This window comes from Artibeus jamaicensis, unplaced genomic scaffold (assembly GCF_021234435.1).
Source record: "Artibeus jamaicensis isolate MK-2021 breed Jamaican fruit bat unplaced genomic scaffold, CSHL_Jam_final contig_432, whole genome shotgun sequence".
Lineage (NCBI taxonomy): Eukaryota > Metazoa > Chordata > Mammalia > Chiroptera > Phyllostomidae > Artibeus > Artibeus jamaicensis.
The window spans coordinates 1,804,161-1,876,249 of NW_026521828.1; positions in this window are offsets into that span (position 1 = coordinate 1,804,161).

Below are 72,089 nucleotides of genomic sequence, written 5' to 3' on the forward strand. Positions count from 1 at the left end.
ATCTGCTACAATATGTCATGTACTGAGAAAAAAATTAAACACATACAACATATATCAATCATCTGTTCATAGTCTGGTAGATACTCAACAGTTGACAAGGTAAATGCATTAATACTGATGTGTAGAGCCCATTAAAGGAATTTATCAAAGAGACTAGATATGAGGGGTTCAGTAAGGGCCCCAAAACATGCTGTGATATAAGAATCTCACACTTATCAATGTAGAAATGTTTACAAATGCACTGTTTTCTCATCGAGATGAAACACATTCAAAGGCCTTGAGATTTAATAGATAATCATAAGGACAGCTTTAGAGCATTAAGAAAATAGAGTGCAGAGAGTTCTGTGTGCTCTTGGATAGGTGACTTCATCACTCACAGTCTCAGTTTCTGAAACTTTAAAACAGAGATAAAATAAATGGCTCATTAGTGTTTCTTGGGGATTATATATGAGTGAGCATCCAATGCTCATCTCGGTGCATGACACACAATTGAAGTGACCACAATATGCGGTCACTATTATTACTTTTGAAACTTCCAGAGCTGAGAAAAATCTTTATACAAGTTTCTGGGCTCAATACCAAGAAGAGGAAAAGAAATGGAACACATGGTTTTCCCTCAATTTATAATCCAGTTCAGAGGGTAGCACATGGATCATCCAAACATAATTTTTAAGAAAGCAATGGTGTATTTGTGTTCCAACGTACTAGATAGAGGTGCTCGACCAAGTAGAAGTTGAGCTGATTGCTGCAGAAAGGCTGGGGTTTTAGATGTGCAGAAATAAAGGTGATAAAGCAGAAATCTCCCACTCCCAGAAAAAAAAACCTACCAGATTTAAAATGTATAAAATCTATAAATTAAATATTTATGGTCTACGGCCATACCATCCTGAACATGCCCGATCTCGTCTGATCTTGGAAAATATTTATGAAATGTATGCACACATCAAATAAACATATACACTTTAAATGTCTTACAATTTTGTCAGTTATACAGTTATAACTGAATGCAGCTTATATACATATATTGCATTTGTCATGTATAATGAGCACTCATGTTTTTTGTGTGTGTGTTATATATGGGATTATTATGCCCATGTATTATGTGCATTCTTTTGCCCCACCCAAAAAATTTGGGCAAAAATGTGCACATTGAACATGGAAAAATGCAGTATAGGTCATATTTTGCTGTGTATAATGCATACCCAAGTTTTTGGGCCAAACTTCTGTGGAAAAAAATCTTTCATTTTGACTTTTTAATTCCACTTTATATTTAATTATATTTAGAAATAAAGCCAGTTATCACATTCTAGGTTATTACTTTTGCATACAGATATTATCATTGCATTGTAGAGTTACAATTTTGATGCATAAGAGATGCATCAAAGAGATGCATTAAAGAGAAGCATTAAAGAGATGAACTAAAAACATTTATATAGATATGTAATTTGTATCACCAATGTATAATGCACATTCTTTTTTTCCCTAAAAAATTGGGGCAAACACTTGAGTATTATACATGTAAAATACAGGAGAGAGCTATATATACAGTTTAGCTGTTCTGAGAGATTTGTATTGGGAGTAGATATAAAACATTGTTCTCTTTGATCAGCCCACATTTCTTCTCAACTGTGTTTCAATCCATCCCCATGAGTACCACGGGAGGAGAGAATCAACGCAATGTTACTTTTCCACCCCTCTGGGACTACATTCATTTGTCCAGGGATGTGCAACAGAGCTGGACCAGTGAACTCCTTCGTTCATATTTTATTCTGGACATTAATAAAAGTTAATTGGGTACTTACAATATGCTTGTCAATCTGAACTGAATTATATGATCAGCTTTAATGTTTAGGAAAGGTGGTAACTGGCTTTAAACACAAAGTACATTTTTACTAATCAGGCTGCTATTTTGTGATGATGAAGAGTTGTGAATTTTAGCAGTTATAATCCAATCACATCATTTGGAAATAAAGTATAGCTTATATGATGTATCCAATCAGACATAAAGACAGGGAACATAATTGTCTTCTATAATTTTGTTATAAATCACACAATGTGTAATTTTCACACTGATGTGCCATGAAAGCTTATCTGTGATGTGTGCGCTAGGTTGGGGTTGACTCTTTTTTCTAGCAGACGGTTGATAAGGGACAAAGGCTGTGGCTCAGAGATAGGCAGACTTGAAAGTAGAGGGAAATAACTATAGACACTGAAACCTGGGTTTTGCAGAGGACAGCGTGATCGCCAGATCTAGCACTAATGGGTTCAGTGTTGTGCAAGCAATCTGAGACTAGACTCAGAAGGGATACTCAGCTGGTACCCAGGAGGCCTTTGGGAGAAACCAAACTTCTGGGAATCACACGCTGAGCTAACAGTGGGTGTGCTCCACTCAATTCCTTCTGCAGGGGTCATCCTTTGTTCTACAGGGAGGAAGAAAATATCACTGCTGTTCAGTTAGTTCTGCACATGGGCCAGCATCAGTCATAAATAATTTATGAAGATCATGGTAATAATGGTGGTGGTGATGATGATGATGATGATAATGATAAAAGATGACAAAGTACAAAAAAGTGTGGATACGAATGAAGAAGAGGAGATGAAAAGAAAAGGCGAAGAAACAGAGAGAGTAGCACATGAACTAGCCACCCCACCTTGCACTCTAACATGTCAGCTCTTTGGATCCGCACAACTGTGGGAGGCATCTATTTTTGCCCCTTCTCCACACATGAGAAAATGGTGTTTGGAAGGATGGAGAGACTCTCCCAAATTGTACTGGACAGAGGTTCCGTCTGATGCTCAGAATCCATTTCACTATCACCATCCCACTCCTCCGCTCCCATAACAGCATCCCAGCTTCCCACTGGTGACACACTCATTGTAGACTCTTCTGTGTGCTTAAGGTGAGTCTCCAGGAAAGAGCATGTCGCTCAGGCTCATGCGGTCCCATCACCTACTTGTCCAGTCAGAGGGCTCCATTCCCCTGGCAACAGCCACTGGTTCTGGGAGGCATCGGACCTAAGACTTGAGTTCAAACTGTTGGTTGAGACAGCTCTCTTTCCCACTGAGCTTGTAGCTAGGAAAATTTAGAATCAAAACCACTGGTCTCCATCATTTCACCCAGCAGAGCCACAGAGTGAAGTTAATAGAGAGGCGAAGAGAGTTGAGAAATAGAGTTTGGGGCTTAGTGACATTGTCTAAAATTTGAAGCCAGCTCTGCCTGGAAACTGCGTTACTTTGGGGATTTGGTATATGAGGAACGAATTTTTATTCTCCCAATAGGTGTGGGGCTTAAGCCTGTGTTCTTCTCTCCCTGACAACAGAAAAAAAATCCTGACTGACTCATAAAGTCAAATCACGAATTGGTGGCAACTCATCTCTAACATTGGTGACATTAGTGATGAGTGAGGACATTCAGACTGGGATTCTACCACTCCACAGCTTATGCTCCTAGACAGTATATCACACAAATTAGAGGAGAATTTTTAATGTAAAAATGTGACTCACAAGGTGATTAGTCCTAATTTTGATTTTGCTTATTACAGTAACTAATTTTTTTTTTAAATTTGGCAAAGCCAGGATAATAGTGTTATCTGTCTCACTGAGTGGCTGTAAATAATCAAAGAGACCATTCATGTAAAATGACTGTAATTATTGGCATGTGGTACAGTTTATGTTAGAAATTGCCATTGCTCATAATTCCGATAGAGTTGAGTGTGCCAAGGAACAACTATAACTGCTTTCAAAACTTCTCTCTCTTTTAGAAGAGAAGAGTCATTAGAGTATCAGTTACTTGGGTCTTCACTTTAACCAGCTCTTTTCAAATCAAACAAAAATAGAAAAGAAGATGGGCTAAATGCAAATACTTTAGACCTTACCCCTTTGTGTAAAAGTTCTATCTGGACCATTCTTTGAAGAGACAATCTTTCAAAAAGTCAGTGCATGACTTGGTGTTTGTGGGGGGTGTCAATAAAGCCACCAGAGGGGAATTTTTTAGGTGTCAACCGGGTGGCATGAGACCTGGATAAGTTTTATGATTTTGAGGACTTATTTGGGTTGATATAGAATACAGATGCACCCTCCTGCTCTGGTGGTCATGCTTAACTCACAGTTTTCGTCTGGAATCAAGGTGCATAAAGGAGAAAATTGGAAATTGAGTTGTTTCGAGAATAAAGACAATAACATAAATGCTAAGTCAGACTACTCTGGAAAAAAAATGGCTGAGTTAGTTAACCGGATGCCAAACATACAGGATTTATGGGATTCCAGTTGTTCACAAGCAGAAATGAAGTGAACAGTCTGAACTAGCAGCTGCTGGTAATTGCCACTGGACAGAGACCACGCGGTGTCAAAAGGTCCATGTAAATTCAACCCTTTGAGACCTAGAGGTATATTGGAAAACACATTGGTAATATTTTTCAAGTCTTTCCTTGAATATCAGTGACATTCTGCAAGGGGAAGTGAGTGTAAAAAAGCTCTGCTTAATATCTCCCAAAGCCACAGGTGCAAGCTGATTTCTAAAGCCAGCCCCCAGAGACAAGCAAACATTATATTACAACGGATGTCATTAGACATACAGAAGGTAGCATAAGATACCTAATTTATTCACAAAGTGACATTTTATTTAGTGCAAATAGGCAATTTGGGCATTTACCGGAGGCATTTTCAGTAATAAAGGGGTGTTACTAAAATCGGTTGGCACACCTGACATTGTTATCTTTATAACATAAATTGGTGTTCTTTGGCTGTGGTAGAATTGAACTATAAAATACAAAACGTTTACCCTTCAATAACCTTCTTTATGAACATACATCCCTCCCTAGTCCAACACTATATGATACCTCTCCTAGCCCAAAGCTAGTTACTGTTAGAAGCCAACTTAGCCTTAGTCTTTTATTATTATTCATCAGTGTTTCCAGTGTGATTTTTGCATACGGGTGCTTTTAGAGATCTGCATTAATTTACCGCTCCAGTCAAAGGTTAACTACGATAGTGAATGCTGTACTTAGTCGAACACAGGGTCACTGCGTACTTGTGCTGCCCGGCCGATTTATTATCTGTTTGTGGTATCTGGCGGTGCGGCGTGATAGTAGGGGTCATTCTCCAGCATCCGTTCACATACTCTCATCAGAACTCTAACTATGAAATAACTGCTATATAATTCCGAAAGTGGGAAATTTCTCTCATCTCCTTATTCTTTCTGTGTCTAAGCTTATTGCGGGATGTACACAAAGCAGATCAGGAACCGAGTGACATATTGTGACAAGCGGCTGTCAGGCGCGCAAGCTCTTAACCAGATGTAACTGAATGCACTGAGTGCAGCTCTTGTGGAGACTGCGAGAGAAGTAAAACCCAGTTGCTCTGTAATCTGTTTGCCAAGCACGGGCCTACTTCCCAACCTAGCCCTGTGGTTTGATGAGGACTTCATGTCAGTTTCTTAAAAGAGACACACATGCCCATCTCTAGATTCCTAGGGCCCAGTGGAACTGCTGATTGCTGACATGCTCAGTGCGTGTTTTCTGAACTGAGCTGGGGCACAACTTTGTTTGCCTATTACTAGTACCTTTTTATTTTCCCAAGTGAATCCAGGGGCTGTAAATGTTTTCAAGTACTGAAAGAGAATCTCTAATTGTGAATTTCAGATGCAGATAAGAGATGTTGGGAGGCAGGGGATTTTGGTGAATTCCCTTTATCACACCTTGGACCAAAGCCTCTTAGACCTGAGTGATATCTAACTTAGACACATAATCAAGATGAAATTTTTTTAAAAAGGGTAAGAGAAAAACTAATCCCTTACTTCCCGTGACTGTGTAAACTACCCACTTGGAATGCCTTCGTGCTGAGAGAAGTAATGATTCTTTGAGGAAAGAAAAGCAAAAAAAAAAAAAAACCCACACAAAAAAAACACTTCAAATGGTTGTAAAATATAAGCTTCCTAATTAGCAAGCTGAGAGAGAAATCCAGCGAGAATTTCATTATTATGACTTGTGGTGTGTTCTCTTCCAACTGCAGCGGAGGGCTTTGGGGGCACGCGCGGCTTATCAGGACGCACGCGGCTGCCTCTAACCAAAGCAACAGGCCACTCTCAGGCCCGTTTTCTGAACGCCACCCATGCATCTGGAACGCAAGCATTCAAAGAGAGTTTGAGGTGCTTCTCCACCAGATCTGTGAAAAGCTTAGCATAATAGAACCACCTGCCAGAGGTGAAGGCCTACTTTCCCGTGAAAAGGTAAGCCTGGTGGGCCAGGGACCCTGTTCAGCAGGCAGCCAGAGCACAAACGCTCCGCCCAAGACAGTGCCCCTGTCATCTGCTTTCTCCCCAGCCAGCAGGGACAGAAGCACAGAGGTATCCAGTGGGTGGAAGTCATCAAAGAGCACAGATTTGTCCATGCAGGACATTTGTCCAAGTCTTACTTCCTACAGGCTTGTAAGAAAAGAACCCAGAGCAACAGGGACAGAGAGAGGATATTTTGAGCCTGAAGCCCATTTTCCCAGCGGACTTCAGAACACATCCCAGCAATGCGAACAGATTCTAAGGCACAAGGTACAAACAATAGTCTCTGTTGAGTAAACTAAGGGCAACAATCAGGGGGAAAGTAAATCCTGAATCCCACCTTCATCTAGAGAGAATGTGAATTTCCTGCCAGTTTATGTGAAAAGGCCAGTAAAACAATGACCTGGAAGAGGAGAGTATGTTCAGTCACCACAGAACTCTCAACCAGCTTCTTTAACTTTCTGAATACAGTACAAAAGTTTTGTCATTTCATGCCTTTTTATGTTGCTTGAATGTGCATGGTTTCCATGCCGTCATATTTTTCTACAGGACTAGCCGTTTAATAAAGTCAATTGGTGATGGGATTCTGCAATAATCGCATCGTTATGTAGAAATGCACTGTAGGGGGAAACCGGTATCACTTAAAGAACAGCAATTATAATACAACAGCGCTTAATATTCAAACACATGTGAAATAGAAGGCTCTCCTAGAACACTTTCATTCATCGAATCTTGCCTCTTTGCTGCTCCTCAGAAGAACCTGCTGGTGACACGTTAGGAATCTGTAGCAACAAAACTCATTCCTCTGAAATGCCAGTCAGGGCTGCAGATAGACTATTATGTGGTAATGTTATTGGACGCGAAATCTAATGTGGTTAGACAGACTTTTGAGTTCTCTGTAATGATGATTAGGATTCTGGTTGTGGTCCATCTGAATGTTATCTACTGAAGTGAGTCATACAGTAAGACACCTTAGCACTGCTTAAAGCTATCCGTGTCATTTACCCTTGCGAGAGGCCACACGTGCCAGCCAGGACTTCTTTGCAACACATTTTAACAATTTTAAATTGCATAAAGCCAAGATTCCTTAAGGGCTCCTATTATAATAATTGTTGCTAGAAATAGCAATTATTATAGTGTGTGTGTGTGTGTATGTGTGGGTATATATACATGAATGCCCTCACTGAGTAATAAAACCATAATTTTTTACATTAATACTGAGGTTTTAGAACCTCCGTAATTTATCCATTGCTAAGACGCGACACAATGGGAGTCTTATATGTGAGTAAAAAATGTTGAATAAAGATTAGCCTCGCTTTAAGCGGCATTACAAATATCTGATTCTACATTTATTTTTCAATTGTTCATAGTTACTCTTTTATTCTGTGCTCTGCATGAGACTTCTATTTGACCCCAGATTGCTCATTATTACAAGAAACACAACATAAAAACCTACCTTTCTGAATTCTAATATCTACCAGTAAAAACCCTGCAGTTTTATAGAAATAGATACAGGTATTGATTTCTCTCCATAAAGATCATAGGCAATTCATGACTTCTTGGCCACTTTTAATTAGCATAAAACATTCTTTGTTGAGTGAAATACTGGGTTTCTGAATCTTTGAAGAGGAATTATTGTAGCCATATGAGAAATATAATAATCCAGGCAGTCTAGGAAAGGCTTTCTTCTCTGAAAAATATGCTCCCAAACTCTTTATGCTGAAGTTAGGTGGAAAAATACTTTTCATTTGTTCCTGTGGTATTGCATTTAGTTTCTCTATACATTGAACCATGTCGGCAATTGATTGAATGGTTCAAAGCAATACAATATTATCATAAAGCTTCCTGCAAGGCTATGGTGATGTTTTGTTCTGCCCTCATATATTCCTTGTCACTGTGCAAAATGTACCACTATAAACACTGAGACCTTGGCAGAATAGAGGGGTTGCTCCCAAATGTGTCCCTGGCACAAAGAAAGGTTGTTCACACAGAATTTGAAACTATAAGGTATTATTTTGATAAGAAGGCTCTCTACCTTCTGGTAACAAAACAGACCGGTACAAAGTCACTTGCCATTCATGACTGCTTGTGACTTGGAAAAAACACACACACATCAAGGAAACATCATCTTCCAGGAGTTACCAAAACTTTCCCTCTGACGTAATCAACTTAGTAGACACAGATCCCTCAGATCCATAACCTTAACGGTATCAGCAATTTACTGCAACCTGAAGGACACGTACTCTGAGTTCAATGGCATACTGTTTTCCAAAGACTCGACTACAAGATTAGTTTGAGAAACATAACTGGCAAAGAGTTCCCTTTCCAATTTTCAATGCTTCTCATTCCATGAAAGAAGAAAAACTCTGTTTAGTGCTGTATATCTTCAGCCTCTCCTCGATACTTCTCAAGCTTTCTGTTTAATAAAGAAAAGCTTGGGCTCAGAGTTTTGGGCAGGTAACCATATCTTACTAGAATTAAATAAGGTTAGTTTGTTCATTTTTTGATTGGGGGAATATATTTAAGGTTCCTTTCTATTCATAATAACCTATATATTATAGAACACATTTTATGTTAAATTTTAACTATAGTATGTCAATAGAAGAATACCATTTAAACAGTGTGGACAGTAGGAAGTAGGGTGTGATTGGGGCAGATACCTGGAGATTGGAGTGGACCTCAGCTTTGCCAAAGTCAAGAAAGTGGTCCATGAACACGTGCTGTTTGGAGAAGACATGGTGCAGATACAGGCACATGTGTAAATGCTAAACGAATCCATTGTCTTCCCTATCCGTTCAACATGAATTTGGGCAGAGATTGATCACCTTTTGCGACTTGACAGAGAGGCCACCGATGCTGCTCCCAAAAGCTTTCTGGCATGTAGAAGAAAGAAGGAGGTTCAACTCCACCAAGGATATCAGGTGTATCTAAACAGAAGAGCGCTGTGAAAATTGAATGTGCACCAGGCTCTCCTCCGGATCTTGTTAATATGTAGATTTTGATTTAGCAGGTCTGGGGTGAGGCCTGAGGCTCTGCATTTCTAACCAGCTCTCGGGAGAGGTCCTCACTGTGGATTCATCACAGCAAGGAGCACAGAAGGCTAACACCGAAGTCCTGGCCATTCTTACAGAAGAGCAGTTGCGAACAGCACATCGGATATGGCACATTAGAGAGAAACTACAAGAGTGAGCTGATTTGGAAACTACAACCTTGTTATTCCGGGTTAGATCTCTGTATTTTTAACTCAACAGATGGTTGTTATGACATCGTAAGGGAAGGGTATGCCGCTTCTAAACAGAGTGCTTAGACAGGAAGCAGAACAGGGGGCAAATGTTATGATGATATACATTCATATGGAAATGCCCAGACCTGAGGGCAGATGCATATGGGTCAGGGCGAACAAGAGCCTAGAAGTGCCATCATCGTCAGAGCACACTGGGATACTGGGCAAAAAGGGACAGAGTGTTTACCAGACATGGAGTGTAAAATCAGTGCAGAGAAAAGGCAGAGCGGTGGTGGGGAATTCAACTCTCCAGGCATCTGCTAGAAGTCTCGATTGGTTAACAGCCGAAAGTCTAACAAACAGGTCCCTGACTCACTTCACTAACAGCTTTGTCTCCCAGAGGAGAAAATGTCTACCGGGAACCGTCAACCTGTATTCACTTTTGGCCAACCGGGAAGAACTAGTGGGCATTTCAACAGCGGTAGGTAATTTAGGAGTGAGACATCATACCATTTCAGAGTTTGTGATTGGCTGGGAGGACCAAGATAGCCACATATATTATAATTCATTCAGAAGGAGTCTGAACAATTTGGAGATACTGGACATGTGATCTTGGGAACAGAATTTGTATCAGCTCTTAAAAATTCAGTTTTGGTTGCTTAATATCAAACAGTCTAAAGGTGAACAAAAAGTAAGAGGCACCTAGATAGAAATAACTGTGAACACCCAGAAGGCATAGTAATGGCCAAAGACATGTTTGCGGGGAAGGAGGCCATACAGTCTCCTTAATAGGAGACAATCGTTTGGTGGAGGGAACCGAACACAGAGGCAGGCGTGGGTGGCCTGAACTTCGCCACCTCTATGCTAGCTGCACTTATGTGCTTTTGTCCCTCCAGACTGCCAACCTCTCTCTTACCTTCATGCTCTTACCTTTTCTGAGAATACCCCTAACTCTAGCTCATCATTTGGTATCAGCTTGATCACAAGGCCGGCGACAGACAGGTTAGATTCCCCCACAAAGAGCCACACTTCCACTGTTTTAGAATTATTTTGTTTTGTGTGTCCATGTTCTCCAGCAATTATTGTGTTTGGGGATCTTGTCTGTTCTGTTCTCACTGTAGTCCAGTGTCTAACTAATGCCTGTCACATACCGGGCACTAATAAAACATTTGTTCTAGGAAGGAATGAGATGATGAAGCATATGTTATTCTAACCCGTGGGTAGCGAGGTATCTATCATATTATCATTTTCATCCTCTCATGTTTTAACAATGTGTTTTGTATATAGTATAGCCTAATTATTTGTTAACTTGTTCCATTCCTCCAGCCCCACCTTCCAGCCTGTGCCCATCTCTCATTTCTATTTATTTCCTCCAAGGAAAATGAAGAAGACAGATAAACATATCATTTTATACCTTAACTCCTCCTTGTTTCATCAAACAGATAAGATCATTATATAAAACATAAAAAGTTAAAAAGAAATAACCGTATCCCCAAAGATGAATGTTTCAAAGACTACAAAATGGAACAAAGAGAATCAAAGTGCTGAGAATGACCCTTCGAATGCCTCCTGGACTTCGGTCACAGAACAGAAAAGAGCAGTAAAGAGTACGTATGTGGTGAGGCAATAGCAGTTAAATATGCCCATTCCTCATGGAGACAGGACACACATTCATTTTTAAAATTACAAGCTGGAGCACCCTTTCTCTGTCTGGGAAACAAAACGTGGGTGTGTGATGTGTGCAAATGAAGCTTAGATGAAGGTAGATTAAAAGAGTAAAAACAGGCACAGCCTTGCAACCAAACCTGGACTGAGCTGCCCATCAATTTGGTGACTGGATCTGAACTCCACAGGAGAAGAATTGGTTTTGAACTTGGGTGCTCAAGGGGTCTGTTCAAGGTGAGTGAATTTCGTAGCTGGTGAATGCAGTTATGGAGATAAGCAGACAAATGCCTTAATGCAGTTGGCTCAGATCTAGCCAGATTTTCAGAGGGAAAGGAGATCAGAAGAGTCGATGAGGTTGAACTGAGTGTTAACAGAGAACAGAAGTTAGCAGATAAAGATACAATGTCTTCCACAGACAGAATCAGAAAGGCAAGAAAGAGTGTGGAGAGGAACTGGGAGTAGTGCAGAGTTATTACAGAAAAAGGGGAGTAGAAGGGGGTGACAATAAGGACTGAAAAGAGGCCACATCATGAAGGACCTTGCATGTTACGTTCGGAAGCCCAGGTTTTATCTTGTGGTGCACAGGGCAGTCATTGGAAGGTTTAAGTGTAAGGTCCAATATGGTCTGATTTATTTTTGAGATGAGTGGCTTTTCATGGCTTGCTGGAGGATAAATTGGAAGAGACCAATAGGATCACGGTCAGGGAAATTAGATAGAAGGCTGCTGGAATAGCCCGAGTTAGAAATGAGGATGAGAAGAGCCTTTTTCTTGTTCATCTTTGTACCCCAAATATTCAGGCCAGAACCTGGCAAAAAGTCGGCGTTTAAATCATATTTGAAGAACTGATGTTTGCTTGGCTCAAAACCAAATAACTTTCCAACACAATAAAGTTAGCATTCGCCGTACATCCATAGCCACGGTGAGCACAGGGGGATCAGCAGGAATCTAGATCCATGTGAACTCTTTGCGTGGATTTCAGAAAGATAGCTCAATGATATCTTTTTCTAAATGATTTGTTTTAATCACACAGTACAGAAGATAAACTGGCCATTGGCTGAGGCTTGGAATGATATTTGTCATAATAGGATGTGAGCTGTGCCCAGAATTTCTGCATGCTTGGACAAACCCCATGCCAGGACCCGAGGAGCATTCCATTCTCATTAGAACACTAGTGTGAGGAAACCAGTGAGCGGAAAACACATTTCATTTAGAGGGCGGGGAGAAAACACACAAAAAGATAAATATGTACAATGATCGAAATGCCCTGCACACACAGCACATACTCTTTCCTTTGGAAATTATTAGGGTTCTCTGCCACTCCTAACTGTCAGCATGCAGCAAATGCAAAATATTAGCAATACTAATAACACTCCACATAGGCTCACTGTCTCTCAATAAGGCTATGACTCTGAAATTCCCTTCAGCTTCTTTCCGTTAGAAGCAGTAAATTGAGTATATATATTCAAACAACTTAAATGCTGCCAACAGCTTTTCTAATTGGTAAACACTTGCATAAACATGAGCTTTATCAAATGCTTAATTCGTCTGAAATGCCAACTTAAAAAGTGAAGTAATGAACAATAAGCATACTGCCAACTTAGGACGGTACTCCATCCAGGTGTGTTTCACAAGAAGTTTAGAGCTATGCTTTCTTTCCAAACTAGCCAAAGTTGGGAGAAATCAATCAGCTCTCGGGGATTAAGAAGTTAGGAGTCAACCAAGGTTGGTTAGCTTTCTGAATAAACTACTTAATGAAAAAGAAAATCTCATAGGCTTTTAATAAGCAAGTAGCTTTTAAGTCAATGAAAGTGGGGTCTAGATTTGTTTGCATTTGCGTTTTCATTTATTGCTATAGAGTCAGCCATTTTGATATAATTTAAGTAGCAAACATAATTTGCAGGACTCTCTATATACATTTTTTAAACAGGCTTTTATGTTAGTCCTTGTTTTCAATCTATCAGCAAATATTCTATTTAACATTCTGTTATAATTACTGCTTTGCAGATCGTTTTGGCAGAGATGTTGTGACCAAATTATAGAGCATCAGAGGTAAGAGCTGCTGCTTTTGACAAATTCACCCCCCCCATTTCTTCTCATTGTGCATGTCTGAGACATTCCAAAACACTCAAGAGGAACTACTGTGCAAATGAGTGGCCATATAACTACGAGAGGTACCTGCAAATAGAGAAAAAGGGGCAACTCCTCCTGTGTGACTTTTTTTGTACGTTAAAGGCAAGTGGTCAATAACTGAAATAGCAACAATACCTATGAGAACCTTCACCTGGTTGACTCAGGTGATGAAGAAGTCCCTAAGGTAATGTCAGCCAAAGGATCATACAGGTTTGATGATCCAGCCAGAGGCAACTTCGACATGTGTACTCTAAACCCACCTATTTTGCAGATCATGAAACTGAGCTCCAGAGATGGGACTCACATTACTCAGCTACAATGATTAATATAGAGGTGTGCAAGAAACCTCTTGTGTTGCCATTGCTAAGCCATGGATTACTCCTCTTAACACACTGTGTTCTACAACATCTCGGCATCTCCTGAAACATGCTCTATCTTCAGATAGACAACCATCCTTCTGGGGCACTCTGTGAGCATTTAAGCTCCTCCCTAATAGAGGTACAGCATAGAACAATCTCCTAATTCAGTGACGAGGATGTTCTGTAGAAACAGAATCAGCTGCCTCAGTGGGACCAAGGTAGGTGACATCTATTGCTCCCCCTTTATCTCATGACCTGCCACTCTATAATGGAGGGAAATTAAATGAGTCTGGCATGATTCCCTCTTCACAAAACCTTATGTGCTACTTGGAACTGTTCCCCTGTGGGATATGGTAAAATAACGTTTTTGATCATTTCTTCTAGTATCTTCTGGATTGTTACTGCTAAGCTGACCAATCCGTAATTAGCTGGGTACTTGCCATGCTAAACATCTGCTTTTTAAGGCAAGGTCTAAATGCACTATTTTCCTTTGAAATCTTTGTGGTTTTTTTTCTTTTAAAATTCTAGCAATTAACCATAGGGCATTCTGCTCCTAGAATTCATGTCCTCAGACCCTGCTGACTTTAGATACGCCATGGCTTATGAAGTGTCTTCAATTATTTTTCTGTCTTTTCATCCTTTGGCTTCTTCCTTTTTCTCTCATTGTGACCTTTATAGTGGTATTTCTTCTGATTTTCTGTCTTGAGATAAACTTTTTCGTAAAGACAGAAGTAAAAACGCAAAACAAAGCAATGACATCTCCATGGTTTTCTTTTTTCCTCACTTGTCTGTCGTCTGATTTCTCTCCCTCCCTATCAGCACCTGACATTTTGCTCAATAGACCTAAGGAATCCTTCTTTATGTCTCTTCTACTTTTTAAAAAAAAATATATTCTTGTGTATGAAGATTCTCAGCTCCCATTGCTGAAGGATTAAGAGTCTCAAATGCACCCTGGCTGGTGTAGCTCAGTGGATTGAGCTTGGGCCTGCAAACCAAAGGATTGCGGTTCAATTCCCAGTCAGGGCACATGCGTGAGTTGAGGACCCGTTCCCAGCAGGGGATGCACAAGAGGCAACCATACACTGATATTTCTCTCCCTCTGTCCTTCCCTTCTCCTCTAAAAATAAAGTCTTTAAAAAACAGAGTTTCAAATGCTAGTCTTCCCCCAGGTGAGCTATTTGGTTATGATTCTGACATCAGCCTGGCTATCATATTTGTACAAATGCACAGCTTCTCCAGATTTCATGTTGAAGGATCCCCTGATTTTCTGCAACTTGTCATTCTATTGTTCCTTCTTCCTTTTTACGGCCTCTTCTTTCTTCTCAACTCCTTGCGAAATTACCCTTTTCGCCATGTATCTTGTTTGAATCCTTTGTGTAGCATTTGAAGAAATTTTGTAACAATTCACTTCAGTAAAAACCACGTGTAAAAGGACAAATGGCCAACTTTCAGCTTTGTTTTTTAATAAAATCTGCTTTGCATGAATCGCGAGCCCTCCAGGCACCCTAGATTTGCATAGTTGTTCTCTTATTTATACTCAGTGGAGAGTCTCAAAAACCAGGGAGGTTTCCAGAGACCACTGTGAGAAGTCAGTGGTGTGTTTATTAATTTTTGTACATGCGCCCATAGGCCTTGGGGCAATGAGTTCAATTAAACAAACAGAAATGGTACATTAAATAAGCACGGTGTCCCCTAATTCATCTCTATGATTAGTCCCATGGAACGGCAATGCCGTTTTGTAATTCTACCTGTGCTGTTATAAAAGTGAGGACGTGCATTCACTACCCAGGGTACTGATAATATTTAAATGCACAGCAATGTGAAATAAATCATATTTACACACTTGGAGAGTGGTTCTAATCCCCTCAGTCGCCCTCATGACTGCTCTTTCCTGTACTGTTAGGATAATTTTGTTGGAAGCCAAGAAAATTCACTGTAGCTAAAGTAGAGAAAAAAAACAGAACTCACTGGAAAGATATGAGAGCTCACAGAAATAAAGGAAGAATAAAGAAGAAGGCAAGGGAACTAATGAGCAATGGTCAGGGCAGGGGCAAGAACTTTCTAGAAACTTTGTAACAGGGGATCCATGACAGCTTCCATCAGGTTCTGCTATTGAAACGAACAGGATCCAATGTTCTCAGTCTTTGGATCCTTTTTGTCAGGTAAAATTTTGTCAAATAAAGCACAGTTGGCTTTACCTAGGTTACACAACAGCTCTTGGATTAGGGAGAGCAGGATATCTTGACTAAAGTCCCTACGAAGCTGTGTTCAGGGGAAGAGATTTCATGATTGGGGTAAGTAGAACAATGGTCCTCCAAAAATTGTCAGGCCCTAATCCCAGGCACTTTGATGTGTTAGGAAACATGGCAAAAGAAATTAAGATTGCAGAGAGAATTAAATTTGCTAATCCCCGACCTTCACATAGGGAGGTTACTCTGAATTTGGATGGTCCGAAGGGTCCTTAAAAGTGGAAAGAAGAGGCAGAGGGGTCAGTCACAGGATGATGCACACAGAAAAGGAAGGTCCAGAGAAAGAGAACGTTGCAATCTCTGGAGACAGGAAAACAGGGGCCAGGGGCCAAGGAACACGGCTGGCCTCTGGAAGCCAGAAAGGATGAAGAGACCAATTCTGCTTCTAGAGCCTCCAGAAAGCAATGCAGCTCCACCAATACCGAGGTCCTGAATCACTGAGAACTCTTTGGGACTTGGACTTCTGACCTCCAGAATTGGAAGATGATAATTTGTACTCTGGGGTGTCCAACCCACAGCCTGTGGGCCACATGCGGCCCAACACAAAAATCACACATGTACTTAAACCATTGAGATTTTCGTGTGTTACATGTCACGATGTATTTAATATGTGGCCCAAGAGAACTCTTCTTCTAGTGTGACCCAGAGATGCCAAAAGGTTGGACATCCCTGGCCACTTAATTAATTGTGCAATAATTTGTTTAAGTATCAATAGAAACCTAATATAATTACCTATAAGAAAAAATATGTTAGTAAAATTTGACATAGATATTTGATGGTTGAGAGGCCAAAATTAAAACCAAACCTCAGATATCTATATCTAAATATCTATATGTATAAATAAATATAAATAATAGCACTTACTGCACTAAAACAAATAAATACAAGTAAATTTTCTCATTTTGTACTATGCTTTCTATATCCACACTCTTTTTCTATTCAGAAACCAAAGCATACCACTGCCTAAGATTAATTTAAAAAGTTAGTCACAGTCTTGGAGAATCACCCCATTTCAAAGAAAATGGGCCCTGGCTGGTGTAGCTCAGTGGATTGAGCGTGGGCCTGTGAACCAAAGAACTGTGGTTCAATTCCCAGTCAGGGCACATGCCTGGGTTGCAAGCCAGTTCCAGGTAGGGGACACACCAGGGGCAACCATACATTGATATTTCTCTCCCTCTCTCCTTCCTTTCCCCTCTAAAGATAAATAAATAAAATCTAAAAAGAATTAAAAAAAAAAAGAAAATGGGACTTCAATAGAAAAACATTATGGGAGTTGTTTCCCAGAATTCCTCAGTTCTTCAGCTTCTGTCAGATGCCAACCATTCAAAACCTTGTTCTGCACAGAGTGCATCCAGCATCAGCATCAGTGCATCCAGACTGCCTGGCATGGGGACTTCTTCCTTCACTGGCTATTTTTGGATGCGACCCATGCTGTAATCGACAATACTTCACAGGTCCAAGGCATGGGAAATGGATATGATCTAAAAAATTCTGTGTCTGGTGGCTAATTTATGTATTAACTTGACTGCCCCCCCCCCATAGTTGGCCAAACATTCTTTGGGGCATTTCTGTGAGGCTGTTTTTTGGCTGAGGTTCACATTTGAGTCAATAGCCTGAAGAAAGCACATGGCCCTCCCTCATCCTCATTCAATCAGATGAAGGTCCAAACCGAACAAAAAAAGAGGACATTCTTCCTCCCTGGCTGCCTTCCAGTTGGGATATCAGTTTCCCTGCCTTTTGCACTCAGACTGAAACATCATCATTTCCAGGGGTCCAGCCAGGCAGCCTTTCACCGGGAACTTATAGCAGCAGCAGTGTTCCAGGTTCTGGAGCCTTCAGAGTCAGACTATAGTGTAGCGTAGGCTTGCCTGAGACTCTGGCTTGACGAGTTGCCCAGCTTGGGACTCATCAGCCTCCATAACTGTGTGAACCAGCTATTTAGTATATGTCCCATTATATTACATCAGTTGCGTTTCTCTAGAGAACCCTAAACTATATACTGCATAAAAAAACTTATCTTTCAGGTCACTGAAAAATCTATTATTGGGTGTATTTACTTAAAGAAACTAAAGTAACTATGGACACTTTCATGCAGAATCACCTAAGTAACATATACTCATTGTAAAAACAATGCAAAACAAGAAACCCAAATCTAAAAATTGCTCATCTTGCACATTAAATGTAATTACTATGCATACATGTATATGTGTGTTGATAGTATTTTATTTCCTGCCTTTATCATTAATGATATCCTTTGAGTACCCTTCATTTCAATAAATACTTTTACATCAATCCCAATAACTACATACCAATTTCATACTTTTCAACATTTATGGTGCTTTTACTTTTTTTTAATGTGACAGGGAACACTAAATGAAGCATCACAGTACATATCAGGACACATTCTTAAGGTGGAACTTGTGGGTAAAAAATATTATTGAAAAACGCCACATTCTCTCATGTTCCTGGAGTCATAATTATGTGATCACAAAGCGCTGTTGAAACAAGCTAGTAACTTTTGGTAAGGCCTTCCTAGAAGGCATAAGAAACTATAAGTCACAAAGGGGACTTGGTGTCCAGCAGTATTGTTGGTTGTCTTGGATTAAAAAAAATCAGGAGACCTTTCGGGAAATGAAGAAAAGTATATAAAAACTGGCTCGAATAATGCCAGCAACTGGTTTCAGGGTATAGTTGCCAGTCATTTAAAGGTGACCAGATTGTCTCCTGTTTGCTGCTGAGGATACATTCTGGGCACATTTTGGCTTTCACATCAGCCATCTCTGAGTCACTCTTTCTGGCTCACAGTGCTTCCCTCAGTGTCTAGTCCCCCTCATACATCATACATCATGTGTGGGGGCAAAATGCTGGCCAGTTTCTGGGAAGAGAAAGGCATTTAAAAATCAGATCACTAATTGTTCTGTTGCTTATTGTTAATTTTAAGTGTTTACAACTCCTCAATGAGAATATCTCTTCTGAGGCAATAAAATGAATTGAATGGATTGAAAAAATATATTATATATTTGTATATACATACATAGCTAGATTAGATAGATAGACATCTTTATACAAGAGTGATTACTTTTCAGTTCTAACAGGAAAACCCAAAGACATTTAATCTATATTCTCTATTTTTCACACGAATAAATTTGCCAATCTCTAGCAAGTGCCAATTGCAAATGTATTATAATTTTAAATTGGCTCTATAATGGGCTCAGCGGCAAAACATATGATTTAATATTCTTCATTATGGTATTGTTTATGTGCTGGTGGAAAGTTCCTTTATTACTATTTAACCACATTAAATTTCCCCAAGGAGCCTGATTATCTGTGAATGCTTTCAATAGACATGTCGCCCTGGACTGACTGAAGAACTAACTCCAGTCCCTGACAGAGACAAAATGATGTCTTAGAGAACAAGACAAGGGGGAACATCCTTCCCATGGGAAAAAGCACCCATAGAAAGGAGGAGAGGAGGGAGGTGTATAGCTATTCATCCTTGAGTTCGGCAAAAATTGTGTTATGCCTTCAAACCCAGGAATGCAATATTAAGATTTCCTTTAGAACTAGCCCACATGGAAATTCTATGCTTACAAAGTTTAGTAGTTTAATCCTCATTACAAACAGTGGTGATCTACAGTAAAGTAGGACTTCTTGTTAAGTCTTATTAGACATTATTTTCATTACTGAAGAAGCTAAGTTCCAGGTATAAAATGCAACGAACTTATAAAGATTTATGCCAAACTATTATAGAGACGCTGTATAAAGACACTACAGAAGTCAGAGTGGAAATTTATTTTGATTTTGGGATATTTTATTTGGCATCACTTTACAAAATAAGAGCAATGGAAATCTCTTTTAAATCATTCGTTTCTGGGACCAAACATTCAATAATTCTTTCTAAGTAGAATGCATTCCCTTGGCTTTATCCTTTTTACTTCATTCTTTTCCCACATCATTCATAGTATTTTTATCAGTCTGGAAGCTGGGTCAGAAATCTAAGCCCTTGAGAATCCTGCAATAAATCATTACAGATTTCCTGCTCATTCTCCAGTTACACCTAAGGAACAAATAGCATTTATACAAACGTCACAGTTTTATTCTGATATTTATTCAACTCGGCAGTTGGAAGGTATGGAACCCGCATGATCCAAGGAAATAATTTAAAGATTAATTTTAGACACTGGGATAAATGGTTGGATGGGAAAAATATTAAATCACCTTAAAAAAATGAAACCATATACACAACCACTTACTTCCCTGGACAGGAAGATCTAGTTGTATCTGGCTTGAATGAGTCCCAAGTATTGGTCCTCAGATAGTTTAATCAAGAATTCATTGGACACAAATTATTTGCCTGCTTTCACACCTAGGGTAGCCTTGAACAGCCTCCTTGAATTTGGACGATCAAAGGAGAAAATAGAGATGGATGACTCCTCCTTGGAAGCAGTTGGTTTAATCACAGTGTGGCTATGTGTCCTGGTGCCACGGGGACTCAAGTGTCCCACGCTGAGCATCAGTGAAAAATGGCCTTTTCATTTCACTTAGGATTGTCGCCTGATCCTTAATGCCTTCCATAATTAAGGAGTAACTACCAAGGCGTGAGGTATTTCCAGGGGATTAATGGCCAGCTGGGAGAGCTGATGGCCCAAAGCCGAGTGGGGACTCATTAACCTCGGCTGGTCATTAATTCCTCAGGAGAAGCAAGGGGTTGAGGACAGAGGAGGGTGTGTGCAGGGGGCTGGGGGTACAACTCATTTTTATTGTATTTCCAGGAATAGAAAAAAAGTTACCTCTTAAATATGCAGAGGCATAGTAAATCTCCCTTGGCAATAGAGAATGTTGTCTCTAGCATTTCAACGGCTCCACGTTGTCAGATCTCCTGATGTTTTTTTGTTTTTTTTTTTTAAACCTTGGGTGCTAGTGTTAGAGGGAGCAGGGATAAATCAGACAGGCTTAGAAGTGGCAACTGGGGTGGAGACCTGGAATATGCTAAATGATGGAGTTTAAAGGGCTTCCTTTCAGGCCAACCAAGCCTCACCCTATCTGAATCAGTGCCCTAATACAGGCAATCAGGGTAACACTAGTGTGTTAAATCTTGTGCATGTTGGATAACAAGAGCATGTTCTTCCCCCCCCACACACATGCTTCCAGAATGGTCACAGGAATTTAGAAGATGTTTAAAAATATAATGTGCTCCTGCAGGTGGTGGTAATTGGCCTTCTTCTGTGTGGAAAGCTGGAGTATAGATTGGGAAGCCAATTAGAGAAGCAATCAGATACCAGCTATTAAAATGGGAAACCTGCCTGTCCTGCCATCCAGGACTCCTCTCCTTTATAGTATTCCTCAAAAAAACTGTGTATGTGGGCAAGGATGTGCTTAAAATGGATGTATTGACTGAGAGTACTCACTGAAACCTGTTCATAATGGCAAAAAAATTCGGGTAAGCCAAAATATTCATCTGGTAATAGGCTAGATTATGGCAGTTCCAGATTACAGAAGGTCAGGCAGCAGTTAAAGGCATGGAGTAAAAACTACATATGTAAAAAATTCCTTACATCACTTAAATAGGAAAAGTACACAAATTTTATAGATATTATATATTATATTATATTATATTAATATTCTATGAAATAGCCTATGTGAAAACAATGGAAAATACTATATATTTTCTATGGACACACAGATTCATGTAAAGAAGTAGAAAATAGTCCAAGAAAAATAAAACACACACAGTCACATCCACATACACACAGGCATAGAAATACTGATTATCTCTGGAAGAGGTTATAAGGGTGTCAACCTAATCTTTAACATATTTTATTTTTTTGCAACCACAATAATATATATTCTCATTTAGTACTAGGTTACTTAAAAAATGTATGAAAAAGGGAAAGCACTACCACTGCTGTGAGTCGGAAGGAGAAGATGTCGGAACCCCGATGTCAGGTTTTGTAGACCTCGCCAGGATTTTGGGCACGGTATGGCAGGCGGGAAGTTCAAAACCTACAGTTTGGGATTGACTTCACAGGAAGGAGTTTGGGGATAGAAGACCGTATTTCTCCCAGGCAGCTTAGGAATATCTGAAGTTCTTTGCTTTGGGATGAGGGAGTGAACAGTCCTACAGGCACATATTGCTGGCAAACAATGGCACAAAGCCATGAGAGCATTTGCCCCTACCAGAAATCCATTTGATGAGAAGAGGCAATGCCTCTGTGGATGTGTAGCCTGGGAGGTGGGCACGGATGATTATGTCCCAGGTGTTTCTGAGAAAACTTGAGAGCTTCTGTTCTCAAAGAGGCAGATGAATATTGACAGCTGATATTTGTTCTGTAACAATGCCAGTCTCCGGGAACTAGAAATCCCATTCGAATAAGGTACATTTGAGTTGGTTTGAGAATAGACACACGAGAACCCCCAAGTTCACAAAGTTAAAATGAGCCTGTGTATTGTCCCACCTCTGCCATTCATTAGCTATATCACCTCTGGGAAATTATTTAAAATGTCTGAGCTTCATTTTTCCTTCTGCAAAATTAGGAGACTAATAATAATTTTTGATTGTTTGATTGACGTGAGGGTGAAATAAGATAATTTGTGTAAAAGACTCCACTCGTAAAAAATGCTCAATAAACGTTACCCTTATTGTTGTTATTTTTATCACTAATACTAGTTTGGTGGCAACTAGTTGTTATTGAGCAGGGATTGAAAATCAGAATTGGTTTCTAACAGTGCCTATGCCATCAATGAAAAAGGTGACCTCTCTAAACAAGGTTACTCTCCAGGACCAAGTTTTATTATTTGTTAGAGGAGTTTAATAATAAATTAAGATAATGTATGTCAAAAATAGAAAAATTGTGTAAAAGAAGTTTTATTTCTTCTTTTTCTTTTCTTTTTTTCCTTCTTAGAATTGTTGGTACTATTTCAGTCCAATAAATATGGATTTCAGTTATAGCCAGTGGTGTTAGAGATGAAGTAATATATCAAATAGTATTACGTGTCAGCAATTACCCTTCCCATTATCCTACACATTAGTAGTTTGGTGTCAAACTACTTTTGCTATATAGACTCATCATGATTTTCATTAAGATGATAAAGGATAGTCCACAGGGGCTCACAAACTTGGTGGCCAAGAGAAAAATGTTGATTTCTTCACTTTTCTGCATAGTCTGGCTGATAGTTGCAATCCATGGTATTGTCTGACATGATACAATGTTTTTCAATTCTGACATCCGAAGCAGGAAGCACATGAAAGTCATTCTAGTAAAATGCCTTTAATATTGCTGCTGTAACTGTACTTCCACGTAGTACTCAGACAGATATTCAGGGCAATGAAACCACCTGTTGAAATAGTTGGTCACGTTGCTCATGAGATCATGGCTATTGTTTTGCATTAAGAACTTTGGATTTAAATTTACAATAATATTGATTTATAGTAGCAAAGACTTGGAAGGGATCTAAGTGTTCTCTGGTGGGCGAGTGGCTAAAGAACATGTGATATACAGCGTAGTATTACTCAGGCGTGAGAAAGAAGATAATTCTGTCATTCGCTACAAAGTGGATAAATAGTCTTCGACAGTGTTCTAGGTGATCTAGAAACAGACATAAAAGGACAAACACTGTATAATTTTATTTATATGTGGAACCAAAAAAAAAAAGACTCAGAAAAAGAGCCAACTGGTGGTTAGAGTTGGGATTTGGAGGATGGGCAAAATGGGTGAATGTGATCAAAAGGTACAAACTTCCAATAATAAGATAAATAAGTTCTGGGGATGAAATGTGTAGCATGAGGCCTATAGTTAACAATACTGTACTGTATCTGTGAAAGTTGTTAAAAGAGTATGTCTTGAAAGTTCTCAACCCCAGGAAAAAAACTTTAACTAGGTGAGGTGATGAACATTGACTAAACTACTGTGGGGATCATTTTGCAATATACACCTACATCAATGCATGTTGTACCCCTTAAACTAACGCAATGTGGTAATGTTGTAATGAATTACATCTCCATAAAACTGGGGGAGAGATTCAAGTTCGCCCTTCCAAGGTGGAACGAAGTGACTCAATAAAGAAGGCACGGTTCCTACTACAATTTCATCATGCAGTCCAGACCATGACATTTTTATACCACCTCCCCACCCTACCTGTCTCCAGCTTTCTTAGCAGTTAAAGACAATCATTCCCATTGGTCAGTCTCATCTTTACTTCACTTTCCTGCTTTTTCTAGATATTTATTTATTTGTTTTTTTCTGTAAAAGGAAGATGCATCACACTGGTGGTTCTAACATAATCATGGCTAGTACATTTGCCATAGCAACAAATAATGATGGATTCCATGATGAGGAAGTCTTCCCTTTCCAGCTTTCTTTTAATAATTCCAATAACAGAAAAGGGAACATCTTTGTGCATTGCCACAGTGTCGTTAACATCTCTCTGGCATTTGCTCTTTTCCTTTTTATTCACCAAGAGACCTCAGGCACAGCCCCTCCTGCAGGTCACAGGGTCTAGCTGGAATTTAACAGGCTTGTTCTGTTGAAAATGTTTCTTATTTTCAGTTACTTTCTGCTCGTGACAAAATGTACTGGTTTTAACTTCTGGGGTGATGATGCACAATCACCTTTAAAATAAATTTAATGCATTTTTAAAGGGAAGGGATAAAAGGAAAACACTACGGAAATAGTGTGTGGGTGAGTGAAGTCTGATCACCAGGTCCAGGTCCTTGCAGCAACGATTCCACTTGTCTGAGGCCCCTTAATGTACTGCCCTTATTTCCAGGATGGCAAAGCATTGAGTAAGGTCCTTAATCACACTGCACTCACTGGTACTCCAACCTCAGCTTAAAGCCCAGGCCCAGGAAGTTGTCAGTAAGTGCATATTGACTGAGGAAATGACTGAAAGCAAGAATGAAAGAAAAACCTTGGAATCTAACAAGAATGGCAAGTGATACGCAGGTTGATTTCCCCCTAAGCAGTGGATTCTGTTTGAGTCAATGGTGAGTGAATGGATGTGAGGGACCAGCTACGAGCACCTCTCCACCTGAGCAGGCATCTAATTTTTTTTTTAATCCTCACTCGAGGTCACATTTATTGATTTTACAGACAGAGGAAGGGAGAGAGAAAGACACATTGATCAGTTAGTGGTCTCCCCTATGCACCCCGACCTGCTCGACACCTAGGTAAATGCCCTGACCTGGGACTGAACCCTTTTGGTGTATGGGATGGTGCTCCAACCAACTGAGCCACCTGGCCAGGGCCAGGCACCCGATTTCGACTATTTATCTAGAACAATGTTCTCAAAACAAGGTCCCAGAACATGCCATTCTACACCACTTTTACATGCCAGAACATGCGACTTGTTGGGCTATACTTCAAACCCAAATGGAGCAGAAACTCTGGGGGTGAGGCCTGAGAATCCCTTTTTCCTTTTAGAGTCCTACAGGTGATGCTGACCCATTCTAAATTCTGAAGGCCAGTGTCAAGCTGGCAATTGCTCATAGCCACAGCAGTTATTCTTAGGAGGAGAAAGTGGAGGAGGACTGATCCAGTCTTGATGAGGTTTCAGGCCCCTCAGTATCACTACTCAAAGTGGTATTAATACCTTGCTTTTAAAAAAGTTGAAAAATACCCCTTTAAAAAAATAAGTTCTTGCATTTGATATCTGCGGATAACAATAATACAGCATTGTTACTTTCACTGTTTTGAAAAAAATACCAATCCCCTTTTCTAAAGCACAGGAAAACAGGTACATTGAAGTTGTCCTGGGTTTTAAGTTCCAACTCTAGAGTTCTAAGTTAGCAAACCTAGACTATGGCTCCAAGTGACTTCATGTGCAGATTCTACCTACTGAATGAGCCTGTACCACTTTTTAGGTTGTTTGGAATAACCATGGTGGAGTTTTCTTTTCCATCACCCTGAGAAAGAGCACAGAAGGTTAGAAAGAGATGGGGGGAGGTTGCTCCAGACTCAGCCAAAAGCTCTCAGAAGCCTATTTAAAACGTTTCCTTCAAAGGAGTTCCTGAAACAATTATTACAGCTCATTTGCCTGCAAATGTGCTCTCCGTTGTTAATCAGTTAGTCATTAACCTCAGCAATAGAAATGTGTTGTCATCACGCATTTCAAAGAGGCGGTTGGAGATGGGTGGCTGGTGGGAGCTTCTTAAACTGAAAGAGCCCAGTCAGGTTATTTACTCTTGCGGGGTAAACTAACCCTCAAAACAAAGATTTTTATCTTGGGAACTGATCACTCTCTCGAGGCTTTTCCTAAGTCCCTTATTTAGGTTCCTGCCCACTGTTTACTCTGATTGCCCAGAAAATGGTCTCGGCGACCAAATAACACACTGGGAAAAATTGGGGGATTAAGACAGAGATGAAATTCAGTCCAAGGTCTACAGTTTAGGGGCTGAGAGAGCAATTGCTCGCGGCCTCCCTCGCCTGCAGAAAACCCACGCCTCAGAGCGGAAGTCAAGGAGGCTAAAGTGCGCACCATTAACTATCCAGAGAATGAACGCGAATGTCCTTGCACTGTAGTTTTTCTCCCCAATGTGGTCATTTAGAAAACACTGTGGGGGCTCGTCTGTAGTTGATCCACCTATCAACCCTCTCTCGGGCCAATCCCTCCTCTGTCCTCTGAAGCCTACCTTCCTAGATAAACTCAGGCACTGGGAGAAGGTTGCTAAGGGACCGTGGATAAATTACGTGGTGCTCATCAGAAAGCTGTGCAACGCCCTCAACTTGCATGATAAATTCTATACCACTCTGAATTTGCCTAAGGAGGTGTCCATAGCTTTCATCAGGTTCATGATCAAAGTAAAACAAACACTAGAAAAACTAACCCAGATTGTATTTTTAATGAATCTATATCAAATGCAAATTATATTTACCTTACATATAGCACACCGAAATCACAGAGAATGGCCATTTTTATCGATTAAATGCACCTAAATAGAAGAAATTTCAGTGGGTTCACCCTAGTAAAGAAATATTTTATATAAACTTAGAAGTAAACGAGTATTTATATATTAGTTTTATGGAAATGAAAATAACACTTTAATATAACTGTTATACAAACAGTATATTTAGTAGTGTAATACTTGAATATATATGAGTATATGTTAAATATGTCTGTATGCAACTAACTTATTTGGTTATGAATAACCAAATAAGCTGTTACCGGGGCTTTATAAGACATACCGGATACACAGGAATTGACAGGTTAATGAAAACTCTTTAGCACATTATATCCTCCTCCCCATTGGTCTCTGGGTTGACAGGGTGAACCTTTTTTATTTTCCAGAATCTGAATTTTAAAAGGCATTAGTGTATCTCATATATACAGGCATCAAAGTAATAAATCTCTGAATAATGTCTCAGCCTCTGAAGGCTGAGGCTAAATTAGCTTCTAAATGTTTAAAAACTTTGTTCCCCTACAGATTGCCCCCTGTTAAAAGCTACAACCCCCCCCACCCCCACCCCAGACAGGCCGCAGAACACACAGGGCACACACAGAGATGCTTAATAAAGCAGCGTTATTGGACAAGGGCAGGCTGCCCCCACTGGCCACACCCCAACTTGCACATTCCTGTCTTCTGTTGTGGCAATGCACATACATAAAGCTATCAATTTAGTTAATTAGGCTTTAAAACTGCTATTTAAATAAGGATGAAACTTTCTTCTCCAATAAAACGACACAAATAAATTATCACTGCTGTCATAGATGGCCCAGCAGCTACTTTGCTAGAAAGCTTCAGAATGTAACTTTGATGTGAAAAGACTCTTAGTTAGGGACTATACATAAGAGAAATGATTTTTTGAAAGGGAAGTTTTAACACAATGTCTCAGAAAAAAAATAGAATGAGTCAGAATCTTCTCTCTCTCTAGTGGGTGGCAACCCAAGGAATTCAAAAAGTAAGATTTTCCCCTTTTGATAAAAATGATAGTAATAAAAGCATGCCTTTATTTTTTTATTCCCAAACTTTCAGATTCTCATCAGGGTACAGAAAAAATTTTGAGTCTTTGTGGTTGCTGAGAGGGGTGCAAATAAAAAAAATGCATAGAAGCAGGCGCCTTGACCAACACTGCTGTCGGGGGTGGGGGGGTCGCACTGGACTCAGGTCATGTGCTTCAGGTCAGTAACTGATCAGCCAAGGCTCGGAAGGTAATGGTGTGAGTTAAGACATTAGAAGAAGAAAAACATTCTTTTTTGACTGATCTAACCTTCCTGGTTCCTGAACCCCACATCTGACACAGAAGCCGGGTCAAGCCCAGTTCTGGAAGCCCGGCAGAGCCAGAATTAGAAACACACACACACACACACACACACACACACACACACACACACACACACACACACACACACAATTAAGAAGTCTCAGCTTCATTCCCATGGGTGTGGAACAAAAAGGTTCATGGGGAGATCTAATGCTCCTCTTCCTTTTTAATCCAATGTTACAGAATGAATGTGGTGATTTCAGTTAAGAATGAATGAATTGGTCTCCCTGAAATAAAATTAAAAAAATTTTTTTCTTTGTCTATTCTAGTTCTGTTTAAGGCAGTAGATATTTTAAAGCAAAAAGAATCAAAATTTGGCTGACTCATCTCTCTGGCAGGAAGCCATTTCCACAAAGGTTTTGTGGAAAAACCTCTCAGAGGTTTTCTTTTTACTTTTTTCTTTTGTCCTGTAACTGAATATTTTAGTCTTGATGAAGACTTACCATTGTCATCAAGAGGCAGCCTTAGCTTTCTTCCGACAAGCCATGGCTGATGAACACCCTGTACTGCCAATAGGAAAGCAGAGGTAACCTTTACTAAGTACATGCGTACATACGTACATACATACATATACACACACATACACGGTGGTGGGGGATGAGCGGGAGGGGCGGCACAGGATGACTTGGTAGGGGAAAGGCACCCTTAAGTAAGGAAGCCCTTCCTGAGAACTTAGACTCAGGCACCACACCGTCTGTGGAATTAAAATGCTAATGGAGAGGGTGGAAGGCTGCTGTATCTCAGATCAAGTTTGAGTTTCCTTCGTTTTTACTGCCTGTCAGAATTATTCTCTCATAATGCACCAGGAAAAGCATTGCGCTCACATTAGATCAAATCCTTAATGGAAAGGGTGGCAGCCTAAAGGACTCTTGATCAACTGCTAATTTTGTTTTATTCTTCTTCCTCTTACAGCTATTCTCTGAAATGAATAACTCTGCATTCAGAAGAGGTTTTCGAGAGAAGCCAAGGCACTAAAACAGATTAAGATGAACTGAAGACACGGAAAAGCAGGGTGTTCACAGGATAAACAGTGTCAGCCATTTGATGTAATAAAGGTACTCAGCTGTGATGTGCAGTTTTCACCACGAAAAGGTCTCCTGTTAAACACGCACGTGTCCCCACTCCGGGCCAAGGGTAGCGGGAGAGCCAGAGGTGCTAGTCCTGCTGTGAATCGTCAATTTGTGATGGGGGAGCAGACAACTGCTGTAAACATCCCTTATTCAAAATGGGGAGGAAGGGGATTTAGTGTCTCTGAGAAGTGTCAGATTTACTGCTTTGAGGATCAGAGTAACCAGTTTATCTGGAGGATCAGGGAAACAGCAAGGAAGCAGATTCTGCCCTATCACTGGCCCCGCAGCTGATGGCCAGAGCTCTGGGTAGCAACGGTCTGTCCGCTTCTTTGCCATCCTCTGTCCTCAGAGATCTGCACTGAGGCTGGGAATTCAGAACCCTCGCTGCCCTGTTGGAAAACAAGGGGGACGTGTATCCAGCAGGGATGTGATGGAGAGAATCATTTGCAGGCCAAGAGTTCAGGCAGCCTTTGAAATATACAACTTCCCTTCAAAAAACAGTGTAAAGGAAAAATGAGCAAGACCAAAATGATGCTGTTTGACAAGCTGCTGACAAAGTAGATTCGGGGGGGTGTTTCATTGACTTTGGAGACTGGCTTTGCAGATCCTCAGACATTTGCTATGTGACTATGTGTTGGGTTTACCTTCAGAGAAAGTCCAGGAAAAGAAGGCAACAAAAATGAAAAGAACTGGAAACTATTGTAATCCTCCACTACCTAACACACAGCAATAGTAGTCCAACCCAAGATGCTAGGGATAACTTAAAAATCACCAGAATCTACTTTTCTTGGGTTTCACAGATAAACACAAGGATGCACAGATGGTCCAAAAATAAATTCTGAACATAATTCTGGGCCTCTCTCTCTAATATGTGTCTTGTAAGTTCCTCTCCTCTGCCTCCATTTCTTTCTTTAATTAATAATCTGGTTTTAATTATTATAAGTTGGTAGTATGAGAACTTGTTATTGAGCTAGGATTAAATTCTGCCATAGTTCAAATATTGCATTTATATTTTTATCATCTCCAAAACAATAATAGTATTTTCAATTCCTTTTTCTAGATCAAATAAGTCTGGTCTCTGATTTGTAATAGTGTTAATGGGAAAACAAACCTGTTTCAACATTGTGAATTGGTCTGATAAGTCAAAATAATCAAACAAAATCAAACAGCATCCTTAAAGATAACTATATTAACATTTTTTCCCCTTTCCAGACAAGTAGAATGGACGGAAGCTGGGAATGATAAAATATCACTGGAGCAAATATCTGACACTTGAAGCCAGAGGAATAACTGAAGCACAGCATTCACCATTTGAGCGTGGACATATATCATATGTACTGAGGTAAGGCAGAATTGTAGTGTGTGGATTTTCTGATGGGGAAACTGAGGATCAATCGGGTTCACAAGTGTGGGAAGCCACGATGGTAATGATAGAGGATGCTGATGTTAAGTGGTGTGTGGTTCTGGGCAGAAGGACTTCCGGGGGAGTGGAGTGGAATGGGTGGTACTTCCGGAAGAGATGCAGACTTCTGTCTCAGCAGTCAGGCCCATTCAGCCCATCCAGCTCTGATCCCTCCTCCTTCCAGCAATCTGGTGCCTGGGGGGTTTGTTCTCCAGAATCCCACTGAAGCTTCAGAGTCCTTCCTAATGAGATGCGTGTCTGTTGTTAGCTGCTGCACAGAAGATGCACCCCCACCCCCCCAGAATCCTGATTAACCTTTGCAGCCAATGAGGCTCTGTATCATTTTGTTTCTCTCCAGAGAGATGAGGTTCACAGTAGGTTGGTTATTTCTGGAGGTTATTCCTGATCAGGTGTATTCATCTATCCATATGTTTATGCATTGATTTATCTATATAAGTTTTCTACTAAAAGATAGAATTGTCTGCCTGATTTTAAGTGTTCAGGTTTGAAATAACCCTAAACCACTTCTATCTAAAGTCTCTTTTCTTACTTTCTTTTTTTTTCCTGGATGATGGAAAAGGCTGCTTTGAAATATAGGTTTTGATCAATTTTATCATTATCCCTTTTTCTAGTCTCTAATGTCTATTTCAAGGGATGCTTTAACAGTATAAGTTTTCTAGCAGCTCATAACTGATAATGAAGACTTTCCCACTACTATTTTTCCTTTGACACTTGAATTCCAAACGGAGGTTTAAATGTATAGTAATTATGAATGATATCACAGCTGAATATTAGAGTACAGAGTACATAAGACATCACAAATTCCTTTGTTAATGCTAAATTCCCAAGCAACAGAAGCTCAAAAAGGCATCGGTGGATACTAGAAATAGAAGTTCTTTTTCTTATGCTCAATGGATTTCACATAGACTCTCTTTAAAGGAAAACCTAAAAAGAATATGTCAGCATTAAATAAAATTGCTACTTTGTATCCTATGGATTTAGATTATCTGGCAGAGTGGCTTTAGAAAATTTGAATTTTTTTAAGGAAGAATATTCAATAGAAAATAACTTTTGATGGGTAAATAATACCAAACTTTAATCATTCAAGTGTTCCAATTTAAAAACAGGTTCAGGGATAGCTTTATTTTTGTTCACCAAGGAAAAACAGTAATTTTAAATACAAAGCACACAGAAAAACCTTTCATCTATAGTCCCAGATTGCCTAGGGAGTGTATGAGAAGCAGAGCTGACTAAAATTTATTTAAAAGGATGGCAGGAGATTTTGATATAATTCAACTGAAGCATTTCATATGGAACTACTTTCTCCAAAGCGTTGAGAGGTTGTAGGGAAGATCACGACGGAGTTCCTGCCCTTAGAAAACAGGACATATTGATAAAAAAAAATTAAAATTAAAATTAAAAAAATTGCCCTGGCTGCCGTGGGTCAGTTGTTCAGAGCATCAACTTGGAGCATCAACCACATGCCTAAGCTGTGGTTTCGGTCTCTGGTTGGGAGGTGAATGGGAGGCGGCCAACTGATATCTCTCCCACATTGGTGGTTGTCTCCCTCCCTCTTCCTCCCTGTCTCCACAAATACACCTTTGGGTGAGGATGAAAAAGAATTCGATTTTCTTTACAGCTAATTTGAAAGCAGACTACAACACAGTGAAATTGTGTCCCAAGTACAAGAGCTAGGTTTTCAATTGAAGAAAACAAATGAAGGCAAACGTCACTGATAGTCAAAATTATCTTTGAAGCTTCTTTCGATCTGGAGGATCTGGGCTATGAGGAGCTCCAAAAGCTAAGGGCTCACTAGTACAGGACTCTGATTTCACTTTGCCGTGAGACTTTCTCCTCCCTGAGCATGGGGGAGGCCTGAGTCTACCTTGAAAAGGAAAGGAGAGGAGACAAGAGAAGAAATGACGGTGAGGAGGAGGTGGTACAGAAGCATGTGCCATAGGGAAGGGAGGGGCTAAAAGAGATTAATCACTGTTTTACTTTCTTCCCAAGCATGTCCAGTTTGCATTCTCCTAAGTGGGGGCATCGTGTACCCCTGCTTTGAACCAGAACAAAGTCACAGCTGCAGATGTTACCTTGGGAGACACAGAGTTTGAGATGCCCATGCCTTTACGTCCTTGCAAAGCTAGTTACTGCTGGTAGTGGCTGGTTCTTAGTCTGAGAGAAGACAGAGATTGTGGGGTATTAGTTGATTGTTTGAGTCTTTACCTCATACCCATCGCTGTCTCTAATCCTTGCCCTTCCAGCACTGTGGATTTATTATCAAATAAAGGCATGCTTTGGGAAGCAGGGCCAACCATATTCCATCACCACTACCATTTAACAGACCACACACTTTCTGAGGACAACATTAACCGGGACTTTAATGCACAGAACATACACAGAAAGTGAAATAGCAAATGTATCTGTAAGACCTCTATTCCCCTACACAGTAATGGCTTAACACTTTGGCTTTAATTCCATTTGTCAAGCTGTAAGATAAATACATGCACATCAGACACTTTCCAGCACTTACTCAAAGGGCAGACACCGAAGACCACTATTTAAATGCGAAATGTGTCCATTTGTTTTTTGAAAACAAGGCAGTGCTTCACAATTCACAAAACATGTCAATCTTTTTAAAGAGATAGTGCAATTTTCAGAACAATGTAACTGCTGGATAGGCTTCCTCTTCCTACAATAACAATAATAAAAATCCTGAAATCCTTAAGCAAGGTAAAAACGTCATATTATCTAGCAAATAAAAGCTAAAAGTCAAAACACTAAAACCCTTACCAGTAACACTTTTATTTAAGATGTCAGTGCGTCTTTATTAGGACCTTCATATAATATTATTGCATAGTTTCACATGGGAAAAACTACATTATTTTTCCATCCAGTGAAGCTTTTCACATGCAACATGATTCACATATGGAAATATTATCACATCTTCAAAGGGATTTCCAGATTTCTCCTATGTCTTTTGCCTACATTGGAATCAATTACTGGGTAGGACAGTAATAGATTATTCTTGTGTTATTCTTGTATTATTATGTGTTATTTTTTATTTCCCCTATGAACAACTGTAACACTACTTTTGCCCCATCCTGTATACTGCAATGGCAGGTTGACTCTTCTTTAAAATCATCATGAATTTTCTTTGGTTCTTTCCCTCAGCTTTCCAAGTGGTCTAAGCATTACATTCTCAAGTATGGCCTCAATCAAATATTTCCATTCAAGGGATCTTCTACGGTTAAAAAGAATCATTATGAATGCATCAAAAATAATAATAATATAGACATTTTGAAACACTATGCCCAGATGCAACTTTTCTGTGTATAGAAACATGTATATCTTCTTCTCCTGGGAAGAAAACCTGTGACATCATTCATATTGTCAACAAGTCCCATGCTGTAGGTAAATTGGTCAAGAAAACCTTAGCTAGTCCAATTCCGTGGTCTCCATTCACTCACTGCATTCCTTCTGATACTGGTTAACCCTCTTCACACCACTCTGCTCACATCTCTCCAAATGCCTTCCCATCTTACTTTGAGAAAAATAAGTTCTTATTAAAGAACCTTTCTTTCTTCCTTTTTTTTTTAAAATAAGCATAACTGGTCATAGAAACAACTAAGGAAGTGAACACCTACAGAAGAAGCTAAGTGTTTTGTCCAGACATCATTCCAAATTGATCTCAGTAAAATACGCTAGTTGGTACATATTCTATTACATTGTACATCGAAAAGAGTGCATCTGAAGCTATTGAAGGGGGGGAGGGAGAATTGAGCAACTGCTGTTCTAACTTTAAATTATTGTTTTATGGGAATGGATACTGTTGGATATGTCATAAATGGAGCTACTAAATGTGGAGTGACTAAGAATAAATAAGCATGTTTAAAAGGTGGCACCAGAAATAAATAAGACAACCAAAGCTAGCCTGGTAGACTACTTCTGAATTTGGAGTTACCTTCAGTTTCCTGTCTTCTCTGATCTAAGACTCATGAGGTCAGCACCCCTTGTTTTGTTTCTCTGTTTCCCCAGCAAGTAGCAGAGGGTAATTGCCACATAGGATGTGTTCAACACCAGCTGTTGGGTTACATCGAAGCACATATCCTGGAGCAGGCAGGCACTGTACTAAGAATCCCATTCATTTCTCTTATTCACAAACACCCATCAGGAAGCTCTTACTATGATCCCTATTTTATCAATAAGGAATTCAGAGTAGGCTCTGTTTGAAAAGAGTGCTCTTAAGAACTCCCAAACTCACATTTCCTACTCTCAACAATTTCATTTACTGACTAACCCTGTGATCTGATAAGAAAATGTCCCAATTTTCTATACCCGGTTTCAGAAAAATGTTGATTTACTCATACTATCTCATGTGAAATGTGGGAGTAATTTTGTAGGTAAGAGATAGAGGTTACAAACTAGAGAAAAGTCTGATGATGAGATTTTTTGTTCTGGTCCTGGGGTTCAATGGTTGAATCAACAATTGTTCCACCTGGAAATACTGGAAGTCAAAGGAGATGACAACCTAAGCAATATTATTACACACCAAAATAACTAAAAAATAAACTACCAGAGCTAAAACAACCTAACATATTTAAAGTCGTATGCTGTCAACTCTAAATCAGAATTTATTTCTAGAGTTGCAGTACACAAATCAGTATCAGAACCAACAACCAAATGAAAAGTTAGAGACTCCTGAGTATACATACTCTGTAAGGATTATAATTTTAATCTATGCTACCCATTTATATCTGATAAGAAGGTCAACTGAAAACTTTCAAATGGTAGGTATGCTGTGGTTAGTAGACTTAAACCATCAGTACTATTATAATACCCCAAAGAAAAACAATGATGGAATAAGTGAACCAACAGATATTATTGTTTTCTTAATCTAATTATTAGCATCTTTGAGTCTTGTCTTTGCCTCTGAAGATAATATAAATTCTTGTATTCTGTTATGAAAACATTAATGGCATTGAATTCTCTTCCCTAAACTCTGAAGTGCTGTGATTTTTATGGCATGTATTACTTTACACCCTAAGTTGGGGGTCATTTGTGATCATATCTGAAGCCTCCAACTAAATTGGGACTATTTCACTGCAGCCCCTCAAATACCATGCACTGTGTAGAATAAGCACTTCATCAATGTTTTTGAATTTTAAAAAATCACACAGGAAATAGCTAATGTGAGAAAAATATACACAAAGTGATGTGAGTGCAGATAAAGTTATATAAATGCTGCTGATGTGGGTCCACTTCAGAGATAACCTGAAGACGTCCACAGGTTTCTGACCGCAAGTCCAGTGAGGTCCAGCCAGACAGACAAAGCCACCATGATCTTACTGCCAGTAGCTTGATTAGACCACCAGGTACCGACCTAGCGAAGTTCCACTACCCACTCACACACGTTTTCTGAAAGCAGGATTTTAGACGACCAGCATCAGGGTATCCTGGAGTGCTTGTTTAAAAAAAAAGTAAAGACTTCCAGGCAATACTCCAGACCTCCTGAATCAGTACTTATCTTGTGAGACAAGAATAAAAATAAAAACAAAACAAAACAACAAACACAAGGAAGTATTTAAGGTGAGTTTAGGCCCTTCTAGGACTGAGACTCACTCTCATAGCCACTGTCTTTGATGCTGCTTGTTACGTCAACTTGGAGCAAGTTGGAGGGAGTGCTCCCCCACCCATCCCTACGAGGCTGGTCCCCATGTGGAGGAATAGATAAAGATGCCTCTTGAGGGTGGACCTATGATGCTGGTACGTGCTGAGTTTAGAGACAGGAGTGTGTATGAATTCAACCCCACGGCCACCCCTCTCCTTCAGGCTGTTGTGCGGAGCACACATTTCATATTCGTGTGGAGTGGCTCTGTGTATCCTGCTAAGGACCCAAACACGCAGCTACTGTATTGTCAATGAGCAAACAAATCCCAAGGCTTACTATGCAGCCTGAGGCCTTCACTTTAAAACAGCCTTTATTTTTCCCTCCTAGAATTTCAGGGCTGGGCTGGGGAGGAGGGGTCCCAGTAGATTTCAGATAGGTAGAAGCGTTTCCTGATGGAGAGGTGATTAAACACCTCAGCAGGCAAGTAATAATGCCTTTATGTCTGGGATGGGCTAAATAACCTCCTTACCAAAAACCAGGCTGGGGAGTTGGGGACAGGATCATGTTTCACATTCCCTTGTAGCCACAGGAGATCACAATTTTACTACCTAAGGTTGCAGAAACATTTTGGCACGTGCTGGGCATAGGCAATTAAATCCACTATAGTCTCTATGGGCTTTAAGACGCAGAGACCTGTTTAAAATCCTACTCTGTGAACACTTAATATTTGAAATTATTTGAGATGAAAGCATAACACCCAATTGTTACAGACTCTCTTACTTGCCTAATTATGGCAAGCAACGCCGTCAATGGTGAAACATTTTCGAGAGATTAGCTTTGCACAATTAGCGCTTCCGAGCCGGCCGGAAAAATGCTTGAAAGTGTTTCACGCATTTTGCAACACTGACTGGCCAGCCACTCATTTTAATATTTGCAGACAAAATGATATTCAGGTAAAGTAAAGGTCAGTCTCCAAAGGAACAAAATGAGGCCGAGTGACATTCTGAATGAAGTTCCAGGTTGTGGCTCTCAACTTGGCAGCCAATGTGGTGAAACAAAAATAGAAATGAATTTCACTGGGTCCTGTGGCCGTTACGTCCCACCCACACTTAACACAATTTCCAAGATAACCTGAAAAGCATTGAAAAAAATGTTCTAAGAAGCCCGCACCATTTTGGCAATTTTTTATTCTAATAATGTTTGTTTGGTTTTTCAAAGCATGAATATGTCCTTTCTGCTTTAGTGAATGCCCCATCTTGTACCAGGCCCTAAGGTGGTGTACATTGATGATTTGTAATGAGAATTTGTTGTTCTAAGCATGAGATTATTATTTTTTTTTTCTGTTAATGACAAGCGTGACAAAGGAACATGAAATATCTGACTCTCCACAAAGGTGGTGTGATTCCAAATCTGGCCCATCAACTCACTGTTCAGGGATACATTCTAATACTATACTTGCCAAGGTACACTCTCAGTGATTTTAATTTAGTAGGTCACTCTTTTTCTTTCTTTTTTTTTTTTTAGTAGTACCTCAAGGGAATTCCAATCAGCCAGATTTAGGAGCCCTTGGTACAGATGATGGCTTCCGCATTCTAAATGCAGAACTCCTGAAGGTCTTCAATATGTCTGACATTGCTTTACCCACTAAATATGGAATTGCATTAACAGACAGTTACAACCTTTGTTCTACGGTTAGAAATGCGAACAGTATCAGAACAGGAATCATTGATTAACACAACTTATGGTGATCGCGACAACACTCTCAAGGGCCAGTTGAACCAGGCCCTTCCTAGACTACGGAGGACTGGACAGGTCTGAGTGGAGCCCTGTAAGGCAAGCATAGCAAGACAGTATGCAGTGGCAATTAAACATTGCTCCAAGCCATAATCAGATAGTGGGTTTCTGTCATGCTGTCACCACTGCCGATCGTAGGTACCTTGAACAATTTACTTAACCTCTCTGAGCCTCAGCTAAAAGGGAAAATAATCATACACACCTCACAATATGTCGGTGAGGGAACAATGGCTGATACGTAACAAATGCTCAATCAATATGACCTAGCACTGGATAAACACCCCAAAATTTAGCTAATGATTTCTAACCTGGCTAACAGTTGAAATGCCCTGTGTTTTCAAAAATGACTAATACCGTCTAAAATTTCAGTGAATCTGCAGGTGGATCCCCATCGGAAAGGTCCAGGGGTGATACCGACATCCAGCCAGCAGAGTGAAGGGAGAGCTCGAGTAGTTAGACTCTCTGAAGTGAAGGAAGCAAGGCCATGGGCGTAAACACATGTAAACACATTTAACTCTTAAGTCACCCATCCAAGTACTAACCAATAGGATCTCACCTTTAACAGGAAGCTAAACAACAACCCAAACAAGCAAGCAAAATATAACCAAAGACACTGACATAGAGAACAGGTGGACAGTGACCAGAGGGGAGAGGGGAGGGAATTTCAGAGGGAAAGGGGAAGGGTTTACAGGCAAAAGTATAAAGGACACATGGACAACAACTAAGGGGGTGGACATGGGAGGGAGGTGGGGAGCACTGGGGGGAATGGGCTGGGATGGGAGTAAATGACAGAAAACTGTATTTGAACAATTAAATTAAAAAATAAAATAGAAAAAAACCCTCTTAAGTCAAATTTATATGTGCATAATGCTAAAAATTCACTAGTTTTACAAAGCCTTTTCTATTTTATTCCATCCTGTTCTTAATTTCTGCTTCCAAGAGACACCAATTCTCTATGCTTTAACCTGCTTTTCAGGCGGCATTTACCTTTCCAGTTTTATATAACATGTTTATACTGTAGATTTAGCCATAATTTGTCAGTTATAGGTATTTTCTAATCATTCCTTTTTTAAAAAGACTGTATTTGTTTACTTTTAAAGAGAGAGAAAAGGAGGGAGAAGGAAAGGGAGAGAAGCACTGATGTGTGAGAGATACATGGATCAGTTGCCTCTTGCACACCCCCAGCTGGAGAGCTGGTCCACAACCCAGGCATGGGCCCTGAAAGGGAACTGAATCAGCGACCCTTCAGTGTGCAGGCCGGCACTCAATCTGGAACTCAATCCCCTGAGCCACACCAGCCAGGGCTAATCACTCCCTACTTTGGAAAATAATGCTGAGCCCTTTCTAACCACTTTCTCAACACACATACTTACCCACTCCTCTCAGCCTTTTAACATAGTCGTACCATAATTTTCTAATTAAAAAAAATTTGTGTCACACTTTTCATGCAAATATTAACCACGGGAGAGCCATTTTATATAAATGCATTTCTCCTCTGTAATTTTGCCTCACCTTCCTGTCTTCAATTTCCTATGTGTCTGCCTCTATTTCATACACAAACGCTAACATGACTAAATAGACCATGTCTTTCTTACTTCACTGTGGCCCTGGCTGGTTTCTGGGAGCGTTGTGCACTTATCTTCCTGGTACCTCCTCCTGCTGCCCCTCTCTGATATCGGATGCTCTGTCTCCTGGATGTCTTCCTTGATTATGTCCCTGTTTTCACAGACCATATTCCTTAACAGCTTGGGAGATGTCCCATTAAGACCTATGTTCTACTTTTAACTCATATTTGATACTTTGGGTAGGTGAGGAATTCTGGACTGCAAATACTATTCTCTTTGTTTTCTATTCTTTCTGATTTATTAAGTCAGTCACCTTCAACGTCCTGCTTTTCAATAACATAATTAAAGACACCTAAACGTTGTGTGATTTTAAATACAGTGTTCCAGAGGGGGAAAGGAAAACAAGTATGTTTGTATCACCTGAGCCATAACATCTGTTCTAGTAGATACTGTCAAAACTTGGTAACATAATGCAATGTAAGTGCATTTCTCTCTAACATAAATTACAACTAATGATGCCTTTGTGCTTATTCCTGTAGGGAAGTTCTATTTGTGTAGCATCCAGGGACTGAACATCTCTCTTCAGCATATGGATGGGTGCTAATTTCCAGCTAGCAGATGGGGAAAGGAAGAGAGGGTAAAAGAGGTTTTGTATGTCAACCAAAATGGCACATGTCACTTTCAACCATATATCATCTGTCAGAGCTCAGTCAAATGTCTACAGCTAATATCAAAAGAGGACTACAATTATAATCTAGTGTTTGCCTAGGCAAAAATAGAAATTTCTGTAGCTGGTACCTTGTTATTAAAGAAAAGTCTAATTGTCCCAGTCACCATAATTTGACATAATTGGCTGTGGGCTTACATCATAGAAGCATTACAGTAAGTTAGGTAATATTCCATCAAATTGGAAACACACCCCTGGCTATGACTTTGAAAGAGAAATGTCACCTCTATTCTGTTCTTGGCCACAGTGTTCAGTTTACTGGGTTCATCCGGAAAAACTAAGTTCATTGAATTACCATTAAAACTCTGGCAATAATAATGATGGTAATGGTAATAATAATAGATGCCATTTATCGAGTGCTCAATCAGGATATGCTACTATGCTGAGCTCTTTATGGGCTCTTTCTATGGTGGTTGATATAATAAAACATGTGATAGGTAATATTTTTATCCCCAGTTCACAGACGAGCCACAGAATCTTAGAATTTGATCACACTGTGTTTGGACACACTGGTCTCAAGCCTGTGCTGTTCAAAAAGATAATGGTCTTCCCACTTCACCATGCTGCTCTGTGGGATGCTGTGAGTGTTTAAACAGAGGCTTTAAAAATATCTGGGATACGATGTGTCTTTTTAATTCTCTCTCCATCGTTAATAGGCATTCACTGACATAATTAAAAATGTGGGTTTGAGTTACAAGAGGCCAATGGACAGTTTCAGTATTTCTGAATCTTTCCTTTCATAAAAGTCTCGGATAGTTGGTCTTTATGGTCAAGCTGCTAAAATTCCTAAGTGGCATAAATAATTTGACAACAGCGAGCCTGGTGTGTTTAATGCATGTTCAGTGCTGTAATTCAGTCTTGAAAATTGTCCTCTCCGGTAAAGCTGCCAAGCCGAAACAATGAAGGGTTTGAGGCGCAAAGCGAGGTTTTCTAGAATTATAATATTCCTTTTGGCCTCTGGGATGACTAAATGCTACTTAATTCCTTCCCTTTATTCACTACAATGCAAAAGACTTGGAAACACGCTGGAGTCGAGGTAACAGTTCCTTTCAAAGTCAGAGTCAGACATTAGCGTTCCCAGGAGAGAGAGAAATGCTCTCCAGTTGGTGGTGGAATACCTTATTTACTCACATGAGACCCACAGCCTTCTTCCTTGTTGGTATTGTGAGCACTTTGATGTAGCACCGGAGTCAATTATTTCAAATTACAGTGACTGGAACAATTAGACGCTTTCTTCTAGAGCAGTGCACTCAAAATTTAACCAGGGCTGAAATGAAATGAGTGTATAACTGGCTGAAGGCAGCTATCCATGAGCAGCATGGTGACTTGCTTTTCCAGAGGTTTAGCGTTTAGGTTCCGTTACTACTAATTACTTCAGGTGAGAGACACTATAGCTGTCACACCTTGCAATCAAGTCTGGCTACAACACAAGTGCTTGAGTCGTTAGCGCTTACTCCTTTCTCTTGCCATTTCATAGAGGTGCCCAATGCCAAGGAACAGTAGGGATCTTTGTGTTCAATCCCCTCTCCTGGCTCCTGGCCGGTTCAGAGGCATTTGATCTGACCTGCAGATGTTCACCTTCCTTACTATACAGAGTCCCACCATAATCGATGCTGAAATGCATCTCCAATCGGGGCTACTTTACATCCCATTTCCCTAAAGAGCTTAGACAATAAAATTCACCAGCGACAAAATCTATAAATGAGCTACTGACCACGAGGGTTATGTCAGCCAGAGGTGCTGATTCTGAGGAGGAGGGATACCTGGAGCTGACTGATAAGGCTGGAAAATGGCGTGTTTGTATCATCAGCAACACAGCCGTAGGCAAGGCCAGGAAGTCAGGCCTGTCCTCGGCCCCTGCTGGGCTGTTCACTCCATATTTTATGGTGGCATCTGCTCACCATTTTCTCCCACTCCCTGCTTCGTCTCTCCCTACACTTGCACTCCCAGCCTGCTCTCAAAGCTTGCTTCCTCATTCTTCATTTACACTGAGCACACAGATGATAGATTAACACTGGGAATGTTATTATACTCCTAAGAGAGATGTTGCATTTTCAAAAGGAACCAGTCTAGGTGGAGAAAAATACCAAAATTGCATACTAGGCCAAAGGGCTTGGGAAGCACATGAGATCTTGGCATTCATGAAACGCATATAATGAAGTGAGTCCTTTCTCTTTCCTGGGGGTAAAATAAATGCAGGGGCACAATGAAATTTAAAGTCCAGGACTAGAGGGCTTATTTCAGCCAGCATTTCCCTTTTAAAATGGAAATTTATGAAACAGCTGTATCGTGTTAGTAGCATGGAAGGTGCCCGTCAGGCAAGGCAATAAATGCAAGAAGTCAGACAAAATTCTTGGGCCTTAATAAAAGAAAACAGAATTGCTGGCAAGGAATCCCTAGAATCTGCATTTAGACAAGCATCCTTAGGTTTCCTTATGACTAGTAAGATTCTGGAGTCAATCTGCCTGGGTTTCTGGACTCAGTTCGGTTGTTGACCATGAACATACAAGTGTTGCATAGGGATATTAATGGAACCTACCTTGTTGGGTTGTCATGCAGGTTAAGTAAGTTAACAATGGAAACACATTTAGAATCATATGTGAAGCCATGAAGGACTTTGCTAAGTAATGACTAAGTATATCCAACTGTAAGAAACACCAATGTAAATGGCAGTCCTTTAAAATTACTGCCACAATTGCAGACAATCAAACTGATGCTGGTGATCACGCCATGTTAATTGAATTAATGCTCTATTATCATATGTGTTGCATTACACAGGGCTGAGGAGAAGGTAGTACATCTGTGTAGACGGCATTAAAGGGAAGAAGAGAACGAATACAGACTTGAGCTGGAAATGTGATCCTGTAGCTCCTTTGACTAGAAACCAATTTATCCGAAAATATATTGAATAATTGGGAGAAATATATGCAAACAATTATGCGATGTAGGTAATTTGTAAAAAACATGAATAAGCCAGCAAGATGAAATTGACACTCCATATCCAGAGAAGAGAGCTCTCTGGTACGCATTGAGAGAGAAGGTTTTATGAATGAAATGTCCATCAGATGTGATGTACTATGTCCAAACATGGCAGTGAAAATGTATATAAGAGTCATCCATGGAAACTTTATGCAATGAAGTGAAAAGAGAGGGGTTTGATTTTCTTTGAAGTGTTTTCTTGTAACGAGAGATAAAAGCAGACATCTATTTTCTTTGATGTTTTTATCCTAAATTTGTGTTTGATTTTCCTAGGGAGATCACAGAAGTTTCTCCTTTCCACGCACTAGACTGTCTCCACATTTTCAAAGAAGCGAAGAATCGCAGGAATGGCCAAGTTCCTTGTAGGTGTCCCTGCAACAATGAGCAGATTTCTCACGGCGGGTCTGTGGGCTTCACGTTCACTGTTCTTTTAATCCGCTATGCAAACGAATGCACCTACCTTAAACCAAATGTTCTGCATGTACTTCAGTCCTTTGCATGCGGCTTACTCGTCAGAAGAGGAAAGAAAAGGGTGGTAAACCTCAGATAAGCAAGGCCCACATCTATGAACCACAGTGATATCATCCAATGCCATGTTTATACCTAGTTAGAAAGAAGTGAACATCTGCTGATGAAAAAATAGAACTGTAATAGTGGCCAGCAGGGAATAAAACACTTTACTGAGCTTTGTTATGTAGATGGAAATGTGCTTTGTAGAAAGTGCTTTATTTGCAAATAAAACAACTAATTGCTGGAGCTGGAAATATATGCACAAAGTAGATTCTGAACTAATTTTGAGAAAGCATTTGTTTTAATGTGAGCATAATTCTGCCTTCCCCCAAATTTATATTGATTAACTTCACTCGCTTGATTCTGACTAATGGGTAGAAGACTTGCCTGCCTCAAAGAAAATCCTGCTAAATGGGTATCTGTTCACAGTCTAGCCACGGTTATAATTCCTGGCACCTTTGCTTCAAGTTCTTCCAAAATGTCTTTGATTTTTCATTCTTTCATTCAACAAACAACCAAGATACTAGTGTATCTGGTTTGATATAGATCTCTGGTTTGAGTAGATTTCGTTTTTTTAAAACAGAATGTTGAGAGAACTCTTAGAACACATTACGAACAAAAGGTATTTTGTTACTCTGTCTTTATTCTCAAGATGCCTCCTCTACCGTCCTTGGAGATGCATGTTTTGGGTCACTTAGGTCTTCCCAAATCCCAAAGCCAAAATTTTCTTTCCAGGCAGACCCTATTAGAGATTCGTGGAGATTTTAAAAGTTTCCTTGTTCTTTTCTTTTTTATTAAATGCATTAGGGTGACACTGGTTAACAAAATTATATAAGTTTCAGGTGCACATGTCTAAAATAGAGCATCTGTACAATGTATTGTGTGTTCACTATTCAATGTCAAGTCTCTTTCAATCACCATGTATTCCCCATACCCTTTTCTACCTCACCCCAACCCCTTTCCCTCTGGTAATCATCACATTCTTGTCTATGAGTAGTTGTTGTTGTTTTATTTTTGTTTTTGTTCTTTGAATAGCCCATTAAAAAAAATATTTCCTGGCTTACCCTGGCTGGTGTGGCTCAGTGGATTGAGGGCAGGCCTGCAAACCAAAGGGTCACCAATTCGATTCCCAGTCAGGGAACATGCCTGGGTTGCCAGCCAGGTCCCCAGGTCCTCAATATGTGGTTGTGCATGAGAGGCAACCACATATGGATGTTTCTCTCCCTCTCTTGCTCCCTTCCTGTCTAAAAATAAATATTTTTTTTAAAAAGAAAATATTTCCTGGCTAAACAACTTCAGATATTGTATCTGACTGTGTCTCGTTCTGTGATACTAGTAACCATTTATACTTAGTGCTACATCTATTCATACATTAGAGGTTGCAAAGTGGCAATATTTGAATATTATCTCATTGCATTTCTTATTAGGAATAATTTTATAAAGAGTTACTTCTCAGCTACCACTTGGTTACCCAATGATTTATATAGATATGAAAGATGGGATAACTGCTTGATTCTTGTCCAATAATTTATCGGTTTTGAACATAACTGTTTCCCTATCATCTTCCACAGATAAAATATTAGGTTTTTTTTCTTTCTAAAATATATGATATTGATTTAGCCTCTTTGGAAAACAGGGTGGTGATTTTTATCAAGTTAAGCATCCACTTACAATGTAAACTGGGAATCCCATACCTAGGTATTTACCCAAGAGAAATGAAAACTGTTTCTCACGCTAAAACCTGTAAATGAATACTTATAGCGGTTGTCTTCATAATAGCTCAGGCTGAAAATAACCCAAACGTCCTATGCTTAGCCAGTAAACAGATAAATGGTGGTGTATCCATGCCATGGATACAGGCAATGTAACAGAACTTAGCAGTGATAAGTAACAGACTATTGACACACACGATGTGGATCAATCTCAAGTGAATTACATTATGTGAATGAATCCAGACGCACAAGGCAGCATACTATATAATTCCATTTACATGGTGTTCTAGGGAAGAGAAAATGATAGGGATTGAGAACGAGTTAAGTGGCTGCCAGGGGCTGTGGGCAAAGGGGAAGCGTACATTCTGGATTGGCGGAACTGTTCTGTATCTCAAATATAATAATAGTGCTGACATGACTCCAGGCAGCATTTGCCAGAATTTGAAGAACTGTATACCAAAAAAAGAGCAAATCTCACTGTATATGAATTTAAAATAAACACATATAAAAGTTAAAAAAAGAAGACATTGGTGGAATCCACAATTCATTTCCAGGGGCAGTGCATATACAGAGAGACTGTTGTTTGTTCTATACTCCTTTTGTGGGGGAAAGGTGGGGCTAATTGATTAAATATATCACTTTTAATTCACGAATTTAAACAAGATTTGCTGGACTTTGATTTATTACATTTATTCTTTCACCGAAGTTCAGATAGGCACATCTTCACAAATGACTTGAGATTGGCTACAGTATTCTTGCAAGATGGTCCCAATGTCACCTTGGATAGGTTCCTTAGTATCTGGAATCAAAAACGTCCCAGACTCAACTGGTATATTGCCCGCCTCAGACCTAAAATGAGCCCCGTCAGAAGCCCTGGTTTATTTTAGTGTAAAATGTTATTTAAAGATCATAATCTGTTCAGTATTTTGCATGCCAGGGGGATGCATTGTTACCTAGTTTTGTTGCAAATATTGTCCACAAGTTTTGGGTTTTGCTCTTTCAATGCTTTGTGATCCAACCTCTCTGCTATCCCTGTTGCCAGCGTATTTCCAGAATCCTTGGAGGATAACTTCTTTTGATTCAAGATACATGTTGTAGACAGAGAATTAGTGATGGATTAAACATGGAGTATGAGGGAATGCAATAAACCTAAGTTGACTATTAGGTTTCTGACCTGGGTAGCTGAACAAATAAAGAAATATTTTCTAAATTGATAGGAAAGCCTAGGAGAGGTAGAGGTTGCGGGCAGAGGGGACACGTGGGGACAAATTCAGAGCTCTTATTTAGAAATGTCGAGTTTAAAAATCTCCCGAGACCTGCAAGTGGAACTCTTGGTTAAATGAGTCCGCAGCATAAAAGTAAAAGGTTAGGGCTGGAGATATGGATTTGGCGCCTGGATGACATCGCAAGCCAAGGGACTAGGTGAGAGTGTATGTAACTAGAGAAAAGACAGTGACGCAGGACAAACATTTGGGCAACTCAGAGGGTAAAAGCCAAACCTACCCTCCAGCTCCTCCTGATGGCTTTCTCAGCATCCCCCAGCCCGTATAAACCTCTCTGCTTCTCAGTTCTCCGCATCTGCTTTATTACCCAAGAACATTCACTGATACGATTCCACCACCCTAGAGTCTCTCTCCCCACTGCCATCCTCCAGCTTCCACACATCTGAATCAGACTCATCCCTAAAGTTACTTAAAGGAGCCAATTGCAACAGCCGCTGAGAATCTGGTTTTATGATTATTCTGTGTCCAATGTCCTGCCTTAAGGAAGTGAGTCAGAACTGAAAAAAAAAAAAAAAAAAAGTGCCCTTAATCCAAGAAGAGAATCCATGGAAGAATTCTATCAGGAAAAAAAATTACAATAATACTTCTCTTAGTGTCTGGCATGACCTTAACAACTAATCATTAGATCAAAAGAAAAGCTAACATACTCCGAGGCAGGTAAGACATGAATCCAATGAAGTTTACATTGGAGGGCCACTTACTTACATAAGCTCTGTGCTTGATTTTATACTTGCGGTATTGTTTTGTTTGTTTGCTAAAGACAGCCCCCAAATTTGTATAAGCTTGAGGACTCATAGAATGTTCACCATTTTTTATTACAGTGCAAAAATTGAGGGAAATAACTAAGAACAAAACCATCACAGATTGAGTCACTGACCACTTATACTGTTCCGTGATTAAGTTACATAACTTTCCTCTGCCCTACTTTGCTCATCTTAAAATAGGAATAAGGTCACTTTCTCTACCTATATTTAAAATATCTGGTGAGGATCAGACAAGAGCCTTCAATCATCAAGCAAATATTTGTCAAGAACCGACAGTGAGCCAGGTTCAATGCCGGTTCTTGAGGGCTTACTGATGAAGAAAGAAAGAACGGTCCATGCTCTCGTGCTAACAGCTTAGTGGGAGACAGTTGTTAATAAAAAGGTCACTCAAATAAATGTAATAGATCTGAGAACATTTAATTAACTGTAAGGTGATAACTGTAATGTCAAAATGTGGTGCTAAAAAACATTTCCAATGTCTATGTTCTTCTACAGACCTGGATTTTTAATCATCAATATATACAGAGGCAATTGATCCCTAGAGGTGGAGAAGGCAACTCCTCAATGTAGCCCAAACCCAAAGTTAATGACCAGGAAGTCAATTAAATACCTGATCATAGGAAATATAATGGCCATGGGGAGCAATATTCAAAATAGTTGGTCAGCATATACTTTCCCCAGAGAGGGACCTACTTAAATAAAGATTGAAAATTTGCTTAGTAAATACGTAATTTTTTTTTAAAAAAAGCAAGAACTATGAAGCTGAATCTACATAGGCTAACAATAGAATGTCCAGATTAACTCAATATCTCCTTTCTCAGCAATTCTGGAAGCAAAGCCCATCGTGTCACTCTGAGCAGACAAGGTCGTGCCACGCTCCTCTCCAAGGTGTCTTCTCCTCACACAAGGCTCTGGAACTCAGGGTTTTAAGGAGAATGATGCTACGTGGTGGATAAAAATGTGAGCTCCAAAGTCAGACAGACCTAGTAGTGGGAATCTCAGTTCCTCAGGGTTTTCACAAAACTCTGGGAAAACATACATAATCCCATATGAGACACTATAAATCTGGCAAAGTCCTTCCCTTCCAAATCCTTCCTCAAATACACACTAGCTGGGTGACCTTAGAAAAATTTTATATTTCTCTTTACCATGGTTTCTTCTCTAGGAAGTGTGAGCAATCATAGTCTCTTTTGATTAGTTACAGGATTGAATGAGAGAAGTCGCACTGGGTACTGACTATGAGGCCTGTCAGACAGCAAGCAGTCCATGAAATTTCACAACTGCCTCTCCCACTATGGCCATCAGCACTGCTCCCACTGTTACTACAACTATTGCCAGGATTATTACTACTGCTACTACTGTTACCTCAACTGTTGCCACTTCTATTACCACCACTACTATACTACTACTGCGGTTACTACAACGGTTGCTACTGCTACTACCGCTACTAATGTTACTACAAATGTTACCACTACTATTAGTACTGCTATACACACACGTACTAGTACCACGTACCGCCCACTGCTACAACTGCTACCAATGTTACTACGACAGTTACCACTATTTAGTCTCCCTACTATTCGTTCTTAACGATACCACTACTTACACCTACTACTAGCTACAACGTCTCAATTACGTCCTATTATTAGTATTGCTACTACACTACTATTCTTGTTACTGTAACTGTTACCACTACTGTTACTACTGCTACTATTATTGCTACAACTGTTCCCACTGCTATTACTACTGCTACTAACACCACTGCTGCTGGTACTGCTACTGCTACATCATTGACCTCAAAACCATCTCCGAGTATTTTAGAAAACTTTCACTTAATTCATTACAGGCTCACTGAAGATGGTGCGGCTCCTCTGGACCTAAGTCACATTACAAAGTGACTTAGGACCAGACAGTTGGCTTAACAGTTATTAGATCTTATTGTTCAACAGGCAGAAAGACCTTTGCTCAATTCTTGATGCATCTGAATTAGTCTACCTCCCCAGCCCACACTGCCCTCCACTCCCACAACCATCCCACACCCACCTGGTCCTGGGGGCCCGATGGGGAGGAGAGCTGATGGGATCAGCCCCACAGTCTCATCAGGTGGGCTCAGCTCAGTGCAGCTCCCTGCAGACTCATCATCTTGCCCCAAACCGCTGCTGCCCTTCCCTTCCACCCAGGAGTTGGCAAACACACAAATTCCTTCAACTGAATGTATCCACTTTGGAGAGAAGGGCAGAAACATGTCCTTTTCCTCCAGAAAATGACCAAAGAAAGAAAAAAAAGACGGAAAAATCAAGGTTTCTTTAGTTCATGTGTAGAAAGTGAGATAAGTTGCTAATAAGAAATCTCCTGTTCAAGTCTACGGCCATACCACCCTGAACAAGCCCGATCTCATCTGATCTTGGAAACTAAGCAGGGTCGGGCCTGGTTAGTACTTGGGTGGGAGAAATCTCCTGTTAGAGCAAGAACAACGTCATATACTAAGAATAAAAAGACAGAGAGCATGATTGAGAAGGGAAGAGATATATGTATACATATATGTATATACACACACACACATACTACACAGAGTGGGACAAAAGCTTACAGTTGTATGTGAGAGTTCATTCTCGTCTTATTATTATATTACTTTCCACACAAACAACTGTAAATCTACTTTTGCTCCACCATGTACATATGCGCCAACTAAGGAAAAAGGAGATGAATGTTGATTTTATTCAATATTAATAACCGCAGAGAGTTGTTTGATGTGGCAACAAGTACTACCGCCCTGCAGAATCCCGAGTGTGTGCTCCCCACCTGCTCTGACGAGGGGATTATCCTAATCTCTGTGTTCAAGCAAAGAAAACAGAACACAAAATGTTGTTTTCCATGAACCAGTTTTTTTTTTTTAACCTCCTTGACAAATCTTCTGCGTTTCGGTGCTTCCTGTTCCAATTAAAATAGTTGCCAGAGTTCAATTTGTGGGTATAATGACTATGATTTCTTTCAGAACTCTATTCCTAATTAAAAGCAGCATTTACAGAGAAAGGGTTTTATATATTTATGCATTACCTTATTCAATCCAAGCAAATTGCTTCTCTGTGTAAACTTCTGAATAGTTTCATTTCTTCAAACACTGAAAGCCATTTTAATGTAGATTTTGTATTAATTTTGGAAAGGAAAAAGAAGCATAATTTAAGTGGAGTTACTATTTGTAAAATTAATTGTCGATTTTATACATTGATATAAGCACACATGTGTATATAATTGTGTGTTAGTGTATTGCTATCTCCACAAGCCAAGTGAAGTCTGAACATTTCGATTATTTAGGAGATTTATGCAAATGATTCCCCTTGTAGGTATGTTTTTGCCTTAGAAAACACAATATATTTGAGGAGGAAATGGGGTATAATGGTTAGCAGCACACACTTGAGTAATACGTACCAGATTATTTCCTTGCACTAATTTAATTCTAACACTATTATTTTCCCATTTCGCAGAGGAGAGCACAGAGAGGCTAGGTAACTGGCCTAGGGTGAGAGGTTACATGGAAAAGGGAAGACCCGGGTCCAGGCAGCCAGGCTGCTCGATGTGGTCTCCCACCGCCTCCTCCACCACCGCACCGGGGTGGTGCAATGGAGAGAGGGTGTCTGTAGAGACAGACGAACAGAAGTTCAGAATCTGGCTCTGATTCTCTCTGGCCATTTTATTAGGAACCAGCTCCTTGACCTCTGTCTTCTCAAGGTTTTTTGTGTCTATAACCTAGGACAAACTATGTCTGCGACAGCAGGTCCAGGATAAATGTCAAATTAAGTTACCTTTAGCGAAAGAAACTTTCTTCCCTTTCTTACTCTATTTGGATCTAGAGGTAATTCAACTCAATTTATAATTAGGCCTCACTCTTCCTTTTCAGTGTGGTCTTAGGCCTGGATGATGATTCGTAGTGTCCACAGGTGCAGTGAACGTTTTAACAGACTTGTTTCCGCACATCACCTGGGGCTCCGTCCCCTCCTGTCTTGTTAGAGGAAACCTGTTCAAAGCCTTCACAGTTAGAATTTATCACAGTGTTGGGTGAAAAAGAAAAAAAAGCATGGCCTTCAGTGGATATAATCATATTTGTTTAATTGTCTTAAAAATTCATGGTGCCAAAGGCTATTGTTATTATCATTATTATTATTTTAGATTTTGCACCTGTGTCTAACTAGAAGCTGAGAGTATTGGACAGCAGCCCAGACTGCCATTCAGAGATGATCCCAAGATGCTCTTAGATTCTGGAGGTGGGAAGTCAGTCCCCGATGGTCTGGTTCCCACAGGTCTGATTCTCAGCATGTCCCCCCTCCCTCCCCACTGCATGCCATTTAGTGACAACGAATAGATGAGGCTTTTTAAAAACTGGTTTACCCTCTCCGATCTCCCAATTTGTCTTAAGCCTTTAAAGAGCTCACAGGGGAATTCAGAAATCAGCCTTTGTGTCTATTCCTGCTATAAATCTAATCTAATATGTATATTGCACAAATTCAGTCCATACACTCTGCAAATCTTCGATGAAAACGCCGTAATTGTTCCTTGGCTAAAGAATTTCAGTAAAATCAATGTAAACACAGATATGGCCTCTCCCTCCAACCCCTGATCAGCGTCACTCTAGTAGGAAGCTTTGGGAACAATAGGCATTTCTAAAGTAATGCCTTATGAGAGATGGGGACAATCAGACATGGCTCTGAAAGCAAACATGAGACGATCGAAATGCGCAGCTACGCAAATCAACTACAGAAAGGCAAAGGTAAAAATGTCAGCCTAATGCTTTCAGGGGCTCCCTCTCCTAGATCAAAAAGCCTCAAGGTAGGAAGTTCCTGAAGTAGCATAAAAATACATGGGGAGGCTTCAAAGGCTTGTTTTCCCTGTATCTACCCATGACTAGGTAAGACCTTCCCTCTTACACAACTTGAACAGCACAATTAACATTGTTAAAGATGACTTTCCGTTATATCCTATAAGCTTGCATTTGACAGTCTTTCAAATACCTGAACACAGGCAAAAAAACATTATTGCATGTGTCTTTCAACTTTTAAAATGTATTTTAATTCTGAAAAATACTTTCATCAATCACACATTAACACTCCTTAATTGCGCATTAACACTCCTCAATACTTATGTATAATGAGTTTGTTCTTTTATACATCAATTAACAATTAACGATTTGAGCAATCTCAAAAAGGCTCAATATGCAAGCCTTTGTTTCATTTTCAACCGCATCGCCGTTTGTGTTTGTGCAAAAATTTCTATGTAATCACTTCAATGCTTTATTGTATTTAGCTCTTAAAAGTGGCAACAGGATAGGTCTCATAAATTTGGTACAATTGAAGCAAAGGTGGCCGTCATTAGTTTATGCCAAGAGTGAAGAAGACTTGGCTGATCAATTGTGTGTATTCATGATAGGAAAGAACAAAAGAAAAATAAAAGCCCACTTATAAAATATTAAATATGTACCTAGAGGGTGAGGAATAATTAAGTCTTAAAATTTTTTTTTAGCTCTTAGGAGACAGAACTCTCCTTTATAACCCATGAATCTATTCTTCTCTAACAGGCGGAGTGTTCAACTCAGTTTTCAGAGAGGCACCGTGGACATCTGTGGCTGGCTCACAACCTCTAGCCCACAGTGTTCTCACTTATTTCTGTGTCTCTCTTTCCTTCAGAATTCTCAGCCCATTAACCCCCCATGCACACTGATACTGTGCCAGCCTTGCAAGAGGGTAGGATCTTTTTGAGGCTTTCTGCTTAAGAAGCAGTTTCAAATATTCATGTTGCTTGTGCAGATTTCCATTTCCATGGGTTGCTTCAGTGTTGGCTACTTTATCAAATGCCTGTTCCTTGACTTCCTTTGCTGAGCCTTCCCAAACAGTCCCCTGAGCTACACAGGGGCTCACAAACCTTACCTGTGAAGATCCAAGTTACAAACATGTTCAGTGTTGTGGGCCACGGTGCCTCCGTTCTAACTACTCAGCTCTGCAGTTGTACAACTGCATGGATTGCTGGGCTCCAGTAAAATCTGATTTGCAGAACAGGTGGCCAGTGATGGCTAGGATTTGCCCCATGGACTGCAGTTGGCAGAGCCCTGTTAATAGTACTGCTTTCTTGCTCTCATTCATTTCCCACTGAGTGATTTGAGAGTCCACATCTGATCAAGGCTCAGGGTTTCTCAAGGACCAGAGCCCAGCCTCTCATCCTTGCTTCTGCTGGGGTTACAGTTAGAATGCGTCTTGCCAGGCATATGGCCAATGAGAAGAATGTGCTGGGAGGGAGCAGGGTAAGATCCTTTTGTAATTTAATAACAACAACAATGTAACAGCAGCAACTCTTTTTGTGTGTCCCACCATGCACCGAGTGGCTTCTCTTCCATCCTTTAACCTGGCCAACATTCTTCAGAAATAGGTATGATTAAGACCCCCATTTATACACAAGTCATGGGAGGCCTTCTGCAAGTCACGGTTGGAAAAGCAGTCAAAGGAGGGAGTAGATCCCACACCTTCCTCACTGCCGGGACCACAGCAGGATTGCAATAGTTTCTAGTGGCACCTTTTCATAGTAGCTTTGCTGGAGTGGTTTCATTGCAATTAACCCTGGCGTTCTAAGTAGGTTGCTTCCAGTGGGGGATATCCTTTGATTTCCACAGAAATCTGCATGTGGATAACATAAAAAAAAAATACGACCCTTCGCTTAAGACGAGGAATGAGAATCCTGGAATGAATGGTATAGTGTAGAGCTCAAGGCCAAAGAGCCAGGAAGCCTCATGAGCAGAAGAAAAACATCAGGTCTTTTGACTTCTAAATTAATGCTTTTCTCAACCACACCCTACTGGCATATCAGTGGCCTCTCACTTTTGTTTTCCACTTTAGTTTAAATCTTCCTTTTCTTGCTGCCAAACGCAAAGCCCTGCGGAGGAGAAGAGCAACACGGCCAGGGTGGTCTGTACTATTTTATTGTTTCTCCTTTGCATTCTCACCTGCGGCCATAGGTACATACAATGAGGTAGCTTTTGAGTTTATACAGTCAAACAAAAAGTAGGAGCACCACACCCTGGGAAAGCAGGCCCTGGGTCACAGGCACATTTCTGTTTTGAAGCCAAAGGGTCAGACCTTCTGGCCAAACTTGACTTCTCACAATGGGAGCCTGTGGGCTCATCCATGAGCACCCCCAGTGGTGACTTTAATTTACAGTAATTGGTAAGCCTTCAAGGGGCAATAATATAGGCATCCGATTACTTGGCCCTTTAGTTGTAAAACTGGGATTTGTCTGAAAGGAGGAAGAAGAATGCATACCAAGTACAATGTGGTATTTACTACCTTTAGTTATCAGATCTGCTAACTAGTACTAGGCTCCCCCTTTTAAATGTAAAACATGAAGACAGATGCCTTCATTATCAGTATCATCATTGACATCTTCAAATTCTTTGGTGTGTCTGATGGAACTCTTAGACAGTCAAGGTTATCGCCTTGCTCTTTGCATTTAGTTTTTCTCAGCACATAAAAGCTGAGCAGAAAATGCGCCTTAATCCCCGCTGAACCTCCCAGATGCCCTGGGGAGGTCGCCTAGGTTTTGCTCACCACATGATAATGTTTACCCATTATACCTATTTTCATCAATACCCATTGATTATTTTTTTAATAAAGTGAGGTGAGATCTTCCTATAAAATTTATGCTAATTTAATGCACATGCTTTTAAGCTGCTCTTTACAATTCAGATTTCTGAGAAACAAAGCAGACAGTCTTCCAAAGCAGCAGTATTCAGCCCATTTTAGTCTAAGGAGACATACAATTAATAAAATTTGCACCTACCATTTAAAAGGTGATTAGACCCATGAGTTGCCAGAAAGACTATATTTGACTAACTCATAGATCGGTTATAGTGTTGGAGTAATGTTTTCAATAAACTTATTGAAAATAATGCCTACGACTTGTATATTACTACAAATGTACTATCTAATACTTCCCAGTTCACCCGGGTGGCTTCCCTTAGAGATGAATTTATATGCTATTTAAGTACCATTGATATTATCAAACGATGTCAGATTTAATTAGTTAAGAGCAGATTTTACAAACATTGACCTTGGTTCAGGGGGAAATGAAAAAAAAAATCCTGATGATAAGGAGATAACAATTGATGGATGGAACATTCTTCTATTTGAGAAAACGAAAAATGGTAAAGCATTTAGAAATTGAATTCATGACCTGCAAAACAAGATCAAATTAAAAACTGTCAGCCCGATGAAAAATTCCTAAATGTGTGAAGGCAGAACTTCCTAGTTCTGAAATTGAAATGAGGGTAGTTAGACATGTCTGAACACAAAGCTCAATGCAAAGCAGAGGGGGAAGAATCTGAAAAAAGAGGAAAAGCATGTAATATCTGGGGTTCTTGAATTGGTGGCGATACTGGAAACGAGATAAGGTGCTAGCAATTCCATTAAGTAGGCTAATTATATATTCATAAGGGAAAGGATTCTCTCTACCTGTGTGTATAAAAGGGATAGACGTTCCTCCTTAAAAATTTTAAGATGCTTTAACCTGTAGTATTTGAAGTGCAATATAATCCACTACATGCACCAACTACTGCCTTGCACTTGGTAAACGATAACTACTTACTGAAGACTTGGGGATGTTAAAAGAAATTTGAAAATGATCAGGAATAATAATAGATACTGTTATTTTCAATAATTGTGTGAGAGTAAATTAGGAGATATTTTTTGATGATTAAGAGAAAAAAATGAAAAAATAATATCAGCAATACCATGGATATTTATACTCAAAGGAAATCCTAGCACATTTTCCCCGAGCTGTAATTTACCTTTGTGTACTCTGATGATAATAGAGGAATCGGATTATTAAAAGTAAAAAGGAATCCCAAGGATATAAACTACAACTGCCAGAGCAAGTGATCTTAATTTACCAATCCTAAAGACATAAAAACATAAAACAGAGTCTTCACACTAAGAAAGTGCAAAATTGGACTGAATGTTGAACTAAGATAATAAACACAATAGTGCGGTGTGTTTATAAAACACAATCATATTTTTAAACATCTCACATTCATACTTTATCAGAGATGGGGTAGATATTAATCCATTTAATGAATGAGGAGACTGAACCTCAGCACATTTCATTCAGCCTCTGATTTGACTTCTTTATTGAACACTTACTATAGGCCAAGGTCTCTACCAACTACTGGAGATCTAAAAGTGAGCTTCAGCTCTCCCTGAGGTCACAGTACAGGTGAGGGAAACATGAATTAAATAATCACACTAATATTGGTTTAATCACAACCTGAGAAGGAGGTACAAAAGAAAATATCTCTACAAACATTTTCTCTTTACATGGAAATCTAATTCAATATGTAGAGACAGGGATGCCACCCTGAGAAAGTAATGGTAGTGCTGATACATAAAGGATTAGTCACACCTTATAAGGTCAAGAAGGAGGAGGAGAATTGGAGGGAAATAGCCATCCAAGCAGCTAACAAAGCATGTGCAAAGGCCCTGAGGTGGGAGGGAGTGTGGCACTTCTCTGCTCAGAAAGCTCTTTTTTATCTATCAAGCTCCACATCTCATGTGACCTCTTCCATCAATTTTCCCAAGCTGCTGGGCAAATATATTTGATTTCCTATTGATCTTTCAAAGCAATAAGGTCCCCGTATTATAGCCCTTATCAATTTCTATTGAAGTTCATATTCTGGGTGATAATTTTCTGCAACAACCTGGTATGAGAAGCTGCCTCCCAGCTTTGCTCCTCAATTGTTCACTCCTCAGTGTGTAGCTCAGTGTGTAGCTAAGATGGGATCTCTATAAATACTCAAAAAAATCAGTGAATATACAAATGAATCCAAGAACCATATGGAAGCCAACTTCACTTATACCAAATTAGTAAAATCAAAAGGAACTTAATTTCCAACAAAATCTTAAGAAAGAGCATTCAATAAGAATTCTTAGAGCCAATTAATAGCACAGGTACTTAGAGGGTAACTCCATGATATGGCAAATCATTTGAAGAAAATAAACAAAGCAAATGGGATTTGGGCATGATTATTATGTACCACCTGAAGGGTGAAAACAAATCTGTCCTGAAATCTTGAGTCGTATCTTTAAACATAATTTTCAAAATCTAAGAACTGGATTATTGTCTTCTTCTTCAGGACTGAGAGCAATTTATAAATGTAATAGTAGGGCTTGAAACACATGTTGATTTATGTTTCTTGTTAATAATTTACTGGGGAGTGTGATGCATCTTTCTTTCTCTCCTAGGCATTGCTGTTTTTTTTTTTTTTCTCTATGAAAAGGCAATTTATAACCAAAGTGGTGGAGGAAAATGCCCCACAAGACGGGAACACAGCTCTCTTCCCTTTGTCCACTGAGGCTGTGTTGGGTATTGATTTCAGTGTGTAGACCAGTACTCTTTTTCTAACTATTGCTGCTTCTTTCAGTTTTGTTTTAGTAAACAAGTCAATACTTCACAATTTAGATACTTTCCCAGAATAGTTAACTTATGAAGTGGAAATAATGGAGTTGTGAGCTCCCGAAAGTATTCAGGGGATCTGATTAGTAAGGACTCCTTGAGTTGCTTACCAGAAATTAAAACTCTGACCCATTTGAGTAAGATCTAATGGTCTGCAGGTCATGCTGGTGAATCCATAATCTGCCTGGCATGACATCAAACCAGTGTTTTGTTTAGGAGAAAAAATGACTCATGATATAGGAGGCAAAAGGATGCAAGTGTGAACGTACTGTATTTTGCCCTGTATAATGAGCTTTCAAGTACATCGTACACCCACATTGCTGGCCCTGGCTTTCAAGAAAATATTTCACTTTAATTTTTCATCCAATTATTTATTTACATTTAGATACTTCTTTTTTTTGTATTATAAGGGGATTTTAGCATTTAATTTTGAACATATTATGGTACAAGAGATTTTATCTAACAAATAATTATAAAACACAAGACCAGATACAAGGTATTTCAGGCACTAGCCATATAAAATGAGCACCCTTACTTTCTCCTTAAAGATTTGGGCAAAAAAGTATGCATTATACATGACAAAATATGGCTCATGGATGAATATGTAGTGTGTGTGTGTATATATATATATATGCTAATGTATATCTGTAGTCTGAGAAAATATATTCAGTAATGAGATAATTTGATATTAAAACATTTTTAAAGTTCTCCTATTTTTATATTACAAATCACTTATAAATAAAACCTAACAAAAATATTCTTGGCCTGTAGGGACCATGAATGAAATGATGTTGAAAGCACGGGTCTTGTCCATGGTTGGTAGTCACCAGTCAACAAATGAAGAATGGAGCAGATAAACCATCCATGAGCATCACTATGTCTATTTCTTGTTTTTACATTTTTGCCAGCTAACTGTGAAACAGGAAGGAGAAATGAAATGTAGACACAATTTATATTTTGAGGATCTGTTAGTCCAATTGCAATACAAATGGTAGCACAGAATAGAAATAAACAAGCAAATGAAAACCAAAACATGGTCACACACAATGAAAACAACCTACCAGGAAGTAACCTGGAATATTCCAGGATTAAATAACAAAGTTTGGAACAGCCCAAAGCACTCTTATTTACAAACTAAAAGTTGCAGGTCAGCTAGCTTAGGGAAAAGGCCCACCGCACAGACTGAGATAGTTGGGAAAGGCAGGGGGATAGCTGGAGAAGGAAAGCAGAATTTGCCCTTCTGAAAACATGCCTCTTTGGCACGGCAATTATTTTGAGCTGATTATGTGTGAGAGGCTGCAGACACAGCCGAAGCTCTGAAAATCGGGCAGAAATTACCCTTTGGTAAAAGACATTTGTATGCATCGCTCTCTGTGACTGGAAAAGGCAATAGGACTAAATTTCTAGAAACTTAGAAATGGAGCAGGCTACAGCCTAAGTTCCCATAATAGCCATAGTGTTGTTATTGTGCCTTCCTTGGTCACACCCCATAAACAGCCTCCCCAGAACACATCCCAACATCTTACTCTTGTCTGCGGCTGAAGATGGTATTTAAGGTCATGGCTTGGACCATTTTGGAGAGTTACTCAATTTTCCTTAGTGTCTCCCATGTACAGAGGAGGTACACATGTTATGAAACTTCTATTTGTTCTTTTCCTGCTAATTTGTCTTTTTATGACAGGGGTGTTTCAGCCAAGAACCTAGAGGGTAAGGGGGGAATTCTTTTTCCTCCCCTACAGTAGGAATTTAATATTGCCAATAACACCTCTTACTCTGCCCCCAACCCTGCCTCTTTCTGGGTGTCAAGTTCAATCTCATATTTAGAAAATATGGGAGGCAGCTGGGAGTGGGGTTTGCTGCTGTCACCAGAGGGGCATAGTAAACAAACAGAAAAACACTCCACAACTTGTGTGAGATTGATCGGATGTCCTTTTATTTATTACCCATATGCAAATAAATGTATTCTATAAATGTGATGATATTAAACATATTGTTCTATTATCTGCTTTTAAGACTTAACTATCATTTCATGCCAGTACATAAATGCCAAGCCAATCTTTTTCTTAATGACTATGGATATGAATTCATAATGCATTCAAATCTGCTACTCACTGGCTGCATAACTTTGAGTTCATATTTAACATCTCGCAGCTCAGCTTCTTCATCCAAAAAAAAAAAATGGGATTGATTAGAATACCTACATTATGGGAAAAATTAAGTGATATAACAAACATAAAATGCCTACTATGTTGTTGAACCTTAGTAAAAACTCAATTAATGTGATCTACTTCTATTTTTTAATTATTTTTATCGGTTCCATATGAACACATGGATTAATTTTACATCGATATAAATAACCCTAGAATTGATATTTTTACATTAATCTTTGTGCACAAATCAATTCTTTCCCATTCTTTAGAATTAGTGTCCAGAAACCGGAGAGATCCAAAGGTCTGACATTGAAAATGTTGAGAATCACTGTGAGACGGTTCTCTGGAAAGGCCGTGTCCAATTGTACACCCATTTATAGGGCCATTTCTCCATATTCTTAACGACATTAAATGCTTAGCTGATCACAGTGAGTTTGTCCTACCTCCTACCTTTGGTTTCAAAATAAATATTCTCTATGGCTTGCTATCCTGAAATGTCACAATTAGTTAAAACAGGAATAAAAAGAAAGTAAAATAGCATCTGGGGACTATAAAAAAAGTTTTCCAACTGTGAATCCTACTGCTATTAAAAAGAGGATGCCCGGGAGGAGTTACTGTATTTTTTGGACCATGAGATGCACCCAGGTTTTAGAGGAAGAAAATAGGAAAACATTTTTTAACCAAAAATGTGGTAAAATATTTAATAACACAACATAATATTTCACCAATGTAAATGTAAGGCTATAAGATGCACCCCTATTTTCCTCCCAAATTTGGGGGGGAAGTGCATCTTCTAGTCTGAAAAATACAGTAAATAATGGATCTGGGGTGAGCGGCCTTACTTGCTAAGTAGAAAATTTTGGAAAAAAGCCAAGTGAGTTTTATTTCCCACAATACATCACTTCAACCATCTGCGAGAAAGATAATGTTCTCTTAAAAAAGAAACAATCTCTGAAAAGGGGGTTTAGGGGAATAATTTGATACGTATTCCTTATTCTTCAATTAACTCTTTGTTAATAGGTTGCTAAGACACATAAAAATAACATATTAATGTCTGAAACACTCCTGTTAAATAATATAAAGATACATGGCCTAAAATGAAATAATATTCCCTGTTATAACTAGGCATGACTTTATTAGTACATATGATAAAAAACAAAACACAACTTTCATCTTCTTGTGATAGATGATGAATGGATGGCTAGACAAAAAAAAAAGTCCCATGACCAGTTGATTTACTTAATAAAATATTATTATAACTTAGATGATAGAATAAGGAGAATGGCTTTCCCAGAAGAATGATTTGAAGGAAGATGATTTCTAAAATATTTTTGTGGTGGTTATTGCTCTTTTTCATTCCATACCTTCCCCCCACAGATGACTTTACTATCAATTTCTCTGATACATATTTTTCTCTGGTTTATCTCTCTATCTAATAAATCTTAGACTCTATTATCTATATAGCAAAATATTTAGTTTCCATCATCCACACTACAGAACACGTTCCAGGCAAGCTGCCTCTGTGGCAGAAAGAGTCGACCACACAAAGAACAATACTATAAATTACAGGATCAAATATCTCGGGGAGCATGTACTTCAGTCATACATTAAAATTCATCTCTGCGGTGATGCTACAAGTATCATTCTTGGGGGGAAAAATCACAAAACCCTTCAAATTATGGAAAGCATTTGACTTGCAAAACCAAGTTTAAAAAACAACAACAACCAAAAAACCCTTCTGTGTAACATTTCCTAGAAAGACAATTTGTGTTCTAGCATACTTAAAGGCTAGGGTTGTCCTAGGCAACACGGGCTTTTGTTCAGCATATCTGGCTTTGGGTGGATTCAGGGACCGTTTGCAATCAGCGTTGAAATGCAGGCTCCAGTGAAAACTGTGAGAAGCTGAGAAATGTTACATGCATAATTCATGGTTCCCTCATCACTAGATGTATTTGTGTGAGAATTCAGGGTTATACTGCTACCCAAGTTCATGGAAAGTATGAATCTGGATGTATTCAACATTCTCGTACACATGCTTAAGAAAACACACTTTTCACTGAAAAGTCGATCTTTTGGAAGGGGATTCTAACTTGAATACTCACCCAGCCCCAAGTTCCAGTATCTAGTTTTTATTTACTGCTCTAATCCTATTACACATATTCTGGTCTCTCAACTCTACCCTTAAGCTGCACTGGTGTCTTGACAATTTCTAGCACATTCCAAGCTATTTCCTGATTCAAAACATTTGGTATCTCACCGTTCTCACCACCTCTCGTGGGCAGCTCCTAGGATGGCCACTGATGCCCCTAACTCCTGGACGACAGACACCCTTGTTTAGTCCTGTCCCTGAGTGTAGACTGGACCCAGGGAGTAGAAAACAGCAAATCAACAGCATATCTCTTCTGTGACTAGATTGCAAAAGAATGAGTGTTCTTTCTCATTTGCTTAAAGAAACAAACAAACAAACAGAAAAATACCCTCAGCCTCGGTATCATGAGCTGCCCTAGGGAGAGGCCCATACGGCAGGGCATTGAGGGAGGCCTTTGCCCAAAAGTCATCCAAGAACGGAGGTTCTCAGTCCAGTAGCTGGGGAGGGACTGATTTCTGACTCTGTGCATGAGTGAGCGAACATGGAAGCTGATTCTGCTCCTGGCGAACCTGCAGAGACCACAGCCTACTGCACCCGCAAATCCACAGGCTCCAAAGACACCTGGAGTCAGAGATGCCCAGCAAAACTGCAGGAGCCACAGGTCTTCAGTGTGTGCTGTTGTCGGCCAGTAAGTGTTGACGTCATGCTATGCAGTGCTGGGTAAGCAAGGCACCGGATGGATGAACTAGTCTTCTCTTGGGTTTTGCAATGACAGGCTCTTTCCTGTTCTTCATTTCCCAGCTTCAAGGTTACCTTGTCAGAGAGGTTTTCTCTAATCACTCCATGCCATTTAGGCTACATTTGATCCTTTGTTCTCTGTGCAAAAACTTGTAGAATTTCTTATTAGGTTAGCAAGTAAAATAGTTTTCTATTTGTTTAGCATCATGTTAAAATTCAAGCAGGTGTCCTGGTCTTCTTTTCTTCATAGTGTCTACCACAGTGCCTAGTGTTTAGTGGGAGATCAGTAAATATCTGCTGAATTCACAAAACCAGAAGTTCAAATAATTCACGAGAGTTCAGTTTTTAAAATATTTTATGCTTGTTGTTAGTGGTAGTATTTTGGATCATTAAAATGACAAGAATAAACAGAATATAACAGATATATCACAGATATACAGTGAACTTCACTTAACCTTATGTTCAAAATGTGTCCTTAAATGATGTTCTGTGACTCAGAGAGCGCAGAGTAATCTTAGGTATATTCAAGAAACAAATAAAGGAGAGAATAAGCTGTCCCAGTTTCTCAAATAGCTCACATCCTCTCTAACACTAGGTTCTTCACAGAATAGTATCAATGATCAGAATATGAGACACGGAAGCCCATGTACTTTCCAATTATCATTTAGAAAGCTGGATGGGTTATCCATGGCACCAAATGTTAAACATTAAAATATAAAAGAAACATCAACAAATTTTAAGTGAGTTAGAGTTGCAGGTTTTAAGAATTAAGCAGGTTGTTAAGATGAAAGGCTGTTAATCCTCTGTTTTGAAACATAGTGTTATAAAGAGAGATTCTCATTCTGTTTATAATAATACCTTTAGCCAATGAACAAAACTAACCTGAACTTATCATAACTTATTTAAATTGAGTCAAAGGTGGGCTCGAATGATAAAAACAAACCATGTAGGACAAGGATGAGTTCTTTTGAATAGAATACCAGAAATGCTGAAGTAGTCTATAATTCTTAGATGTGTTTCATCTGAGATAAGAAATGATTTAAATATGAAAACTACCTAGGAGAAGGTAGAGGCACTTCTCCTAAGATGATAATAAAATCTTGGGTGCAGTCAAAGACACAGATGGGATTTTCTTCTTTCTCTGCCACTTACCCACTGTATGATTTCCACCAGTTACTAAACACCCCTGACCACTATCTCTGACATAAAGAAAATCACAGGATTTCCTCTGGGTTGATGTGAAGTTAAATGAGTTTCTCTGTATTAAGGTCAGAACTTAGCACAGGGTCCATAACAAATTCAAGGCTTAATAACATCACTGTAAATTAACATAGTTATGATTATTTCCTTATTGTTATTATTACCTATTACCATTCCCAATACCTGGAAAATGAGATCTGCTTGTATGTGTCTACATGTGATAAATAAAAATAATAATTATATTAGCACATTAAGGAAGTACAGTGGATTGTTATTCATGAACAATAGGAGGAAAACTTTTGTAATGCCTTCTGTGAAATATGAGCTATATATCTATATACACAACAAAGACTTTTCTACAATGTGCCACTTATAATAAAAGGTATCATTCTAGCATTGTTTGGATGCATGGAGTAAATATTTATGAAAATATTAGCAAAACTAAATAATTGTGTCAGTGATCTTCATACTTTGAACCTCATTTCTACAGTAAATATCTTAGGGAACAAATAAACATATCTGGAGTCAATCCAGTATTCTGGGTTTTTTTTTGTCCTTTAATATAAAATTCATGCCATTGCCAAGGTAATCTTAAATATTTAATTGTACATCACACTGGTGATGTGATTATAGATTTCATTATAGATCTGATTATAGACTTAATGATGTCAATACTCATTTATACCGACATTGCTGTAGTGCCCCAAACTTATCTTTGCTCTCCTCTACATTTAAAACCACTTAGAGTTTCTTCTAATTATTTCCTAGAGACATCTAAACAGAATTTCTCACTGTGGCATGGAGTTGTATATTAATGTTAGATCACAGGGCAGCATGATCTGAAATCACCCTTGGTATCTGCAGAATTCCTGAAAAATCCTTTAGCAAGGGGCTTGAGACCTCCCACTGACATTTCTATCTCCCTCTTCAAACTCAGCCCCAACTTTTTTCCCTATTCCATAACCTTGTATGAATCCTTGATAGACTGTTGGAAATAATCTGATCACGTGCTGCATTCTCATAGTTATATGCTTTTACACAAACTGCCAAATCTTAACATGTCACCACCCAAAATGTTGTTCGTTCTGTTTTATATTCAAGTCCCAGCTAAATTCTCATCATCTCCATGAAAACCTCACTCACTTTTGTCCCTTGGCCTGTCTTCCACTTCTAGAGAGAACTAGTGACTTGTTTTATTTTGTGCCCTTAATTTGTATTTCCAGCAGAGCACGATAGTTGGTTGCTGGCATTTGATTCTTACATTGTTTCTTTCAGGATATTGTGATCTCTCTAACCAAGATCCTATACTGTATTCATTGATCTATTCATTCAGGACTAGCACAAAGTTTGGTGACCAGTAATTGTGCATGCTGTTAAAGTATTGAAATACCTTAAACAAGTGTATACTATTGAATGTGTTTCAATAGTGAAACACATTTTGGTATTATGCTAAGCTTAGTTTTCAGGTATTTCCTTACAAAGCCAGCACACTGATTCATACATAGAGGTATGAATATTAATGCTATTTATTGGTATGAATATTCATGAATATACTTAATAGGAGTATTAATGAATAACTGTTATCCTGGGGGCAGTAAAGCAGAGAGGGAGAGATAAAGAGAAGTCACCTGCCTTGAACTCTTCCACAGATGTGCATACATGGCCATGTGTATGTCCTATGTGAGACATAACAGGACCATGATCACTGCAGGAAATGTCTGATTTATGATTAACAGAGTTCCAATGGCATTCCTTCTAGACATTATAATCTTTCTTATCTTAAATAAGACCTGTCAACATCAACAATCCAAAAACACTTATGGTGATATATTCATGAATGATGGGCTTTTATTGGCAAAAGCGTGGAGAGCTGAGTTGACTTCATTGATTAGATGTAGCTGCTCTTAAAACAGTCACCAGAAAGGAGGATGTAGGGGGGATAAACGGTGACGGATGGAGACCTGACTGACTCGGGGCTGTGAGCACACAGTACAGCGTACAGATGACGTGTTATAGAACTGTGCACCTGGAACCTGTATTGTTTTGTTAACAAGTGCCACCCAATGAATTCAGTGAAAAGAAAAAAAAAAGGAAAAACAAACCCACAGCCATCATATTTTTGGAACTTATCTTACGATTTGGAATAATTTTCCATTCTACACTGTGTGTGGGAATTAATGCACAGGATGTCAAAAGAAGTGTTATGAGAAGAAGAAAAGTTCAGAAACAAACAGCCTATTTTAAGGCAAAAGGGTTGGGGAATGAGAGATTCCAAATGTGAATGGTTGGTTTCCAGTATAAGCACGAATTCAACAAGCAAGGTAACATACATGGAGACAGTCCAGAGTGCGAGATGGATCCAATCAGCAGTGATGATATCCATGTATATATGTATGTAGTTATATCTTTAAGCATGTGCGTAAGCATGTGTATGCATGTACTTAGTGGTTTGCATAGTGAGGAAGCTACGCTTCTGATGGCACGATACACACTTAGATTTCACACACCTACAGTGGTACCTCAGTACTTCTTGGCCTCAGAACTCATGAAACCCAGTACCTGTTACATTTTGATGAGGAAAAAAAATGTGTCAACACTTGGTGCTTGCTCGCCACTCGCCGTCCTTGCTAGAACTTGCATGAGTCATGTTGACACCCCACAAGAGAAAACGCTTCATTGATCATCACTCATTTGCCACACCTCGGAACAAACTAATGACCAGTGCTGAGGTACCACTGCACGGGGCCCAGCAGAAGTAACGCCTGCTTGAGTATGGTTGGTAGGGTGATCGTGTGGGTGTAATAATTTATCATTTTAATTTGAACATTTCCCCTAAAATATCATATGGCATGCTTGAATGTGATATTGCAATGTTACAGAATTACATGCTTATGATTTTGTAATAAAATACTTTGTAATAAAAAAGGGGTGTCATTGGTATCATACCCTGTATATATTTTTTTGATCCAAGGAAATGGCTGGTAAATACACTAACTTTTCAGAAACTCCAAAATTGGTGTTTCAAGAGTAAGAACTTTTTTTAAAAACATAAACAAGGATGATATCATTCCTCAGGAAGAATCAGCTTGGTATAATCACCACGAGATAGCAACTATGTAAATACCAAGATTTCCTACAGAAAATTTCAGAAAAGCCAGCTGAACTTGCTGAGTAAGAAGACTTTTTGCATGCAATAAGTGCTTATTTTAACATATAATCTTTTTAAATGTATGGTTTGCACAGCTACATTGCTAAGAAAGAAAAAATGGAAACCTAGCTAGATACCACACAAATCAATGATGAGAGTCTTATCTAGAGTTCAGCAGTAAACTGGGTGGGAAGGACGTGGGCTCAACGAAGAAAACGGAGTCAGAGTGTAAACACTCTCCCAGTCTTTACCACACAAGAACTCTCAGAAATAGGCAAAGGAAATGATAGCGAAAAATGCTGGGAATGGACCAGCTCAGCTTCGAATCTTCTCTGCTTATGTTATGGTGAGTGTTCCGCCCCCAAACCTGCCTGCCCATTTGCCACATACCTTACTTAAAACCTTGTCCTGTCGTCTGACAACATGCTATCTATCCTCAAGTGACTAGACTCAAGAAACAATTCATGTTCTTCCAATGGTAAGCTATAAGAAAAAATAGCCTATTGGTCATGTTTTAATGATTAGAATACACAGAAATCATAGCTACCCATTGCTGATTGTGTCCAGCTAAAATTGTGATAAAGCAGAAAAAAACAGAAATGTCTATGTATCTTTTTTTCATTATGTTTACATCTTTTCCCCTCTTTTTAAAATTTATTTATCTTTAGAAGGGAAAGGAAGGAGAGAAGGAGAGAAATATCAATGTATGGTTGCTTCTTGTGCGTTCCCTGCTGGGAACTAGCCGGCAACCCGGGCATGTGCCCTGACTGGGAATTGAACCACAATCTTTTGGTTTGCAAGCCCATGCTCAATCCACTGAGCTATACCAGCCAGAGCTCTATGTATCTTTATAAACAGGTCAGTCTTACTCCATCCAAGACTGAGACCTCCCTTGAATGAGTCTCCTCCTTCCCCTGATTCCAGGAGGAAGCCAATGATAAGCATGAGGTACGATCCCCAGGAGAAAAGGGTTCTTACATAGTGGTAAATCTGAGAACATTTTTATACTATATAGAGGTACACAATAGAGGTTTCTTCTCCAAATACCCAATTAGTCAATCAGAGACAAAGCATAAAGGAAGAATCACTTCCTTTCAAAAATGCCTAACACTGAGGTGATGTGTATCTATCTCACTGTTAGCTAGACACCATTTTTCAAAATGACAAAATTCTGCGTACTAAAAAAGAAACCTACTGTTTTACACTTCACATGATGCCAGTTGCTCTCATGTACTGAATACCATCAGGAACCTAACCTTTTCTTGTCCTGTTATCACTCAAGGAAGTATCTGTTCGAACTTGACATTGGCAATTATTATTAATGACTTCAATGGAAGAACTTTTGTTAACGTGATTTAAAACTGATGGGGGTATGCAAGTGTCTACGGAAAATCAAAAGCAAAACACGACTTTCAGAAAATTTGGTTTAAAAACTGATAGCCCGATTCCTTGCAATATCTGTAATTAAAGTCTCTGAAAAGACTCCAACTCCAATCATTGTGGCTAACGACTCTCCATAATAACTAAAATCTGCAGTGGAACTGGAGGGCCAACTCTCCAAGAAAAGAAGTGACTGGCAACTGGACAGTAAACCTGGCAAGTGGATTATTTGATCAAGAGACATTATTATGTAAAGTAGAGATGGGAGTGGGTGTACATTTGGTCTTCTCTCCAGTGTGAACTTGAGCACTGTTTAGACACAGTCTCTTGACTTTGGGTTCATGTCACTGACACTTCTTACGTTTTCTTAGTCCCCACTTTTGGAGATGTCCTTTTGATCACATTCCCTTTTCTCTGTCTCCTCATTGGTGGGATTTGGGGGATCAAGCAGGAATAACTCTTCTCCATGTCAGTACTTCTGAAATGAAAATGCATGTGAATTCCCTGGGGATCTTGTTAAAATGCAGATTCTGATTCAATTGGTCTGGAGTGTGGAGAATGATTCTGCTTTTGTAGCAAAGCTCCCAGGTGATGCTGATGCCACTTTTCCATGGACCACACCTTGAGTAGCACGGCTCTGCGTGGCCTGGAGTAGGTGACACGCAGTGTTACATAGCACCGGGTGATCAGTAGCCTTGTCAGTTACCGTAATTAAAACCCCAGGCCAACGAAACTTCAGTTATAACTCACAAACCCCTGAGAAGAAAGAAGTGATGAGGAATGGGACAATAAACTCTGTATTTCTAGTTTGACAACAAAACATATTTCTCCAGGCATATTTTCACTACCTTTAGAATGGAAATAAAAATACCTACCCAATAATATTATGTGAAGATTAAATAAGATACTGTGTTGAAGGCACATATACTACTTCCTTGCACATAGCAAGAGCTCAGGGGACATTTGGCATTCGTTATTTATATTATTTCCACTACCTCACTGCTATCAAAATAGGATTCTGAAGACGACTAGGGAATCAGGACCAGTGTAGTCGTTACACAGGTGAGGAAGTTTAAGCCCCAGTCGTGGAAGCAACTTGTTCGAGGTTGTACAACAAACCAGGAGGAGAGCTAAGCTATGAATCTTCTCTTTTCTAACCCAAGTACTTAATTCACTCATTCATTCATCCAAACGTTTGAATGTCAACTATCTGCAGTTACTTCGTGCAAACATAAAATGAGAACAGATGACTTCTTGCTTTTAAAGAATATCGAGGGACTGTTTTCCACTAGAAAGCCATTTAAATAATTACATATCCATTTACTTTCATAAAGGAATACTTGCTATCATAGAGGAATGTCAGAAATACAAATAGAAGAATTCATAGAAAAGTATAAAAAATTGGAGTTTACTAAGTAAGTATGAGAGAGAAAGCATTTTACATCAAAGCATCACCATGTGCAAAAGCAAAGGATGGGCAGGCAAGAGCCAGGTGTGTATATGGGCCCCCGACTGTGAAACGTCCAGGGCAGCACAGAATTGGGTGAGAACGCACCACAGGGCACGAGTAGCAAACCGGCCACTCGGAGACCCAGTTTTCTGGTAACTTTTGTCATATATGATGCTTTAAAACTTTTGGTTTAGTTATTAACACTTAACCATTGGAAATTGCACACGCATATCCCACTTTTCAGCTTCCCTTTTCAATTTAGAAGACCTTATCCCACTAGGTGTGCTGCCCTGTGCAGTGAAGCCTCATTAGAACCAGGTGATTGGTGTCCCTTTTAAATGATTTATCTGTTCCCCGGACTCAAATTCCTTTTGATGAATACCTGAATCCTATAGGCCTTTGAAATTTATGACCGAGGTAGCTCATATATTAGGACTTTTCTACTTTTTATGGTGAACTGCATTGAGGTGTTTAGAAGCCGAGATTCGTGGCCAGTGGGTGAGATGCCAAAGTGAAAGATTTTCCAAACGCTTCCTATATTGGGCAAATCAGCCATTGATACTAAAATGGTGTGTTTTATATGTGAAGACCGCTGTGGATTATGGACTAGTCAAAAGTTGGATCTCTCTGGACACGGGCCATCTTAGTTGATCCACGGTTACCCTCACAGATGAAGCATTATCATTAAACTATCATCCATAATAAAAAGTAAATAAATGTCAAATTGAAATAAAGGAAGTCAATTATTTGTTATTCATGTTTATATTCAAATTTCTCCTGTTTTTATGGCTATTACAGTTGTCCCAATTTTCCCCTTACTCTTGCCCCATCCCCTTGGCCCCACTTTTACAGTCAATCCCACCCTGTTGTCCACATCTATGGTCCATTCATACTTGTTTTTTAACTAGGCCCTTCCTCTCACATTTCTACATAAATCCCAAGACAACCCTTGAATAAAACTAATACTCAAAAATGCACATAGAACTGGGCTCCAAATGGATATAGATATGACAGAGACAACTCAATAAAAGAATAGTTCCATATGCTAAGCACTGAAACACATTTGCAGAACGAGAACAATTCTTTCAAATATTTATGGGATTTTGTCCTAATCTTGAACACAATTCTCTTTAGTAGTTCATTTTTTTTTATGAGATCAAATCCACAATGATATTTAAAATGAGAAGTAAATTTTTACGGGTGCTATTTATTTGAATGTACAAAATACACTTACTTATTCACCTGGTATTTTAGAAGAGATGCAGTACAAGTGTGGGTGGGTTCTGAAGGTGGAATACACATTTATTCAAAACAGGGTTTAGAGAAATAATATGAAATATACTAATGAGACTATTTATAGTATTTATCGGCATAGAATAAATGAGGACAATTTATGCTTCTAGGCAACAGAATAAGAGTTTTCTAAAGATGAACGGTCAGGGAAAATTGTCAACCTTTTTATTTATGTATTTATTTCCTATTTATTTATTTATTTGCATTCTTTAGGGTGGATAAATTGTCTAAACTTCCTATTGATTTACATATATTTTTAAAAACTTACTCTTCTCATTGGTAGTTTTTTAATTTTTTAAAAGATTTTATATATTTATTTTTAGAGAGAGGGGAAGGGAAGGAGAAAGAGAGGGAGAGAAACATCAGTGTGTGGTTGCCTCTCATGTGCCTTTTACTGGGGACCTGGCCTGCAACCCAGGCATGTGCCCTGACTGGGAATCAAACTTGCGACCTTTTGGTTTGCAGGCCCGTGCTCAATCCACTGAGCTAGACCAGCTAGGGTTGTTTGGTAGTTTTTGATTGACATTTTGGGATTCTATTGCCACGGGGAAGGGTGATCAATGACCTTTAAGAGAAGCATATGG